The following is a 72,089-nucleotide window of genomic DNA, read 5'->3' on the forward strand; positions in this document are numbered from 1 at the left end:
GCCATACAATTGGAATATTAAACGTAATTATGTTATGAATAAAATTGTTTTGCATTATTTGATGGCTGAAAATGAAAACTTAACCACATAGTTAAACTTTTTTACGTAGAATGATGTTCTGGATTTTTGGCATTCAGCAGTATTATGCGGTACGTATGTTAACGTGTCCATGCATGCCTTTTGGTCTAACCCCCAACAAACACACTTCGACCCCACAACATTCTGACTTCATCGAATGGGGTCAGCACCAACTCGGGTATAGTCACAGCACGTAAGTAATGCTGTTCAATGTAGTGTAATGAACAGCTACAATTGCAACACTGCTGCACACGAGGTGACCGAGCAGATGCTAAAGGTCTCCCAATTAATCACAAATCACCAGTAGTGTCCTGTATCAGGACTACTGTTACAAGAGGGTGCGTTACCTTGTGCTTATTAAAACTAAATTGTGCTGGAGTCAATGGTGCTGTCACTAAAGAATACCAACAACGCAAGTTTTGTTGTACCCATTTTTTCAAATGCATTAATAGTCCAGGCTTTTCTGGTCAAGGCTCTTAAATACTACAAAGGTGACACAAACATTGAACATTCTTAAGCAGAATTTTTCAATATGCAATCGCAACCATGTCTGTTTCCTATGCTGTAAACAATGATAGGCAAATGCCATGGCAATTTACACCAGCATTTATGGGAAGCTGACTAGAGCGACCTTAGCCATAAGAAATAATATTGTTTATCAAGTCAATGTTTATGAGGTTCATGCTCGTTGAACTATTCAACTATTTCTGCAATAGTAACATTGATGTGCCTTCATGGTTTCCTGTCCAGCTTTGGTCATATACAAGTCAAGCCATGTACTCTCTAACAAAAAAGCTACATTTTCAAATGCGAAATGATGCTTTTACTACAGTGAACTGTACTTTGACAAGTGACGCGCAGTTCAGCATGTTGCCATGCAGAAGCACATCGTCTCTCGAAAAGTTAAGCGACCTGGAGCAAAGAATTTTACCCTGACTGCGCTTAAGCACTTACATTTATAAGAATCTGCAAAACAGCATAATGCACATCTCTACGCAAGGAGGGATGCCAGTTTTACTATTGCATTCGCTGCCACATAGGCGGCACAGCTTCTAAGCACGAATTTCTTTTATATCACTGTATGCATGGAATAAAACACAAACTCCTAAAAAATATATGGAATACCACTTAAAATAATATGCTGACTATAGAAGTTGCGTGGTAAGAATCCAGCCCTAGCACTGTTTCAATGTAAAGTGTCACAAAATCCCATTTCTCACTACTATTCCTGGCGATATAAACTTGGCAATTCCTATATGAACCACAAACAATGTGTTCGATTCGATCACTATAAATTATGGTCTTTTAATTTCCACCAAAATCTCACTTCAGGTTCTGTGCAGTTTGAAACTATTTATTACATCTTTTGTCAGAAAGTGCAATACGACAGGGACCAAGATTAGGAAGACGCATACACAGTGCTATTGCACTGTGTATGTCACTTCTTAATGTTCGTCCCTGTCATATCGCACTGCTCCGTGTCCATTATGAATACAAACCAACTAACCCGCCAACATGCCCTAGCAAATAAAACAGTGGACCTATTTTAGAACAGAAAGGTGCGTTTCAATATCGGTGACTTGAGGCCATGATCTTCCTGTCTATGCTACGTCATTGTTTTGGTAAATACATGTCTTTCAGTAAACACCAACTAGGCGAAGAATAAGTTCTTCAGAAAGTTTGATCTTGTCAGCATTGTTTATTCAACATTACATACACTCAAAATACATATAACAGGTAAAACATTATCTTTTCAGTTTAGGCAAACAAGGAATGTTCCAGGACTTGAACTGTTTTAGACCTTAATGCTACAATGCAATCATAAAAAATACTGTAGAGAAACGAGCTCACTAATCATGTGCTTCGCAGTGGACCAACAGAATAACATGTAAGAGTACCTTAGGTGCATTTAAAGGTGCTGATGTTCATTCACAGAAAGTGCCAATATATTGTTACTGTTGAGAATTGACAAAATATCTTAATCGGAAAAGTAGACGTGTATGCTGAAGTTAACAGCAGAATATAAATTGCTGCAACACTGCATCTGTAGATTTTGGATGCATTGTCAAGAGACACAAAAGAACCAGAGCAGATTTGTTTTCTCACAATGCACAATAAAGCAGCAAGTAGCACTTGCAAACCATTGGTCACATTGACAGGCCTGTTATGTTTCCCATGCGCTGAAATGCTTGCAAGCTGAACCTTTACCAGAACTGTAAATTCAGCTTACCATTTAGAACTTAATACATTGACAAGCCGCTAGACACAACCTGTGGCACTTGCGACACGGATGAGCTAGCCCCAGCCCAGCATTTGCTATCAAACTGCCCTGCCCTCTCCTTACTGCAAAAGACCTTCCTTGCTGGGATACAGAGCTCAATTCTTACGCTAAGTGATTAGCCTTCCAAGAGGTACCCTTACCCACCAAAACGCCATATACAACAGCTTGATCCTATACCTGTTGATTGAAACAATTCACGTAACATGGGCACTTCATCACAAGTTCCATAGGGGTTGCCTTTCATTATTTATTAACATCTTTCTTTTTATCTCTTTCTCTCTCCCTCCCACAAAAAGTACACTGTGCAGATCACATAATGTGAGACTAAGAGAACTGGATTAGGCTGCCACACTGCAAAAAGTTCTTATGGAATTCCATTTGGTAAGCTCGTCAGTGCCCACTGAAATAAAATACCATAAAATGAATGCCGAAAATTTTGAGCATGTTCATCATAATTAGCATGTAAACTGCATTGCAGCGGCATATAACAGGCTTGTCACATTAAAACTGCTACCCTATAGGGCAGCAGTTTAAGCCGACACAGGGGCACCAAGTAACAAATTCATCACAAATGAACTACTGTAGCCCACTAAGTCTAGGAGAACTAAGTAAAGGCCATATATTTAGATCATGTTCTCATGCTTCCCGACTTCAGCATGGATGTTTCACACTTGGAACTGGCACTATCCTCTATCGACAGAACCTATAGTAGCTAAATGTGATTGTTTGTTATTCATACACTTCTCAAACTTGCACCAACAGTACATGACATGCGACCGAGGAAGAGGCATTGATGGTGCTCATGGCACTGAAACATATTGAGAAGGCCAGCACTTCAGACTGTACTGAAAATCGTGCGAAAATGTCATATGCTAATAGCACAAACTTGTTTGAGCTCCAACTACATAAGCACAAATGAACTTCATATGCCAGCATTACAAGAGGCTGTAATGTAATGACTGCACTGAAAGACAAAATTTAGGAGCGCACATAGCACTAAACTGTGAGAGAAAAAAAAACTGTTGTTTCAGTTTCCTTGCAGGCTTCCTGAGAACACCAAGCATATGAAGCAAATTAAATTACATTATGGCATTTTACATGCCAAAACCACGATCTGATTATGAGGCACACTATAGTGGAGGACGCCTGAAATTTGGACCACCTTGGGTTCTTTAATGCGCACCTAAATCTAATAAGTACACGGGTGTTTTCGTACTTTACACCCATCGAAATGCAGCCACCATGGCCGGTATTCGATCCCGTGACCTCGTGCTTAGCTGCCCAACACCACAGCCACTAAGCAATCATGGCGGGTAGCAAATAAAGCAGAATAAAAGCATATATGACTATACTGCCAGGCACTTCATAATACCCCTTAGTGAATCACATGGAAATTGCAGTACCAAGGAAACAACCATGCTTAAAAAGTTATCTGACAAAAATTTTTTAGCACTTCAAAAGAAAGTTTTATACAAGTTCAAAACAAAAATCATGGAATGAAGACAATGGGCAATGTTTGCTATTACAGTACTCCTACATACATGCCAGTTTTACATACATGGTAATTTACATACATGGAAATGTTACATACATGGAAATAAAAACAGGCAGACAGCAACACAAGCTATTTACAATGCAAGCAAATGAAATGCAGATATGACAGCCTGAACAAAATTTAGGAAAACTACTTTTGTTAACATAGGTGAAATAAAGGTGCCTCCTATTTACAAAAGAATTTTTTTTTGTTGCGCATAATCAAATTGTCATAACTATCAGCACATTGTTTATGCCCACCGCAGAACGAAGGCGTCTCCAAGTGATCTCCAATTACCCGTATTGCACTAGCTTACTTCAACTGGCAGCTGCCAATTTCCTCATTTCACCACCCCACCTTATTTTCTGCCATTTTCGACTGCCCTTCACTTCCCTTGGCACCCACATTCTTTAACTCCTATGGTCGATTACATGGCCTGCCAAGCTACATTTCTTTCTCTTAATGTCTTTTGGAATATCGGCTATGCCCGTTTATTCTCCGACCCAGACCGCTCTCTTCCCGTTTACAGTTACACCCAATATAATATGTTTGATCACATAAACAATATCCAAGTGTCACTTATCACCAGCAATACAATATCTTGATGAAAATTTTCTTTTTTATGCTTTCACATTATGTAGAATACAACAAACATTTACAGAGAATCCCTAATTAGCATTCCCACCTTCATTATCCTTCTCTCTGTTGCTATATTTGTAAATTAGGTCATTGGTCAGTTGCCTCTATGTTGCCCTCTCAGCAACCCAGTCTTCCTTTAGGGCCCTGATGCTTAAAAGTTTGTGCATACTGTATTGCCACCTCTTAGGCAGACCACAGTCCTTCTTGCCACTAAAGCTAGTTGTCGATATCTCTTTGCCAATATAAGAGCTGTCATGTTGATATTTAGGTGCAAAAAGGGCAAAGAGAACAAAGTAAGCACGGATACCAATGTCCATGTGTTTGCTGTTCTATGACCATTTTACACTGAAGTTTCAATGTGAATCAAGATCAGCTAGCCCAGCTTTCAGTTCTTAAGCAGCAGCTACCATTTTTCAATACCTGGCCAAACCGTCAAAGCCGATGGTTGACATCATCGACATCTTTGCTAGAATGTCAGTGAATTTCTCAATTGTAATTAATCTAAATCCATGAACCATCACGTCCATTTCTTCACATTTCTTCGAAATTCTGGTCTTGTTATTCAGGATTGTTCAGTCCTGTACAGCAGTGCAGATTTTACGTGTTATTCTTTATACTTGTCTCACTTTGTTGCAGAGAAATCTTTGAATTTCCTAGATGTTTTCATTCTGCCTGCACCATGCTGGCTACTTTAACCACGCTGCTTTTTCCAACACAACATTTTAAAGCTACTTGAGATGAGGCCTAGACTGGGCTTTCAATATCTCAAATGCGTCATAGCCACATTTTCTGGTACAAGAAATGCTGAAGCTGCAACGGCATGAAGTAAAATCATATGTTATCACTATGTGTGCACTGTTCAGTACAATGTTCTACCAGCTCAGAGGCACTATCCAACCACTTGCATTAGCATTCTTGTCACCTACCTTCTAAAGTATGCTGCATTTACGAGACCCAAAATGAATTAGAATTGCTTTTTTTATTCGCACATTTAGTGAAGCATTGCCAAATATTAATTACCCACAAAGAACTTTGCCCGAAACACAGTACACTTTTCCGAGTGCCCTCAGTGCTTCATTTGTTTTCCTCTTTAGCGCCTCTATATTCTAAAGAGGCTTTCTCTTAACCCTTTTTGTGCCAAGGACAAGTTTCACTTTCATTTGTCACAAACAAACGAAAAGTGCAATTAATTTGGTATGAACGCAGCACCTCTAGATTGTGCCAGGTTCACAAGAACTATAACATTATTTTTTGGGGGACATTTGTTGGCGGGAACAAGCAGAAATCTGGTTCCCCTGGATTTCTAATATGGCAGCACAGAGTTGCAAGATACAATGAAGACCTGCACATTTTCAATTGCTGGAATTGTGTTTTTGATGTTTGTTCCATTCAACTAAACAATTAGACCAGGTAAGCTCTAGCATGTCATGTTCGGAGCTTTATCCAAGTAGTGCTGATCATAGCGAGTAATAATGTGAACCTTTGCCAACCTCCCTTGCAAGGATACGGCTCAAAAGAAACACACTGTAGCAAGTGCCTCAGCAATTGCCATTCTTCAATGCCAGTTACCACATGGAGAACAAGAAAAGCACCCTTTGGCTTCCATGCCAAAAAATAAGATGTTTCATATAGCTTTTCTGTGGCCATGCATTGATATACTCAAAAACAGGGGAAAAAATTGACAGTAATTGGCAACAGAAAATAGGAAACGCACTGCTATTTCAAAAATGAAAGCTGTTAACAAATGAATGAGTCATTAAAAATATCAAACATTTGCTGCTTTGCAGAAAAGGAAAAATGACATACAAAAAGCTACGCACTTGCTTTAGCCTAGGAAATTAGTTGCAGGGGGCAAGATCTGAGGAGCAGGGACGTTGTACGGTTGTCATCCCACATTTTGTCAAAAAGTGCCACATGCTGAGTGCTGTGTTGGCAAAGGTACTGCTGTGGTGCACAAGCCCACTGCACATTCACAGAGTAAGGCATTTACTCCTAACCACATCACATAACTACTTGTAAATACTGTAAATATGCTGGTCGACTACCTGAACTTGTGGTGCAAATTTAAAATTAACAAGCCCTTTTATGTCAAACAATTTCTCAATACAGAAATGAACTAAACGCACAGATGTTATGTCCACCACAGCAAAACTGATGCAGTCAATGGAGGCTTATAAGAAAGCAATGCAGTGAGCAGACATAACTTTGCACAAGGTCACTGCTTGCCTATGGAGATGACAGCGCAGCATGTGTACCTAGTGACGTGCATCGGTGTTAACGTCCCTCTCCCACCTGAGTGAAAAATTCTCGTTCCTCTCTCATAATGCATTCATAACCAAATTCAATCTCTTTCAATTTTGTTTGGCAAGTCACAAATGAATGTTTTTCCTTCATTTGTGAAATTGATGTACATACAGGTGTCAGCCACCTCCTCTGGAAGCAATAAATCTAAATTTCTGTCCGATGACAAGAAGCATTCCTTAATGTGAGGAGGCACTGCAGTTGCATCTGCGATAATTAGTGGCCTGCAGAAGAGAGCACAAATGTCTGCCTCTTTTACAAAGAATATCTTTTCGATGCATTTGTAGCAGCCACTGTTTGTTCTGATGAATCTTGTGTCAGATTTTGTTGCTCTTTGGTAGGCAGTGCTGTGAAATACTTGTTTCTTCATAATGAAACGCTCATACTCCACTGCCCTTGTTATGGATATCCCACAAGAATGGTGAAGTTTGTCCTGTTCATTAGCACTGAGAGCTGTAACTTTTCCCTTTCCCAGCAAAGTCAAATTGCAAACATGTAATGCCTTTTTTATGGGTGGGTACCCAATGAACTCATTGCAAAGCTCTCTTTCTTGAATAGATAACAGGGGACTTTCTATCAGCTGATTCAGCTTTTGTGCCATGATGACTCGTTCAGTTATCTGCCGTGGTAGCCCGTTTGCAGCTGACACAAGGCGCACAATGCTTCCATTCCCCCCCTCAAATACAAACGCTGAATGTGCCCAAAGTGGTCCAAGTGAGCGAGCACAGTTTGCCAAGTGTTGTAGGGCATGGACATTGAACGTCATGAATGCTGTGCCGTATAATGTCTTGCAGCGGCAAACGAAATTGCTCAGGAGGGCCTCTGAAAAAGAAAGCATTGCCTTAAGTTGTTGCAAGTGTTTGACAGCATTTCAAAAGAGCATTAACACACTCCAATAATTATTTGTCTAATCTAAGTTCTGTTAACATTAAACAGAATTTGCAATTAACTTATGGGTTTTCACATCCACCAGCTGTGCTGTAGGCTATGAGGAATGCCAAATGTAGGGCTCTCCAGATTAATCGTGACCATCTAGGGTTCTTTATTAAAGTGAAGTTTCCTTTGCCTCTTCCTTCGACTTTCCCACTGCTCTCTGGCACACCGTGTCGGGGGGTGGTTCAGAGCGTGTGTATGCATGGAAGTAGCGTGGCAAGAAGAAAAGAGATGTGAGAAACTTCTAGACTACATCGTGTCAAATGAGCACAATGTCCTCTGAAGCTCCCTGGGCGTTGCCAATTTGCCTCTTGACAGCTGTAATTATCCATGACCTCCCGTGCGCTTACTTTTCTACTAAAGTGCAAGTCTGCAGAGGGAAGCTAGATAGAATGGATGAGAGGAGGAGAGGAGGCAGAGAATGGGTAGAACTGACGCAGTCGTGAAATGAGTGAATAACAGCATTGCCACCCTTCGCTCACAGTTCTCATACAAATACAAGGGGGGTGATATAGGGAAAAGGTGACATGAGAAGGCAAGGAAACGCTACTACTATAGACCATCTTTTTATGGGCGCTGCCATACTGCGTATGCAGTGGCACCATCTATGGACAGTCGGCATGTTGGCTTGGGCGAGCACTCTGTGTTGTATGCCAAGCGTACAATCGCCGGCAGTTTCTGGTTGTTCTCGTGCTCGCGCTATCTGCTTTGCATGACCTGGCATCTGCTACATGGGAAACAGTTCTGTGAGACGTACTGAAGCAATTGAAGTCAGCGTGGCCGGAGTTTCTGCAGCGCTGAGGCGGACGTAGCACCAAGCATGATGTGTGCGCGTGTTTGAGCCTAATGTCAGCATCGGAGATGAGTTTTGAATTTCTAGAAATTTGTTTCATTAAAGTGACCTTACGGCAGCATTCTCACTGTAATTTTAAGCTATGGTTTAGCAGCAATGCATAGTTTCGAAGCATACGACTACCCCAAAAGCGTGGGTTCTCTACTGTTACAGAATAAGTTGTGCTGTTTAATTTGACAGGTGTTCAAACTGTTATTTGCAGATAGATTTCACGGCTATATACCTCTTTTGTTGGACGAGGCTTCTGCCCACGAATAAACTAGTTCTGGTTAATAATAACAGCATACTGTACAATGTGAATTACACTTTTCAAGTGGTTAAGTGATCATCTGCAGACTGCGTGATTTTCTGAAGCAGTGGTAGATGCTGGGTTATAGATCGCTTTGTTCTATATAACACATGGTCCAAGCATGCGGCATGACCATGCGAGGTTTTATTGTAGCGTTAGAACATTTTCCCTTTTTTTTTCCAGCAAAAGAAGAGAATAAGAGCTGATTTTTTTTTTTCGTCTCATCCTAGCAACCACCTGTCATATAGAAATTCTGTTTTAAGAAATAGTTGCCAGATTCATTTTATTCGATCCGCTTTGGATATTACTGTTTTACAGAGCAAAAACACAATGCCAAACCACAAAGCTTATATGGTCTACGAAGTTTTACGAACTGCAGTGATTGCTGTATTGAGAAAAACCATCAGCCTCAGACAGCAGGCTAGCATAGACACTTCACAGTGATTTCAAGTCTACTAGACTTGAAATCATCCTTCTCATCCGACATCCTTCTTGTGGATTTCAAGTCTACTAAACTTGAAATCCAAGAGAAGGATGCCGGTGACTGACGCAAATATTTCATAACCATTGGCGCTTAGACGGGTCGGAGATGCATTGGGTCAGCCGTACACAAGCATGCACTGTTACGTTTTAATTCCCACACCAAGCTATGAGACAGTGAGATGATTTCTCTTTGTCGAATGCATATGGATATAATCAAAATAGTTCACAGCACGTACACACACCGCGACTGATGATGCACGTCGCTTGTTTGTGCACTCAAGAGAAGTTTCCGCATATTGTAGTTACTGCTGTGCCGAATGGCTACAAAGTGGTTCCTCGACGACCTTGTATGCACTGACATCACATACATTTCACAGAGAACAAGCTAAAACATCTCCAAATGGTTTTGCAGAACGCAATAGCAACACGTACAAGCTGCGCCGCGCCGACTCGCACAAGCCTGAGGAGGAAAGGCTCATTGCGCAAACTTTCCTCCTCACCTGATTAAATGGTCCTTAGACACGACAGCGGTTGCAAGAAAACTAGATAAACTTAAGTTCAAGGCATGGTAGGGTGTGCTTCTGCTATATCTGAAAAATAAAATAATCCAAATATGTCTAGCGGACAACTTACGCACGGCGTGCAGAAGCAGAGCTGCATTAACTAAAGCACACCGGAGGGTCTTGGTGACACGACAGAAGCGGCCACACGTCAGATCAACACTTCTGTGCTCGCCGTGGTAGCTTTGCGGCTATGGCATTGCTCGAGGTCATGGATCTGATCCCGACCGCAGCAGCTGCGCTTTGACGGGGGCGAAAGAAAAAAACGCTTGCCCACTTAGATTTAGGGCCACGTTAAAGAACACCACGGTGTCAAAATTAATCCAGAGTCCGCCACTACAGCCTGCCTCAAAATCTGATTGTGGTTTTGGCACGTACAGCCCTGTAATCCTGAAGTTTAATGCTTCTGCCACGATACGATGTGCCATGTGTGTTATGTGTACTACGTAGACAAACAGCAGTGGAGTACGCAAGGTATTGTTTAACATCAACTCCAGACTCTCGTGTTGGACTAAAGGTTGAAGTAATTAAGCATTCACCGTAAAGCACCACTAATTATCGTCGATCAAAGGAACCAGCACAGAAAGCTTCGCTTACATTGATTCTCACAATACATGGGATCTGCACATCATGCACATGTGCCTAAGCACATAAACACACTATGAAACAGCAGTGCTTCAGAATTCAATGCAATATTACTAATAACATGGTCAAATGAGAATTACCTGCTCTGTCAATGTCACGGGCGCCCAATTCTTCCTGAAGAAGGATGTGGATGCCTTCCGAGAGCCGAGACAGGTGCTTCCAATACTCAGGATGCAGAATACCATCAAGGCAAGGGAGTGCATAAAACAATATCCATTGCCTCCACTCAGATGCCTTCCAGTGGCCACGATCTTTGAGCGGGCGCGGCAGCCTGGTCACGCAGTGTGGGGGCTTTATGGCAAGCAGCCGCGACTCTATCCTCGCAGCAACTGAAGGCGCACCTGCAAACAGCAATAATGTAGAGTTAGTCACCTATAACAAAAAAATAATTACCAAAAACACGTCTCAACAAAACCAAGGAAGTACATTGTGATCTTCATGCTTGCAGCTACATTTCCAGATGTGACTAAGCATCAAGCTTACCTCGAAGATGAATTATGACCCCCTTTTTTAATATTGCATGTGCATTTGTTACTATAATGCACGGCTGAACTTGAATTCACCTCATGTAAATGCATGTCATACGCTATGCAGCCACGAAGTGTGCTCAAGTAAAAAGCAATCGTGTCACAGTTACAGTTGACAGCACCTCAAGTCATGGCATTTACATGACTATGACAATGGTTCATTGCATTGCATTTCAAACACATCTCACACATGTAAATGGTGGTAGAAATGCGGTTCTGGCACAGAAAAACTAAGTGGGAAAGCTAGCAGAAATCCAACTAGCCCAACGTCGAATTCTGTTGTAAATGGTGGTGATAATGCACAAGGAATTGAATGCAGCAGCGACAATGCTCTGCATTGTGAATGGTAGCTGTGACGTTGAAGACAATTTACTCAACTAAGTTCCATTCAAAAGAAGGGTGGCGGACTTGGCTAGTTGGCATTCAAATAATTTTGTTGCAAGAACATATGGTGCAATACCAAAAAATATATATATAACACGACAAAGAGACGGACTAAAGACCTTGTTGAAAGTCGCAACGAGCACCATACATTGTTGTACCCGTGGTTGGGGGACCGACGACACAAGGGAAAGAGGGAGCCGGCGAACGGACGAGAGGCGCCCCACTGCAGCACGTGCCGGCCGGCGCATCTACAAACAACCTGATCCGTTCCACCGCCTTTTCGGCGAACCGCCTACTCAGTGCGAGGCGCGAGCGCCCCGACAAGGATGAAGGCCTCGGTGCGGCCAAAAGAGAACGTGGACTTTGTGTAACTTCTCCCTTTCCCTTCTCCTTTCTTCGATCTATCTTTTGTAAATAAACCAGTCTCGAAACGGATCCCAACGAGTGAAGTTCCTTCCTTCGAGGCTCCTGCGTGCACGGCTGACGCCGTCCACCTTAGTTAACACGCAGCAAAATTTAGCGGAGTCGTCCAAGAGCGACAGCAATTAGAGTTAGCCCAAAGGCGCGAGCATTCATTTACATTTTTTGGTGCCGAAACCCGGGAATACTTCGCCTGCTGACATCGAAAGCGCCATGGAACGACTACAGAAGAAGCAAGCTGCCCTGCGACAAGCAATCGAAAAAATCATCGCAGCTGCCAGCGACCTACTGCAATCGCCAACCATCCAAGTCGGTGAGCTTGAGGAACACCTCGACCTTATCCTCGAACAAGCGGATGAGTTGAAATCTGTTAGCGAGAGCATCGAAAAGAAGATAGATCTTCAAGAATTACATGCAGAATTAGAAGCCTGCGCTGCATACACGGAGAAGATCTGCTCCATCAAAACAAAGATCAAGAGAGCTCTCAGGAGTCAGACAGCCAACGAGAGCCGGTCGACAACTCCGTCAGTCACAGGCAAGGCATCAGAGCAGGAAGCATACCACATCGGTTCCGTTCCACCTGCGACATTCCAGCCAGTATCAGCAACAACCAAGTTACCGAAGTTAGAAATCGGAAAATTCAGCGGGGACCTGCGCTCGTGGCAGAAATTTTGGAACCAATTTGAATCGACTATTCACAAGAACAGCACCCTGCCTGCAATAGCGAAGTTCCAATACTTAACCAGTTATCTAACCGGAAAAGCCGCCGCTGCCATAGAGGGGTTGCCGATCAGCGATAGAAATTACGACATCGCAGTGAAGACCCTCATTGAGAGATTTGGGAAGGAGGACGTCATAATTGAGGACCACATGTCGCGCTTGCTTGACGTCCGCCCAGTGCACGATCTGCGGGACATCGAAAGGCTGAGGAGCCTCTACGACGAAATCCGCTCGGGAGTCCGAAGTCTAGAGGCACTGGGAGTGTCGTCGAGCACCTACGGCACGTTGCTTCTCACCGTCCTTCGTAAAAGTATCCCAAGTGAGCTTTGCTTGGCGTACTTCCGACGGAAGGCTGCCTCACCTGAAACGCCACAACACGAGCTTCTCAGTTTCCTCGATTTTATGAGAGAGGAGGTTGAGAGTAGAGAGAGAGCACAGAGTGCACTACGCCGTGGGTACCAGGACGCCGCTATCAGACAGAAAGCGCCAATCAAAGGGGATGTTCGTCTGCAAAACCCATCGGCATCTGTTCTCACCGTAACCGACGCCGAAACGCAATGCGCATTTTGTGGTGCAGAGGGACATCAACCAGCAAACTGTGTCGCCCCCGTCCCCATGGCCAAGAAAAAGGAGGTGATGTCAAGAGAGAGGCGCTGTTACAAGTGTGCGAAAAAGAAGCACCGTGCCACTGAATGTAGAACTGCAAGGTGGCTGAAGTGTGCCAAATGCTCTGGACGACACGCAACTGGCGTCTGCGAGCTCAATCAAAGACCGACACACCCTCCTTCAATCGGAGATGCTGCACCAGCAGAGACAGCAGTACAATCATCGCTTCAGGTGGGACCAGCACTGGGAAAGACCCGTGTGCTTCTGCAGACTGCACGAGCGTATGCGGAGGGCCAGCACAACAGTGCCCTGGTGAGAATGCTGCTTGACGGTGGCAGCCAGAGAACGTTTGTACGACAGGATGTTTCCCGGCGCCTCAATCTTCGCGTCATAGGAGGGGAGAAGCTAGCTATCTACGCCTTCGGAAGCGAGAGACCGTCTGAAGAAAGAAGGTGTCATCGCGTGGAATGCTGGCTGCGAAACTGGCGCAACAACACCAGAGTTCGGATCGAAGCATTAGAGGTGCCCGAGATCTGCGGAGACCTCCTCCCACCACCTGACGACTCCACGGCTAGCATCGCTCGTGAACAAGACCTCCAGCTTGCTGACACCTTGCCTGACGGCTACCATCCTGGTGTTGGAGTTGAGCTGCTTATCGGGGCCGATCACTACTGGGATATAGCAACAGGAAATGTCAAGCGTCTTGGTGAGAAGCTCGTGGCCATGGAGACTGCGTTTGGATGGACATTGCAGGGCACAGAGTCTACATCGTCCGTCGCAACCTTTCTATCGAGCACCGGAGTGATGCGGGTAGGTGTGACCACAGCACCCGACGAAATCTCTCGTCAACTGAGGTCATTCTGGGAGCTGGAGCACCTTGGGATCGTCAACGATACACAGCTGACCGCCAAAGAAGACAGCGTTCTTCGGGCCTTTGAAGAAACCATCACCCAGAAGAACGGTAGATACCAAGTAGCTCTCCCATGGAAAGAAAACGCGTCAGACTTAACAGACAACAAGAGCATAGCATCGCACAGACTTCACTCATTAACGGCGAAGCTGCTCCGACATGAAGAAACCGTTCTAGACTACGATCAGGCAATCAGGAACTACCTGCAAGCTGGACACGCCGAGGAAGCGAACGAACTGGGTGAGTCCCCGCTGGGGCCCATTTACTACATGCCGCACCGAGGTGTTGTCCGGCCTGGTAGCGAAACAACTAAGTTGAGAGTCGTATTCGATGCCTCCTCCAAAGCGGCGGGAAAGCTGTCACTGAACGACGTCCTCTTCGCAGGACCTAATCTAAATCCAAACCTAGCGGACATCCTGATTCGATTCCGAGTGCATAATGTGGCCATAATGTCCGATATAGAAAAGGCTTTCCTTCAAATCGAGCTTGCAGAGAGTGCGCGCGACGCTGTCCGCTTTCTGTGGTATCAAAGTACACCAGGGCAGGGCGACGCGCTCCCTCCAATCAAAGAGTACCGCATGACGAGGGTGCCATTCGGCGTTACATGTAGCCCGTTTCTCCTCGCAGCTACCTTAAGTCATCATCTCAAAACGGTACAGGAGAAATTTCCTCGCACCGCCAAGATCCTGAGTGACAACCTGTATGTAGACGACTTGGTTACTGGTGCCGACAGTGTAGAAGAGGCAGAGCGCATAATCAGGGAATCGCAGTCCATACTCAAGGCTGCAGGTATGAACCTCAGGAAATGGCGATCAAACTACCCAGAACTGATTGCATCGTTTGCCGAGACTGAAAGCGCCCAAAAAACTCTACCGGAGCTAGGCCCCACAAAGATTCTCGGTGTAGAGTGGAGGCCTGACACAGACGAATTCGTTTTTGAGATGACCGCCCTGATTGGATTTTTGGCAAGTCGGCAAGACACGAAGCGATTCGTATTGCAGGCCTCGGCGCGCATTTTTGACCCATTTGGCTTTCTCTCGGCCATTACCATCACGGCAAAGATCATGTTCCAGAGCCTCTGGGAGCGAGGTACGGCGTGGGACGAGAGGGTTCCCTCCGATTTACAGGAGACATGGGATAAATGGTGCCAACAGCTTCCTCAACTTCGGCAGATATCAGTCCCAAGAATATTGGCTCGTAACCTAAGACATGCCCGAACGAAATCTGAGCGGCACTTATTTTGTGACGCTAGCCCGAAAGCATACGGTGCAGTGGCCTACATCAAGGCGCAAAATGAAGAGGGTGAAATCACCATAGCGCTATTAATGGCAAGGGCCAGAGTCGCTCCACTGAAGCGACTGTCACTGCCGCGGCTAGAGCTGATGGGAGCGCTGATTGGTGCACGGCTCGCAAGCTACCTGACAGAGCAACTGAACGTAGACGGCATTTCCGTGCACTGTTGGACAGACTCAACTGTCGCACTCAGTTGGATAAGGAGTTCTGCGCAAAGGTGGAAACCCTTCGTTTGCAATCGAGTGCAGGAAATTCAAACGCTAACAGACCCAACTGTGTGGCAACATTGTCCCGGCAAGGAGAACCCGGCGGACTTGCTTACCCGTGGGATCTTGCCTGCGGAGCTGGTCGGACGCAAGGACTGGTGGACAGGCCCAGGGTGGCTTAAAAGGGAAGAACGAGTCACTGCGGTGTCAGATATCCGGGAGGGCGAGCTTTGCATGGCAGAAGAGCGAGCGGTCCATATTCTTCACACTATCACAGAGAGCGCACCGGAACTACTAATGAACCTGGAAGACCATAGCTCACTAACGAGAGTGCTCCGTATAACAGCGTGGGCCAGGCGTTTCATTCTAAACTGCCGAGGCCGGTCGAAACTTACGGGCGAGGTGACGGCTGAAGAGGTAGCCGACGCGGAAAAGCTTTGGCAAAGAACCTGTCAATTAGACATGTTCGGGAACGATGTTTGCGCGCTGCGTGCCGCCAGACCGCTCGACCGGGCATCGTCAGTGATAGCGTTGAACCCATTCTTGGACGCTGACGGTATAATGAGAGTTGGCGGGCGGCTTCAGTACAGCACAGAAGAAGAAAGCGCTAGGCATCCCGTAATATTATCACCGTCTCATCCGTTCACACGCTTGCTCATTTCTTCGGAGCATAGACGCCTACTGCACGCCGGAGTACGGGACACGTTATCCCAACTTCGAGAACGCTACTGGATTATTCGAGGAAGACAAGCCATCAAATCGGTCATTCGATGCTGTCTTCCGTGCCAGAGGCAGAGTTGCCGAGCTGCACAAGAGCCCACTGCCCCGCTTCCCCCCTACAGAGTGACCCAGGCTGAGCCATTTGAGACGACGGGTGTCGACTTTGCGGGGCCCATATTCTGCAATCATAGCGGGTCCGAACACAAAGCTTATATTGCTTTGTTTACTTGTGCGACAACACGAGCCGTTCACCTCGAGCTTGTTAGAGACCTCTCGGCGAAGTCATTTCTGATGGCGTTTAAGAGATTTGTGTCAAGGAGGGGAAGCTGCAAGACGGTTCTGTCCGACAACGCATTGACATTTAAACGGACATCTAAAGATCTGAACCAGATGTTCCACGCCATAAAGGGAAGCGAGGTCCAATCTTTTTTTAGCGCACAAAATATCAGCTGGAAATTTATTGTTGAGAGAGCGGCGTGGTGGGGTGGCTTTTGGGAGAGAATGGTGAGAACCGTGAAGGCCACCCTTCGCAGAGTGCTCGGAAGGAGCTGCCTTGACCATGACAGCCTCTCCACGGTTCTAACCCAAGTCGAGGCGGCCGTAAATTCTCGTCCGTTGACTTTCGTCTCTTCGGACGCGGGGGAGCTTATGCCCTTGACTCCAGCACATTTCTTAGTCGGTCGCAGGCTAACGAGCTTGCCTCCCTTCCGAGAGACCACCGAAGTCAAATCGTCAGCACAGACACTAACACGCCTATGGAGGAGACGCGCCGGGCTTGTTGACTCATTCTGGAAACGGTGGAGACGCGAATACCTACTGCAGCTTCGCTCAGCGCATGTTACAAAGCCAGGCAGAGGAAGAGGCATCGGTGAGGGAGACATAGTTCTCCTCAGGGATGATCGGGCTCCACGCCAGATGTGGAAAATGTGTCGTGTTTTGGAGACTTTTCCAGGAAGAGATGGCCGAGTACGTGCTTGCAAGATCCTTCTCCCGAACCAAAGCGAACTGCGACGACCCGTACAAGCCTTATACCCACTCGAGCTCAGTGAGGTGCCTGCATGTGCTAACAATGGTGGCCGGGAATGAGCCGGCGCTCATTGCGGGGGAGGATGTTGAAAGTCGCAACGAGCACCATACATTGTTGTACCCGTGGTTGGGGGACCGACGACACAAGGGAAAGAGGGAGCCGGCGAACGGACGAGAGGCGCCCCACTGCAGCACGTGCCGGCCGGCGCATCTACAAACAACCTGATCCGTTCCACCGCCTTTTCGGCGAACCGCCTACTCAGTGCGAGGCGCGGGCGCCCCGACAAGGATGAAGGCCTCGGTGCGGCCAAAAGAGAACGTGGACTTTGTGTAACTTCTCCCTTTCCCTTCTCCTTTCTTCGATCTATCTTTTGTAAATAAACCAGTCTCGAAACGGATCCCAACGAGTGAAGTTCCTTCCTTCGAGGCTCCTGCGTGCACGGCTGACGCCGTCCACCTTAGTTAACACGCAGCAAAATTTAGCGGAGTCGTCCAAGAGCGACAGCAATTAGAGTTAGCCCAAAGGCGCGAGCATTCATTTACAGACCTAACAGGTTTTGGAATGAACACTGAAATGCTCTTGTGATAATCAACATCAACAAGGGCATGCAAAACAAGGAAAAGCATCACACCATGTGCACAAATAGTTTTTTCCTTTGTTAAGTGCAGAGAACAAAATAAATATGGCACTGCCAAACATGTCTCTCTTGTTTTTATTTAATTTTTTTAAGCCTGACAAGGAGCATTTGTACAAATAAAACGACACGTGACTTGCAAATAGCTCTTTGCTATTACATGTACCAGTGAATTTTGCCAATTTAAATATGCTGATATCCAAAGAGGTGATCACATGTGTTAAATCGTTTGTGACAGTTACCAGGTACATCCTGTACTTTGGGCTGCCAGATAGTCAAAACCCCAATTTCGGTGTGGTTTTATTCTTAAACTAAGACACTGCGGATTTCTACTCCCTGCCTCCTTCCAAATTTCACAGAAATATGAAACCTGAAATTAAAAGGCCCTGCCTGTAATCAATAAGCAACTAGCTTTATTTAGCCTTTGCTTCAAAAGAGTGCCTATTAGGTTTCAATTGAGCGATGACTAGTCATTCGATGCAATGATTCACGGTGATGAAAAAAGCACATGGAACTACATCTAAGACAACAAATCCTCCATTGAAATTGGTGCAGCAAGCTGCAAAAAGTACACATGGTGACATGGTGACACAATGTATATCATGAAAACCATTACATACCACACGACCTCACAAGTACTACCATCGTCATCATAATCAGCCCACTCTTATGTACACTGGTGGAAGGACAAAGGCCTCTCCCATCAATCTCCAATTACTCTGTCTTGTGCAAGCTGATTCCAACTTGTGCCTGCAAATTTTCTCATTTCATCACCCCACCCAATTTTTTGCATTTCTCAATTGCACTTACCCTGGCAGCCATTCTTAATTCTAATGAACCACCACTTAATCTGTTTCTATTCTTTGGCAAATTTCCTTCTTGTGTTCAGTGTCCCCTGTCAGTAATTGACCTAGATAAACATACTCCTATAAACACGCTTCTAAACATACAATCTAATGCAAAAGTTTACAGAACGCTGGACCTGTAAAAATGCTGAACGTCTTCGAAGCCTCGGAACACAGCCAGTTTTAAGTTCAGGTGTACAGTTAGATGGTGCATGACCTTCACAGGGCCAGGCCTAACCCAACTTACACTAAGCAGGATCAACTTTGGTTCAAACTTCATGTGCACAGCTTGAGAGGACTGAAGCTTGTGCATTTCAAGTTTGAAGGCATGTTTCAACTAATTTTTAACATGATATATTATTTATACAAACAAAGGTGCTGTACATATCGCGCTGTCGGTTCGGTGGCTGATTGCTTGGGGTTCAGTTGAGCGATCATGGTAAACAATTTTGTCAGTCCCATCGACAAGGACAGTCATGCTATGAGAACTCGTGCCTGTCGGTTACGTCATTGTTGGCCTATTCTGATAAAATCGTGTCAACGACACACTGTGCTGAATAGTTGGTGTCGCAGTGCCTTGTCAATCTCTTATCGTCCCAGTGTTACAATGCCTTAAACGAGCTCATGAAAGCAGGCACCTGCTGCCATCACCAGCAAAAGGGGGCCAATGCTGCAAGAAGACTTTGTCAGCAATGTGACGTTTTTGAAGTGTCTCCCAAGTGTAACGCAAGGGTTTATCAATGAATTTGCTAGCCATCAATGCAGTGTAGCAACTACATGTTTCACGTTACAATCCGGACGAAGCCCTGGCTGCTATTTCTAAGTGGAGTTACAGTCTTACACTACAGATATTATCAGCACGGCACTGACGTAAAGCTACATACCAGTGGAGTTCCAATGCATTACACAGCACGAGTGTCTGCTACAGTGCATATCTGTGCAGGTCCTTTTTTTTTTTTCGGGGAACTGTTCCCCGATATCAGGCTGCACAGCCGCTGAAACATGCATTCCAAATGTTTTGCGATTAATCCGCTAGGGCAGGGCGCATGCACCATCGCACCATGAGAAAGGTGGATTGTTTAAAAGACTTTTACATCATTTTAGAAAACAGCCACCGTGTCCTTAGGTACCTTCGAGGATATATTCTGCACTTTGCCACACAAAAGAAGCTCCTAAAAATCACTTTTTTATCCCTATAAGTGCATGAACAGTACTTCCTTATGATTACATACAGGAGGATGTGCTAGTGTCCGTGACTAACTGGGACCTGAAGTTGTGTTCATAAGAAGCAGTTACTGTTGTTGTAGCCAGCTTTTTGTTTTGTATACTGGACACACAATGCATTTTTGATTACTGCTATTCTGCTGTCCTCAATGTAGGCAGTCATGCTACACTCCAAGCTATGCACCAGAATATCCAAATGACACGTGAATGATCAAACAACACTGAAATAAACAGCATACAACTTCAAGTTGCTACATTACCAACATAGAAGCGCTGGTTGCTGTTCGTAGAAGTCAGGATCGCCTCAGTCAGTTGTTTACTGACACCTTGAAGTACACAGTGCATGTACTCAACACTTTGACCGTTCACGAGATCCAAACCTATAAAGAAAGTATGCATTGTGCAAGTCAAGCCAGTTCCTAGCATTGTTAGATCAAAGTAGCATACTATGCAAAAAACATGCAAATAAAATCTCAGAATATGAGCTGCAGGTATTGCATTCATCCAACTAACCAAGTGCTAGCAGAAATACAAGCACCTACTTGTTAAAATGGTGAAAGTTGGCCAGGTTGGGTTCGATTCAATGTGAAGCAGCAGCAACTTATGAAAACATTGAAATTTGAGTAAGGTTTTTCCAATTCACTGTGAATTGATACCACAAGTGATAATAGTCAAAAAGGGAAGTGCTGTTTTCTCCTTCTGTCTGTTGTCATTTTTAGCAGCAAAACTTTTCATTTCGCTTTAAAATTTAACAGTCAACAATATTCTGAAGTTAAGAGCACTGCATAGCGCTCATGCCACTGAGGTGCTGTCTAGCTCAACTGAAATTTTATTTTTCCAGTATACACTAGAAACAAACACTTGACTAAAAGCAGCCACAAACAGCTTGACTGGTCCACAAGGCACTGTTCATAACAGCGCAAGGACACTTCGTACTCCTTGAAGGGCACATAATCAAGAATACTAACAAAATAATGCAACTGAAGACATACCAAATAATGACAAAAAGAAATGTAAAAAGAAAAATGTCAACACTGTCATAGGTCACACCAGTGACAGGATAACTAACACGCATTTAAAAGGGTCTGAACTAGAGCTTGTGTGTATGGCTTCATTACAGGGAAACAGCACCAAAAAATGGACAGCACTTGTCCTGTACGTCTTTCTTGTCTTGTTTCTTTGCACTTTTTCCCCGTAATGCAATATTCACATGACATAACAACACAACAATTGCTTACTAAGAATAAGAGAAACGCATTAGACCTTTTTCACCTTGCATACAACCCACAAGAACATGTGACTGCACCAGAGGACACACTTTTTATAAAAGTAAACAAACCGACACAAACACCTAATGCAAACATTTGTTACACAATTTCATTTTGCCAAAATTAGGAGCCAATGAGAATTATGCATGTGCCAATGATAGCTCATGTTTAGCTAAATATAGTGCCAACAACATATCCTACTTCTGCTAACTTGTACTTTCTCAGCCTAAGCATAAATACCATAAAATTACAAGCAAGCACCGCTATCCATGCAAGTGGCCACCTCCACTTTTCCTGCGACTTAACTTGGTACCAACTACCAAGAAATGCCTGCTTCCTCTCTCCACCCTGTTCACTACTTCACGAGGTTCAGGTCCTCCTTTATTAAATGTGATCTTTTCGTGAAATTAAAGAAAACTGTAATTTAATGAGGATGACAAAATGTATTGTTCATAGGCATGTCTGCTGCTGCCTGAAGTGGCACCAGTTTAGCCACTTTTTGCATAACTTTGCATGGCCTTTTACAGTCATTAGTTATGTCAGAGGCATCAGTTGCAAGGTGTCCCGGATCCCGATGTAGATTTGGTGTGCAGTGCTTTGGTAGGTGGTCTGTACTTGACAGCCGGGCAGCATGCACTTCTATACAGTGAGGAAAATTTTTTAATGTTGAGGCTGTGGAGCGGCATCGGCGAACCAGGTGAATTGTGAACTGCTGCTGGTGCTGTACAGTCAGAGGATTGCACGCCCCTACAGCCCGAGTACAAAGAACCCAGTTTTTTTATCCAACTCAAACATTCCAGTCATTTGATGGGTTTGGGAACAATGGCGCAGAATAAGAAAAGTAAATTCATGTTAACCAAAGCTCTTTAGTAAAGGAAGTACTGACAAAGAAAGACATACACCAATCAAGTAAAGCTTCTTGTCTTAAGCCGTAAAGCCCTGCTTTAAAGAAAAAGCTTCCGTATGGAAGGCGCAATGTATTGTTTTTTCTTTTTCAAGTTTTACTTGGTCGGTGTATGTCTTTGTCATGTTTCATCCCGACAAGACGGGCTTTTGCCAAACTCTCGATTGCAAAGGAAAGGCTGTGCTGTCTTTTTTTTTTCTTTTCATCAGAGGTGTTCCACCGCTTCTTTAAGTTTGGTCGGTGACCAAGCGAATTGAGGGCTATGGTGCAATTTATTATGAATGAGCACAGTAAGTACAATTACGCACTTGTGGTAAAACAGATAAGACAAAATTTTACGGTGAGATTCACTAGGACACTGCAGCCACAAAGCATGCCCATAATGGTAGCTCTTGGCAAGCTGAATGGCAACTATGGTAAGAAGCATTTTGCATATGTTGCGTGACAAATTTACCCCTCGACATCAATAATCAGGGAAGCGAGAACAAAAATATTCTTCAATTGAAGTGGGGCAGAGCAGAAGCACTGCACTCTCCCAAATACCCACTGAACTGCACAGCAAAATCCATAATGGCTTTGCTCTCAGCATTCACCTTAATGTTGCCTTGAACTTAAGTGTGTGAGAGCGCCAAGGATTGCTGTCATCATGGTGCTGACAGGGCCCTGGTAAATGTGCTCTGAATGTGGTGAAATCAGTCTATCGGCTAAAACATAAAAGTAGCCACTGCGATCTACTCGCACATCTAGTTTGATGGACAGCTCTTTTGACAGCATGTCAAGAATGTCATATGCAATACCATGTTCCTTAGACAACACAAACGAATAGCAAAATTAAGGCTGGGCATTTTTGTTTGCGACAAATCCAGATCTCAGTGCTTGACTGCAATTGATTCTTGCAGCCTATGCACAGGAGGCAATCACAATCAAGAAATTAGATGCCGAGTAGACTCAATTGCAATAAGAAATGCTCCGTGCAGCACCGTACCAGTTAAGCAATCAGTTAACAATGATAAGCAAATTGACAGGACAACAATTAGCTTTTGCTACCTTTCAAGTTCATCAATGCTGATGGTCCTTTCACACCATTGATGACATCTTTGTAATCAAGTGCCATCTTCATATCTCTCCTGACGAGGTCCGAAGTCCGTGCCTCAACTGGCTCATCTGTGACGTATCTCATGCTCCCTAAAGAAAATAAGAAATTAAAAAATGTGAAAATTGTATAAAACACCGCAAAGAGTGCATCTCTTCCAACACGTAGAACTCCTTTTTGCACATAGTTGGTTCTAGAGAAGAGTGCAAGAAAGTGGCATATACTACTCACCTTCCACATGCTCGCCCCTTATAAGGCACCAGGGGCATCCGAAGTAGCCGTTGAAAGGCACCATGTTTAGCACAGCTGCCCTTGCAGGCGCATCCACAGAACAACACAGCACGAAAGGCCTAGACGTATGGACCCTGTTCTGGTAAGTCCATGTCACTGGTTTCGTGCTGTTCACTTCTTGCACAAACTTGTCAAGGAAGAGTTGCATGTTTGGATGCGACTTACCAAACCAAAGTCCTGCAAGTACCGGGTGCTTGAACCGCAAGTGTGGTGGCAGTTCATTAACAATGAACTGAATAGGCCACACAGATGTTTTTGACGACTTAAAGACTGGGCTGCCATCGGTGTTTATGGTCAGCGTCAAGTCATCATCCGCAAGGCTTCTTGCCTTCTTCAGTTTAGCATAGCACCGAGCATTTGTTATATCACTTATTTTCGATGCCGGCAGTCGTGCTTTTACCAAACTCGACTCTAACTCAGATTTAGTTTTTTCTATCAAAAAGCTGAGCTGTTTGTGGAAGTCAAGGATGATAAAAAATGAGCCTTGCTCTTTCAGGGCCTGAAGTCTTTCAGTATGCTCGCAAATTTGGCACTGTGCCATTTTACCTTGTGGCGTCATTACTGCGCTGCATGTTTCACATACATAATAGTACCGAAGCAGTTCTTCTGCTTCATTGCTCCAAAGCTTGCGAAACATGTATTCGCTGCGCGGCAATACACTGGCACCAAAGAGAAAGTTAATAAGCTTTGAAAGATCACCTAGTGCCGTCCAAGTGAGACCGTGGGCAATAGCGTACGCCATAACTGCTGCGATTGCGCCAGCTTTCGTGACTTGTGAGCCTGGCAGGGTTTCCTCGCTAAAACCAGAAAACTGGTGATTGTCTCCGCTCTCAGATTGTGCCTCCTCAAAGCCGTCGCTCTCCTCACTACTATCTTCAGAGCTCCCTTGCTCGTCGTCACTTCGTGTGTGCGTGCTACTGGACGCAGAACTGCACGGAACTGTACCCGCACTGCCATTGGCACCGTCGTTATCGTCGTCGTCGCTGTGTGCGAAACACGATGCGCTGGTTTCTGCCGAAGCCGGAGAGTCGTCTCCGTTGCAGCGACTTGTGCTCGCGACATTTGACGCTGCTGCGGCGTGGTCCTTGAGTCGCTTGTAAAGACTTGACACGGGCACCTGGAAGAACTTGTCACGATCCAGGTACTCCTTGCGCCGCTTCAAGGGGCGGGATGCCGACATATTTCCGCGCTGCTGCACCGACTGGGCCGACTGAGCGAGCGTAAATAGGCGTACGATTATTGACGACGATTAGCCTTGTGCGGTTAGCCGGGTCAATTGGCCGGGTTAGCCACATTAAACGTAGTGGATTGATGAATGGATGAATGTGCGTATGGATGTATATTATGAACATCTTCATCAATAAGAGGTGGGGGGGTTGGCGCTCGTTATATAGAATCACATCAGTGCTTATTACCGTCACTGAAGGCCTGCGGTTCCGGCCAACAAACCACCGAACACGATAAGCATCTATTAATACAAAATTAATTACGTTCCTTGTTTTTGCGCCACCGCTATTCCAGAGGTACACTGTATTCTCAAACGATCGTCAACTCAAAATTCTTCCTCTACTTTTTTTTCTAGTTGAATACAGCGCCATCCCTTGAGTAAAGAATACGCTACAATTCCAAATATTTTGCGCATAGTGGCAATCAAACACAGTGATTATTTCTGTCGAGGGGCGGCGCTGCCATCCCCTTTTTTTTGGGGGGGGGGGGGATTGAAGCGGAATGTTTAGTGGAGGAATGGCAATACGCGACATTAATAGCGGTGGTCACGGTTGATTGTATTAACTTTATTCTATGGTATTAATAGGTAGCTGCCACGTCCTGTGTCTGCTTATAGTGCTCCTTTTGATAAGCTTGAAAATGTGTCAGCCTGCTCAATTTTCAACCCTTCATTAATTCTTTTGTAGACTGTAGTTTGCCACGAAACGCAAGAACTGAGCACCAAGGTCAACAAACACAAAAACGATACATTTAATTTATTCAGCTAAGCTAGCAGCAAAAATCAAAGCACGTCGTTAAGGTTCTGTCCTCTTTTTTTTTTTTTTTTTTGGTGACTGGGATGTTTTGTTCTACAGGCGCGTACATAGATTTTCATGTAGGTAGGCTGGCGTGTGGATTTAAAGGATTGTTCATGTGATGAAATTATCTATATATATGTAGCTTATACTGCTACGTGTCGACATCGTGTGTGTGCGCGCGTACACCTTAGTTTAAACTGGGGAATGTACATCTGACACTTTTAAGAAGCTTGCACCATTTGGTGATTTTATCTTGTCCCCTAACGATAATCGTCATCTGCCCCGCTTGCGCTTCTTTTCTTGTACACTCTGCGCTTGCTACTTTCCTGTCGAGAATCTCACACTGCATGAAAACGCGCATGTCCTTCGTGACCCGGAAGAAAGGCAATGCGGGCAGTATAGATCGATGTCGATTGGCGTTGTGGGACACGATAATTAAGCCTTTCAAGGGTGCAAACTTTTGGATAGCTTGCTTTGTGTTTAAATTGGTTAATGTGTCGAACGGCCACAGCTTGGTGAAGGCTCACTGCGTGACATTGCGCGATAGATTTACCAATTGTATATGTTGTTTTCAACCGCTCTTGAACGTGTGTTCACTGGGACTCTCTCAGCCCGCGGCGCTATAACAAGGCATTTTCACCTGTGCTCAAAAGGAATTGCCGAAACTAACTCGAGCGATGGCAGCAAAAAATTACAAAGGAATCGAAATATGTATGTGAAGCGGAAAGCAAAAAGTATAGCACGCACCGCTCTCATCTCCCGCTTACATCGAACGAATTCTTGGACGATACACCGAAATCGACACATATAAGAACCCGATACAGAGTCTCAAATCAAAATGGTTTTACCAGCGAAACAAAACGCAAAAGAAGAAAATGACAGTGCAGCAATTGAACCGTACTTATTTGCAACGCACAAGCAACTCAGGAATGAGCAAATACTGTGCAGCAGCTGGCAGTGTTGGAGCAATTGAATGGTCCTTTGGGCGTGTATGTGCGCGGTTTCACGTTGTGCTAATTAACAACAATGGCCCCAACTACGACGACTTTCTCAACGGAAGAGACACAGCGCATATCGGGGGCAAGAATTATTCGCCACTATATATATATATATATATATATATATATATATATATATATATATATATATATATATATATATATATATATGCACACACAAACTGATAAAACTGTACCAAGACACTTATTAACATTTAACAGCTCACTAAAACACCAGAAAACAAACTGAGTGCAAAGATTCCAGCTGTTAACAGGCGTTTATTTATTTCATTCGGCAAAACGTAAACGCGGTCGCTTTCCGAATAAAAACCCAGGAAGGAACACACTGCAGGATTCTTGGTCACGTTTGTTTATGCATAACACTCGTCTAAACGCGTACTTTAGTCAATGCTTGCTACACTTTGATAATATTTTGCGGCTATGTTAACACACTTGCAATTCGTTAAGCGATTGCGTTTAACATAGAATACACAACATTTGTACGGCACCACCATATATACATTTCGCTTGAAAATTATGTCTGTAGACAATATGTAGCCTGTGTCACCTAATTTTGGGCGCAGACAAAAAAAAATGAATTGATGACTTTGCTACTCGTTGAAGATCGGCAAGCGAACTTCTTCTTGAAGGCACTTTCTCGCCACGGAGTTGTTTTCTTTCACGGAGTTTTCTTTCGTCCATACGCCATGACGAAGCCGGTTGTAACGTGGTGCTGTAGCCGAACGTAGCCGAATCAATCCGAGGTCACTGCGGTTGGTACAGCACGCTTGGGCAACAATAAGCTACGATGCTGGCGTACGTGAAGTACCACGATAAATATCGGGCTATTTTGCCCACCCGACTCATCAAAGTTTTTTCCCCGAAATCTGAAGAAGATTTCGACAAAGCCAAAACCGTCCAGGCGTTCTGGCGGAGCGAGGACGGTGACATTCAAGGATACTACCCAGCCTTTGTTGTCGCTCTGGCAGGTGAGTGTGCCCTGCAAAATTTTCACCTCTCTTGATGGTTTTATGTTGCGCATATGGTCAACTACATTTCTTGCCGGCTGGATGTATGTGAAACGTAGATTTTCGCTTAGTTGCCGTCGCGAACTGACGTGTGCTATGTCGTGTTCCTTGCACGTGCCAGTATTGCTGATCTAGCCGGCGACGCATGTCATTTGTAATGCGGGTGTGACACGGGCACTTTCGATCGCTATCGAGCCCGATCGGGGCCGAAAGTGGCCCGTGTGCATTAAGTATAACATTCACAATTTATTGTTTGCACACGCAACTATTCTTATGCCAGCACGTGTGCATGCATGAAATACATGGCCGTGGGTCTCGACAACGTTGCACCTGCGTGCTTGTCTAAAGAAACGCTACCTGCCCTCATATTACTTTATGTACCGTACAATTCTAGCAGTCTGTGAAGGCCAGATTGCCAACTATACTTTAATTCTTTATCATAGTTTTGCATGTTACTAAATTGGCCTTAACTGAATTCAGTTATTAACTATTAAGTGTCAGCATCACTGTACTGTTCGCCGACGCTTGTGAATAACTTGTACTGTATTAAGTTGCTTTTCCGCGTGTGTTGGTGTCATTGTAATACTGCTTCCAGCTGGTAGTAAGTATTCCAATTGTATACTTTAAGTTCGCTGCTAGTACTTGTTTCATAAGTTCCTTGAAAATTGATTTTTGTTTGGTAAAGAGCAATATGATCGAAATGAATGTCGCAAACGCGCTTGCTGGTTCAAATATTTAATTTCTTTTGCCTCTGTGAAATGCCTTCGAGTGCCTTTGTGATGCAACAGCATTTTCTCAATACTGCTACAGAATTTTAGTGCTCACTTTAGTTTTGCAAAAGCTGTTGCTCAGAAATGAACTTGAACAAAGATGTTTTTAGGAGCAAACAGAAAAAAAGAAAACATTTTGGCCCAATTTCCTTACACTGGTACACCTGGTGGTCTTTGTTAAGCATAGCCTACGTGATATGTTTGTCATAGCTGCCCTTTCTCTTAGTGTCGTCACAGCCACTACAGTGCTCCGTATGTTTTCATCACTGTGCACCACTACTTTGGAAGATCCATCGAGGTGGTGTAGTTGCTTCATCATTGGGATGCTGATCCCAAGGTCACATGACATAATACTGGCTGTGACAGTTTGATGGGGGATGAAACGCAAAAATGCCCTTAAACTGTGCATTGTGTGGATGTTAAGAAAGCCAGAGTGGTCAAAATTAACCCAGAGTCTCCTACTATGGTGCGCCTCACAGTCATATCCTGGTTTTGGCACATGAAACACCAGAATTTCATTAAAGCGCCCCTGAAACGGTTTGGACAAATTTTGTAGATGCTTAGGGTACAGCTATAGTAAACCATTCGCACCACAGTTTGTGTGAAGCGTCTCATATTAAGGGAGCTACGGATGATTACAAGTTACCCTCCTCCATGGCCATGCATTTTCTCCAACTTGTTTGCTGAGGCATCGGGGCTAAGCTCCACCTTCACTGGTGCTGCGTCATGATAGCACATCGTGTCGTCTACTTCCGGTTCTCTAAAACCAAGTGCATGAAGCCTCTCCGCCAGCAGCTTGGCAGTCGACCCTAAGGGAGAGCTATCGAAGCAGCAAAGCATTGCGAGCATTCTGTCACAGCACCAAGTGTGTCCAGTATTCCGGTAACCACAGGCGTGATGGGCATTTCGACGGATCGGTGGAGGCGTACATTGAAGCTGATGACGAAACTTTAGTGTAGACGTACGTGAGCTGCCTGATCGGTCTGCATGGCCCAGCCACCTGGTGGCACAGAGCTTACAGCAAACAAATACCTAATATTTCTTTAAACAAGTGTAAAATATTTACAAAAACAATGTGTTCACGATTACGCACCTGAGGAAATATTACATCAGCAGCAAAGTAGAATAGAGTTCATTACAGCTACTGTGTTTGTTTGAGCTCATGCTACCAGGTGGCTGCACCGTGTAGACCATTCGTGTTTGTGCCTCTGCTCATCCCGTAAAATGGCACGGTCAAACGGCCTGACCCAGTCTGCTTGCGCTTGCATTTACCCAAACACCGGACACGCGAAACACTATTAGCCCAGGGAACGATCTACAGGGGTTCTGCGAGCACCGCTCGTGTGACGTCAGGGCACGGACTCTCGCCTGTCTGCTGTAGTTCGGGCAGTGTTCGGGTGCGTTCTGCGGTGGTTTTGTTTGTTGGCTGTTGTTCCTTCTGCTTGCACACTCATGGTGGTAGTCTCAAATATATTTTTATGGCATCTTAGTTTGCGAAAATTTATTCAAAGAGCTTATTTCTTAGATGACGGTACAGTGCTCAAAGGCAACGCTATAATGCCAGCCGAAGGAGCACAGGCTAGCCCATTGCGGGTTTTTCATGCGCGGATTGACAACCGCAAGAACATAGCATATAAGAATCCAGTTATGATACCATACCTCTAGCGGTTCAGCAGGTATGTCACAAACGCTGGCCTCGTACGACTTCAACAACAGTTACCTTGATTTTAATTCGCTAAAACAGGTTTGCTCATGACGAGTAGTTCATGGTATAATATTGAATTTTTGCATTTCTTCACAGGAACACTCGGCAGTAACACGAGGACTTAACAGTGCAGTTTAGATTCTACCAGCACCACTTGCTTCTTTAACTGCTTCTGAAAATTAGGCGGTTCTTCACACGTTTATTTTAAGGGGCAGTTTTTTTAAGTAAAGCTAATTAATTGAAGCTTACAGCTGTTTGCAGAATACGAAAGGGAATGCACCAATGTATATTTCCTTTTCCATGGTGCATGTTCAACTCACTTGAGCAATTTACTGGTGTTTGCTGCTTGAGAAATATACACGATGAATCTGTTTGGCAAACTGACACAGGTTGCGCAGTCCAAATTTTTTTAGTGAGGTGTACTTTTCGGACCAAGTGGCTGCAGCGAGAAAGAAGCTGAAGCATCATTCATTAGTAATATGGGACATATTGAATTTAATTCCCCGGTGCAGGGTCAAAACTCAAGTGAGACATGTAAGACTTGTGATGCCTTGCTTAAGAAGGTTTGCGAGATTTTCTTTTACATACTGATGAAGCGAATAGTTCTCCAATTAAACAACACTCGATCGAGACAGTGAGGTGGAAGGTGCTTGACTTTTGCTTTTCTAGGCAGCCTAAGCTGCACTTATGTACCTCGAGTATGCTTTAGGCATTACAGTTGACGCTGCAAAAAACTGCCTCGTGGTTTCAGTTCGAACTTGTAGTGAACTGATAGGTTTCGTGAACAATGCGTGCTTCGCCATAACGACAGTGGGTTGCTTCTGTTGTGCGAGGGGTGTGCCATATTGTAGATAAAGGCCACTGAGGGCCACCATGAAGCATTTCATCGCTTGCAATTATCTCTCGATCTTAAAATGCGAAGGTTGTGGGATCGTTCCCCACCTGCAGCAAGTTGTTTTTTCATCCACTTTCATTTCCATTAATTTATTGTTTCTTTATTTCATTTGCTAAGCACAACTAATTTCCCCTATGTTGTCCTTGGTGTCAGTGTTTGTTGGCTTCTTGTGATATGACAAATAAAAATCAGGCCCCTCGGTTAACCCCTTTTGTCTTGTTTAACCAAATGTTCGGGCATACATAGCTGCAGTTGTATCCACAGTGATGATCACACAGGCACACATTTAAACAAATAAAGCTGCAGACACTGATTATGCGGCTATCTAATAGATGCACACCTGCCTCCTGGTCCTTAACCACTGGGTGTAGCCAATTGTTTGTGAGTAAGGTTCCTGTGCCTGTGCTTATTTGGAACTGTTGTATGACGAGAACCGGGCGTTGTACAACAGCTGTAAACGAGCACAGGCAATGGAACCTTAAAGTCATCATACAATGATATACAATGGTTATTATATAGGTTGTGCTTTTAGTCTAGACTTTGCTGTGCTCTTTATCATTTCATTTTTATATGTTCAAAATATTCCGATACATGTCACTGGTAAAAGTGTACTGCTTTTTACCTAGGTGGTCTGGACTCCCTGCGACTCAAAATAAAAAGCATGCGGGAGCCATTTCCAAGGCTAATTGAAGCGGATGAAGAGGAGACATCATCGAGGAAGAAAGAAGTGGGTTTTACTATGTGCTAAAGCTATAGATTAATTTATTGTAGTACACAATATGGTAGAAAATTTGGTGTAGCACTGAGCATCTATTGAATCCTTGTTTGTGATGAAATAAGCAAATAACTTGAATGTCACTGTAAGTCTTTATTTGTTGAGTGATTTCAGGTAATGTCATTAGGTGACCTTGGTAATGACCTTGGTAGGAAAAGAGCTCAGGGTGACTGACAAATTTGGTTGGTTTGTGCATGAAAAATTATAGGTCATGTGAAGGTGGTGTGCAGCATTTGTGCATTCTGTTGCTATTTTTCTAAGTTTGCTTGAAGTTTAGGGATGTGTATCACAGTAAAATTGAGAAAGATGTTTGATGATATTGCTGCAAACTTTATGCTCACAGCACAACATGTCAGATAATTTCTCTGGCCATCAGCCTTCTGCGTGTGCATTGGATTTTATAATAATGTATGTTGGGCCTGCAGGGGCACATTCTTCTGCAAACTTTGTCTACCTTTAACTGGAAGGAGTTGCAAAGTGGAATGTTATAAGTTAATTATGTGGTTTATCAATCACTTAATATAGTGGCACTGGCTTATTACAGCAAGAGTGACAGGACAATGGGATAATAACCATTTCATTGCTACATGCATACCTGCCCACTCTCCAGAACTTTTCTTAAAGTTGACCTTGGGCTCCTGCTACATTTTTATGAATGTCTGATCAATTCTACAGCATCAATGAGAGGGTAGCAGTAGTCGTAATCAAACTCAATAAAAGGTATAAATTAAAGGTAGTACAAACATAAGCTCCAACATCCAGTCACGACGATGCGGAAGTAGATCAGTTTTGTGAAGATGTTGAATTAGCGATGAGGAAAGTGCAAACGCAGTATACAGTAGGAATGAGGGACTTCAATGCAAAAGTGGGGAAAAAGCAGGTGGGTGAACAAGCAATTGGCAACTACTGTGTCGATTCTAGAAACGCTAGAGGTGAGATGCTGGTAGAATTTGCAGAAAGGAATAAGCTGAGAATATATAATGAACACTTTATTCAGGAAACATAGCAGCAGAAAATAGGGGGGGACCTGGAAAAGCCCTAATGGTGAAACAAGAAATTAAATTGATTTCATACTTTCTGCCGATCCCAGCATAGTGCAGGATGTAGAAGTAATAGGTAGGGTAAAATGTAGTGATCATAGGTTAGTGAGGGCCAGGATCCACTTCAATTTAAAGAGAGAAATAGCAAAATTGGTCAAGAAAAAACAGGTCAACTTAGAGGCAGTAAGGGTAAAAGCAGACAAATTTAGGCTGGTACTTGCAAACAAATATGCAGCCTTAGAACAGAGAGATGATGACATAGAGGTAATGAATGAAACCGTAACGAGGCTGGCTTCAGAGGCAGCAATTGAAGTGGGAAGCACGGCACCAAGGCAACCAGTAGGCAAGCTCCCCCAAGTAACAAAGGACCTAATAAAGAAACAACAAAGAATGAAAGTGTCAGGGCCTTGCAGGACATGAAACGGGGAAGAGCTGCAGGAGCAAATGGAATAACAGTCGATTTAATCATAGATGGAGGAGACATAATTAATGCTTGGAAAACTGGCGACTCTGTACGAAGTGTCTATCGACTTCGAGTCCCAGAAAACTGGAAGAATGCAGACATTATGCTAATCCACAAAAAGGGAGACGTTAAAGAATTGAAAAATTATACACCCATTAGCTTACTCCCAGTATTATATAAAATATTTACCAAAATAATCTCCAGTAGAATAACGACAACACTGGACTTTAGTCAACCAAGGGAGCAGGCTGGCTTCAGGAAAGGTTACTCTACAATGGATCACATCAATGTTATTAACCAGGTTATCAAGAAATCCGCACAGTACAATAAACCTCGCTATATGGCTTTCATAGATTACGAAAAAGCATTTGATTCAGTAGATACCAGCAGTCAGAGGCATTGCATAATCAAGGAGTACAGACCGCTTACGTAAATACCCTGGAAAATATCTACAGAGATTCAACAGCCACCTTAATTCTACTCAAGAAAAGTAGGAAGATACCTATAAAGAAAGAGGTCAGACAAGGAGACACTATCTCTCCAATGCTAGAAGAAGTATTCAAGCTATTAAACTGGGTAGGCTTGGGAGTAAAGATAGACGGCGAATACCTCAACAACCTTCGGTTTGCCGATGACATCGTTCTATTCAGCAACAATGCACACGAGTTACAACAAATGATTCAGGACCTTAACAGGGAGAGTGTAAGAGTGAAGTTCAAGATTAATATGCAGAAGACAAAGATAATGATAAATAACCGGGCAAGGGAACAAGAGTTCAAGATTGCAAGTCAACCTCTAGAGTCTGTGGAGGAGTAAGTTACTAATCACAGGGAACCACAACCATGAGAAAGAAATTCACAGAAGAATAAAAATGGGTTGAATCACATACGGCAGACATCGTGAGCTCCTGAATGGGAGCTTACCATTATCATTGAAAAGGAAAGTATACAATCAGTGCATTTTACTGGTGCTGACATACGGTGCAGAGACTTGGAGGCTGACAAAGAAGCTTGAGAACAAGTTAAGGACTGTGCAAAGGGCGATGGAACGAAGAATGCTAGGCGTAACCTTAAGAGACAGAAAGAGCGCAGTATGGATCAGAAAGCAAACGGGTATAGACAATATTCTAATAGACATTAAGAGAAAAAAATGTCACTGGGCAGGTCATGTAATGCGCAGACTAGATTACCGTTGGACCGTTAGGGTAACAGAACAGGCACCAAGATAAGGGAGCGCAGTAGAGGACGGCAGAAGACTAGGTGGTGCGACAAAATTAGGAAATTTGTAGGTGCTGGTTGGAATTGGTTGGCGCAGGACAGGGTTAATTGGAGATCGCAGGGAGAGGCCTTCGTCCTGCAGTGGACATTAATAGGCTGATGATGATGATGACATTATGCATCACCAAACCTTGACATAGCTTAGTGCACAAACACTGCACTTCACCTTTACATATGTTTTGTGATTCTTCAGTATTTTAATGAGATTTGGTAGGATGCATTTCAAAATCAGGGGTTCAGTGGCATTAAAAGCGTAAAAAAATTGCAACTGTTTATTACTGTTTGGTTAGCCTTACCCGAGATTACCCAAATATTCCACCATCAAGTTGCAGGAGCAGCCCACAAGCAGGACAACAAAAAGGAAGAGGCTGGAAGCCGCCAGCATTTTGCACGAGCGCATAATTGCTCAATCGGAGAATGGAGCAGAATCACAGGTTTGTACCTGTTGGGATCATTTTGTTGGCACTTCAATCTGGTTAGCACAGTATGTCTAAGGGGACATGCAGCATGGTTTAAAAAATTATTTTGTACAGAGATGTAAGTAATGGTTGGTTTTGCTTCAAGAAGTGTCATTTGTTGTGCCTTGGGAATATTGTTCATGATTATTCAGCCATGTTTCTAACTATTGGTTTTCTTATTTATATATAATTTCAGAAACCTTAGGTAACATTTGGAAAGACAAGTTTCTATAAATGAAAACACCTATTTCATGTCCAGCATACTTGGAAAACACGTCTGACGCAAAACAAGCCAAAAACAACGTAATTAGTAAACATGCATCCTGACATGCTTGCACTGAGAGCTAGCTTTAAAGGAGCACTGACACAAAAATTTGAAGTCGAGATAACTTGCGAGATCGATTTAGTTGGTCACACGCACATCGTCTATAAAATATCAGCGGCGAATATCGCTTAGAACATATTTAAAATCAATTTTAAAGTACGTGCGTGCAGCCAACCGCAAAACAGAGCACCTCGCGACATTGACATCAACCGGGATTGTAAATAGCCAAGAAAACGCTACGTCATGCGGCTACGTCACGAATTTTCGTTGGCTGCCATGCGGCTTACATGTGCTCTTCTTCTCTGTTGTTGCTTGTTCTAGCTGTTGTACTTGTAGTGGGACGCTCTCCGTGTCGCTGCAACTGCAGTTTTTGTTGTGTCCATGGGGATATTTCCCACACTATCAGCTTGACTGCGCTGCCACAACGTTCAACGCCGATTTGTTGTGTCTTACCATTGATTATGGCTGATGCGAGGGTTTTGTTGAGGTTCGTCCTCGCCATCGCCGGCCGCAATATCTGAGTCGCTAAGTGATTGGCCACGTCTAAAGCACGAGACACATGGCGCGATTTTCCGTGCGATCTGTAGTACGGCGCGTCGTGTGCGACTTGCCGCGTGCGGCGATTCGGGACACATGGTACGAATGAGCGAGCGACGGCCCAGAACCGGCGCCCCTGCGTGGAAGTTCAGAATGCTGCGTAACTTCGAACAAAAAGTGAAAGCAACCGTATTTGCACAGCTATCTTGTTTGAAACAAACGATGACAATATAAACACGTCTATGCGAGCACTGTAGACGTGTTTCCGCAAGGCCGCGTTAGCAGTATCGGATCCGTTGACAGCCGCCGATAGCCAGCAGCCGTCAGGCATAGCTCGCTGGGCCATCGAATCCTCGTATCGAATCCGACACCGGTTGCGCTTGTGACACGATCGCTTGCAGCTCGTATAACGAAGCGCCTATGTTAGTCGGCACAACGTGTACACAGTAATGTCACGCTTAAATTGCAGCACATTTGATTTCATTGGCGCCGACAGAAGCGAACGAGCATGCCAAGCGAGCTTGCGATCGCTGGGAGAGGATGTAGGCCTAGCTCGCCGGCCGTCTATCCGGGGCCGAGAGTCCTTGCGATGTGTCCGCAGCTCGTAATAAAGCGCCTAAATTCGCCAGCACAATCAATGCCTGAACATTTATGTTCCTCTTAAGTGAAAATACGGTTACTTTTCCCGGTGCCGTTAGTAGCGATGAGTAAACAGGCCAGTCAGGCGAGCCGCTTCGTGTACAGACGATTGCTGGCGCGTCTGCGCTTGCCGTGTCCGAGTAGAAATCACGCCAACGATTTACTATTTCGCACAACGTTTTATAACTCGCACTCTTTCGAGGTCACTTTATTCTAGAAGTTATTTCGTGTCAGAAACAAATTGTAGCCCATTTATATGTCGCCGTCAGCGGCGAAAGAGGCCAGCGTTTCGACCAGGGAGAGAAAAAAAACCAGTCGGAGCGGCGAGGTGCCCGCTCGCCGGCCCCACCCCGCCGGCTCTACCACGTGGCCATGACGTTCACGCTACCGGCGCTGTCATTGGCTGCGGTCGCCCGACCGATGCGGCAGTCGCACGACAATATTCAGCAAGTTGGTCGCGCACGCTGGCTGCGCGTCAGAGCATACGTCATGGCTTTTTGCGAACAGGTGACCACTTTGTTTACATTCCCGTTGGTCCCGTCTCGTTGCTCTCTGGAACCGAAACTTCGACTGGTCGCTACAAAAAAAGACTGCAAACAATTACCTGTCGCGCTCTGAAGTAAATGGTTTCGTGCCGTGATTATTGGGTCATTAACTACTTATTAAAGCAGAAAAAACCACGTGGATTTTTTTTGTGTCAGTACTCCTTTAAGACATCTGCTTCACAACTCCTTTTACGGATGCAATGTGCACATTATTCAAAGAGTTGGCACATGTGCAATCAGAATATTTTTAAAATGTATGTGACATATGTTATATTTTTTGTCTACCATTGTTTTTTAGCACGCGTCTTCATGGGCACCTGCAAGGGATATACACCCAAAATTCAGCAAGCTGTTGTAAAGCAATCTCGGCAGGAACCTTCGATGTCAGTCCCATTGTGCAGAAATCAATGGCAGAAATGCACTTTCAATGTGGTTCACTTCAAATTTCTCCCATGCCCTCTGTGTTATTATACCAAAAGCCTTATGTATGTCATGATCAGTGGAGAGCTTTCGTTTAGAACACTATGTGGAATCAATTTCTAAATATTGAACTAGTTGTGAATGTAAGCGAATTCTGCTGAACACATTACTTCACATAATTTATAAAAGTAACCACCGATTTCTGCTTCGACGGTTTGTTTGCTAAGCCTAACTGGGCGTTTTCTTGAATATCATGTAAATCTCTCTGGGATAATTAATTTTCTTGGTGTTTCAGGAGAACGAGGAACCACAGGTTGAAGATGGGTTAATTGCGCAACTTAGAAAAGCACTAGAAAAGAAGGATCAAGAGAACAAAAGACTTAAAAAAGAACTTCGGGAGGCAGCATCATTAAATCAACGGCTGACAAGTGCTCTGCTGGACAAAATTGGTGAGGATGGGCCCTTTCCTTTTTTGTCTTTAAAGATAACAGATTTGCTGGGTTCACCTCAATAACATTCCAACACAGATGAGTATCCTGGGTTACAGTAACGCTGATTACCTTATAAAAAAAATGAAAACTATATTGGCAGGTTTTTATGCAGTTTCGTGATGAAAATGTGTAGGATTGAAATACTATTCTAAAGTTTCCTTGAAACTGACGCATATAGGTGTCTTTTTTTTTTTCTTTTCATGAGTATAGTTAAACCAGTTTATAATGGTGAATGAGCCGTACTTTGGAACATGAGGGATGCATTCGGGGCGGTGCGGCATGGCGGTGAGATGGCTGCAGCAGCAGAAATATCACTTGATCATATTTCTTTCACCAACAGGAAAATTTTGCAGTTGTGCAGAGTAGAGCTAATATGCTGCAGCGTGGACTCTAGTTCACGGTAACTGCCATTTGTGGGCAGCCGGTGTGTAGAAAACGTCGCAGCAAGGTGCTGTGCCGCCAGTTGTACGATTATGTGAAATTTTATTTATGTATTAATTTATATACTTCAGCATTTTTCATGTTCTTTGGGATAACAAAGAACAAACTCCCCACTTCAAGCTCTTTTCTCTTAAATTACACCACATCTTTTCCAAAGAGAAAGCAGCTCGATGTGGTCCATGGGGAGGTAATGAAGGAAGTGGCAAGTTCATTGCAGGTGTCAGCTTTTGTTTCTTATTGAACTCATGTTATCTGTTTACTTGCCTTAATATTTAGAAATGTATATGTTGGCCAAAGCGGAAGCATATAAATGAAAGCCTGAAGAAGCATGCGCAGAATGTCAAATCAAGAGAAGTCCAGTATATCAGGATTGTGTTAATTGAGGAAATAAATGTGTTCCAGAACAGTGATTGTGTTGAAAATAAAGGCACTTGTGTTGGATAGGGGCTTTCTGCATTGAGAGAATTGCAGGCAAATGTGTGTTCCAGAACACAATGATTGTTTCGAAAAATAAAGGCACTCGTTATGGATAGGGGCTTCCTAGATTGAAAGAATGGGAGACAAATGTGCCAGTAGGCCCTAGTTAAACATGCATGAGAAGGAATGTTTATACATTTATTGAAGCTCTCACTGACTTGAGCAGTTAGGTTCCAGTTGCGGTGGTTGTATGTCTTGCTTTTATTGTCTGATTAACCTTGGCCTGCAATTTGGAAACTCCTCAGCATGGATCATGTAGTATAAAGGTTGTAAACAAGGATAAAGTGCCTCAGAAAGGCTGGCCAATGCTTCAATAGGATGTATGTTCGTCAAAGGTGGCCTCGTCATCCTAGACAGGTAAGTTTTAATGGGGTAATGGAGTGACGTCATGTGCAGTCAGTAGCGGCTGGCTGGAAGGAAGAGACTGAAAAGAAAATGGGCACTGTCATTTGACATCTCTAGGCGTGGTTTCTAAGATGAGGGGACAAGAGTAAGAAAGTGGGAAGGTGGCAAAAAAAAAATTGAAGGATTTAAGACGGTTCAGTGTTGGGGGAGTGAGACTTAGTGAGCCTTCAGAGGTGTCTTAGGTGGCATGCGTTTGTGGTTATAGAAGAGCAGGTCAGTGTGTGAGTAACAAAAAGACACGAGTTGAAAGAATGACTTGACTTGCATAGCAGCAATGTGTCAGGTAATTTTTAAACTGTTAAGATGGCGACACGAAGTTTGGGGCTATGAATTTCACTCTCCCACTCTTGTCCCCTCGTCTTAGAAACTGTGCCTAAAGACATCAAACGACAGCGGTCATTTTCTTCTCGGTCTCTTCCTTTACAGCCAGCTGCCAACAAAAACGACCACACCTAATGTCACTCCACTAACCCGTTAAAGCTAACCTGCCGAAGATAACGAGGGCACCTTTGATGAACATAGCTCCTCCTATTGAAAGGTTGACCAGCCTTTCTGAGGCACTTCATCCCTGTTTACAACCTTTATATCGCATGTGCGCTGCTCCATCTGTCAGCCCTCTTTTTGATTCAGCATGTAATTTTGCATGTATGTATTTAACCCTGAAAAGCCCAATGTATTATTTTTAATACTGAATTGGCTGCCTAAAAACTTATGCACTGGAAACTTAGTGTGGAGCCAAAACTAGTGTTTTTGATAAGCTGCAGGGAGTTTTCAGTTTGGACAGTCTTGCAAATCAATTACTCATCAAGTAATTGTAATAGTGAATAATTTTTGCTGTAAATTGTTTCATGGTTTCTTTTGTACCAATTTATCATCCGTATCCAGAAATGAATGTGATCAAGTTGTTTTGATTTTCTGTAATGTGGAATGGTGCTCAGGTCTTCTTGGAGTTCATCTTTTCTACCTCACCTTTAGTTGCAGGTTCAGTGAAATGTCATGTGTTTTTCACTTGGTTTCTGTCTCTTTGCACTGGTTTCCTACAATGCATACATACCAACTTGCCCAGCTTACTGTTTTAGAATGAACTGGTATATAGAGTTCTTTCATGCTTGCATGGGCAGTAACATTTACGTGAATGGTCCCAAGAGGCTGTTTATAGAATAACAGCTAAACTATTTGATCGCTATCTCTCCATGAAGGCTTTTTCAAGGGACAGAAAAGCTTAGAATTATATTATTATAGAGGGCTGTGTTATTGTGAAATAGTAATGGGGTTCTTCCTTTTGGAATTTTTTCTTTAGAGGTAGCCCGAGCCACAGCAGAAAGGCTAGGTGGTGAAGTCATCGCAGAGTATTTGATGCCCTGCTCTTTGGATGCAGGTAATGCTTTCTTTCTGCCCTTGAATGTCCCAATTTCATAATATACTAGTCACTCAACTGTGTTTTGTGCCATTACAGGCACTGGGCTACCCAAGGAAATGGTGCCAGAGAGGGCAAATGATGCAGGTATGTTCAAGTGTTCTGTTATTGGCTGCTACTTGGATAGCTATATCTAGTTGAGCTGTAGTCCACTATACTCGGAGATGGTGAACAGTATTTCTTTTTGCTTTGTATTTTCTAGAAAAAAAGTTACATTGCTCACTCGCATATCTATTTTCTATGCAGGCATTGATGCCTTTGACGTGCCCGACATTGATGCCTTTGACATGCCCTGTAGTGAGCAGGATCTTGCTGCATCTTCTGGTGAGTATTGGCTGCATTCTTCAGTGTTGCAAGGAAGGATGACATAATTAGTACTATCTTTGTTTTTCACATATTTGGATGACTCTCATTATTTGTGCAGGCATTGATGCCCCTGTGGAAGGTGGCCCCATCGCGGGACATTGTTCTGCATCCAGTGGTGAGTGTTGAGCGTGCTTTTTTGTGTTTAGGAAGTGGATGCTATTACTTGACACCACATCCTTGTTTAGTGCATGTACTTAGACAAAGCAGAATTGCAGTTATACTATTGCCTTTGTTCTATCCTATTGTTCTGGATCAACAATAACATTATGTGGGTGTAATTTAGCAACAAAACAGCAAATCCAAAGGCAAAAAATAGCATACGTGCAGTTTACAATGTCTAGGATGCGCAATAACTGCAACACATTGCACATCCTAGATGTTGGGCGAGTCTGATATGGGCCAATCTAAATGTACTGGGCCTGTCTAATCTAAATTTACAGCTTGACAAACTTAACAAAAGAAACCTATTTTAAAAGGTTTTTGAAATGAAGGTTAAAGTAAATCAAGATTGACGAAATCTCGTCTAGTCTGAAAGTAACCGCATAATAGGAATAAAAACATAATGCTGACCAAAATGGGGTTGTCTAAAAATTCTTATGCATTTCAGCTTCCACACGGAAGCCTTGTTCATTGAGCTGAGAGGCACAAAACCTTCAGCTTAAATCCACATAAAAAAAATCGTTTCAGGCATCTTGCGCATGTTGGCGGGAGATTGCCATCATTTCGATTAAGCGTGTGTGCGGTTGTTTGCATTCTCAGGGATTCCAGATACTATCGCTTCGTCCAGTTCTTTTCTTGGGCGATGACTGAAGCTTGGCTCCAGTTGGAATAGTGTTACGTGGATTCTACGTCTTCAGCAAGTGCACTGGAAGGGACTTTTTTTTTCACATCATTCATGTGCTCCTTTAGGCACTGCTAAAAATTTCCGCTTTCACTAGTGTAGACATAATTGCAGACTGCGCACAGTATCTTATATATTGACAATCCCATTTTGGTTGTTGTTTTATTCCTATTATAAAGGTTAAAGTACTTCTTAGTGCTTTTTGTGGCAAAGAATGGAATTATACTACTTGACCAGGTGATGCAACAGGTGGCACTTATGTAAAGCCTATCAATGAATAAAAATAAGGCCATCAATTAAAGTTTGGCACTTCTGCACTTACTTTTTGCCATTCTCCCCCCACACCTCCAGCTTTTTGCCTCTTTTGTCATCTTGTGACATTGTGCGGCTTTCATTTCATTGCTTCTTTGATCAGAAGTGTGTCATTTATAGACGACTCTCTGCCGCTACTTCTGTTACAGTTGCATGTATACTTAAAAGGGTAACTGACACAAAATTTGTGTGTCATAGCCACCGACTTTGTAATCAGTGGGTGTGACGCAGTTCCTTAAACGTGCAATTCCTAAATGACATATTTTAATTCGATGAATTAAAAGAACGCATGAAATGTTTTGCTGAAGGGTTCGCTTACAAGGGACCTTTGTATGTCATGAACATTGGATGTGATTACAAGGTATCACTGATGCAGTAGTAACAGCTGAATTGTGATCATCCTTGTAAAAACCTTCAAACAGGATAATAGGAGAGAAAGGTGCCAAAGATAAAAGGCGCTGTGCATTTTGGCAGAATCAACAATAGGGGACCAAGCTCATCATTCCTTGTTTAAAGCCGGAAAGTGCAGAGTGAAAGAGCGCAGTGGTTTATTCGGTACTTAAGCTTTCTGAAATACATGGTCATTGTGTAGCTTGCAACCAGTGGACTTGACTGATGAACATGTGAACCACCGTCTCTTAATTTCATGACATGCAAAGATGCTTTGTAAGCAGACCTTCTTTGACAAGAAACTGCCCTCCATTCGGTGCACATTCTGAAATGGTCATCTTAAAAAAAGGTATAAAGGGTGATGTTTAGCTTATTCAAGAAATTATGCCATGCATAACTTTTTTGCATGAGTCGACAGCTGTCTAATAAACCAGCCATGGTTGCTTAGTGGCCATACTGTCGTGCTGCTAAGCACAAGGTCAGGGGATCAAATCCTAGCTACGGCGGCCGCATTTTGATTGGGGTGAAATGCAAGAACACCCATGTACTTTGATTTAGGTGCTCATTAAGGTACCCCGGATGGTCCAGATTAATGCAGACTCTGTCAGTATGGCTTGCCTCATAATCAGATGGTGGTCTTGGCACGTAAAACCTGACAATTAAAAAAATTTTATCTATCTGATAAAGCAAGAAAAATTGGATCCACAGTTGTTTTAGTACTCTTTTACGTGAATCCGCAGCAGAAGTGTCGCATGCTAATAGAGCTTGCGAGGGCCACATTATTTCATCAGAAATACTCTTAGCCACACAAACTAAATGTGGCAGCTGCTCTGAAAAATCAGCTACAATGTAGTATAAGACATGTATCATCTTCTCAGGGCCTTGTGCAAACTACAACATTGTCAACTAAGCTTGGGAACATCCCATTATGTTCTGTACGATTTTAATGCTTGCATCAAAGCAGTCACACCTTAGCAGAGTTCTCTCAGCGACTTTGAGGATGCTGGGATGTTGAAAAGCTAGTTAATGCATATAGTTGCATTCAAATGAAGCACAATATGCGTACAAGCACATAAACAAGAGGGGAAATACATGAAATTTGCCGACTAATGGAGTTCAGCATAATGCCACAATTGGGCTATGCTTTTACACTGAAACCTCATTAAACCATAGTTGGTCGGAGCGTGGAAAAAGTATGTACTAAACGGTAGTATTGCTTAATGAAAATAGTATGAGATTGCCCACTTAGCTGTCAAAAACGGAACTCAGAAAGAGTGTGATAAAAGGACAAAAACATGCAGTATTTATTCACTTCGCACGACAAAAGTCTGCTATTTTCATTTTCGTTTGATGACCTGGCCTAGCAGCGACGACAGCAGCCTCAAGCTTGCTGAAGCTGCGAGTCACCTTTTCAGCCAGCCCCCTTTTCTCGGCAAACACTCACATGGCAGATTCCTTGTTGGCGCTGCATATCCTCCATGCACGGGTGCTGTTCTTGTCAGTACAATTGCATTCATGACGCTGACATAACGTGCAGCTTCTGCTACTGTCAGGTCTGAATCGCTCACGCTGTCGTCCTCATCACTGTCGGTAGGTGACACTTTGGGAACGATGGCGAAAAACTGAACCTTGTAGCCGTCATTTTTTCACAACTTCTTTGCATTCCAAATGCCACAAACCGTAGTCAACAGTAGATGCCTGTCGCGTGCCAGCACCAACTTCGTGCCACGTTTCATGGCACGATGTCCAATTTTTCTTCTATGCTGAGCACCCGGTATTTTTTATCTGAGCTTTGGCATGATGCGAGTCCTCGCTTGCACGACGCCGAAATTATGTTGATGTGGCTTCACGCGCAAATACTTAAGGCACTTGGAGACTGTTCTGACCTCTGAGACTTGTTGTTCTAACTGGCCGTCCAATGAGGACGACGCACCGCCATGATTGCACGACGAAAAGTGGAAACACTACGCACTAACCGATACGTACGCAATAAGCTGGTACGGTTCGTGCAGATACAAAACGCAATGTGTTTAATGGCCGCTGAGTCAGGGATTTGATTTTACTACTTTTAAAATGAAACTACTGTTTAGGCAGGTACAGTTCAACGAGGTTTTACTGTAATTGCATTTTTTCACAATGTAAGTGTATGCAATTTGATATGAGTGGGTTCAACTGTATTTGGTTCTAAGGGCATAATGCTCCCACACAGTGTCCTTTAGCATTGCACTTGAGCTCAAGAAGCACAATGGCGACTATTTATTTTGATGTAATGCTACCAATTTCGCAGAGAAACAACAGCCTGCACTTGCAGCACCCCCAGACTTCACAAGCTCAAGCCAGGCACCAGCAACACCCCCACACTTCACAAGCGCAAGCCAGGCACCAACAGGCTTGTTTGAAGAAGTCAATGGCCAGGTGACACTGCTTATGATTTATTGTGATTGTAATTATAGTGCAGACAGTCAAACTTTTTTTGCCAAGGATTAACTGCATGTTGTAAATATTGTCCAGTATTTGCTGTTTCGCTTATTTGGTGTGGTTTAATGATATTTCATAAGTTGTGGGAGTTCTGTGTTGTATACACACCAGTGAAAATTTAGTAAACCTTAAAGCGGGAAAATCCAAAGCGTGCTCTTTATGCATTTGCTTACACATGGGCATAGTGCACAGTAGTACTGTGAACTTGTGTTATGTGATCAGAGTTTGGTCAAATAATATTGTAGGGGCACATTCTTTTTTGTGTACACTAGACATTTAAAATAGCTGCTGCATTGAATGACACCGCCGTTTCAATCTGCCCATTATGATGTCATATTTCTGCTGATAATGATTTCTAGGATCAATTTAGCAGCAGAAAAGCAGCAGACTGCTACAATTTCGCTTCGCTTTAGTATTAATTATCAAGGAACTGCAGAAGTTAAATCTTAAGGTGCTACATATGGCATACAGGGAGTGATGTCGCCCTTTTAAAGCAAAAAATCCTGTTTTTGATGGGTGTATGATGAGGATTGGTGTCCGTATACCTCCTCCTGAGGCTAAGAAGAAACGGGGTTAACTGAGAAGCCCTTCTCATCATATCATGAGAAACCAACAAGGACACCAAGGAAAACAAGGGAAATTACTTGTACTTACTAATTGAATTAAAGAAACGATAAATTAATGGCAATGAAAGTGGATGAAAAAACAACTTCCCACAGCTGGGGAGCGTCCCCACATCGTTGCATTATGCATGCAATGCTCTAACCAATTGAGCTACTACGGCGCGCGACATAGTAGGCCAGCGCCACCACTCACATACCTTGGCAGCGGATGTGGAGCATCCTTTCTGCCGCAGGCGTCACGAGTACATGATCTTTCTGGGTGAAAGCAACTGTTCAATAAACCCGCACATGCTATATGAAGGCATCAATGTTGCCGGATTTGAGACCGTCATTATGTAAGAACGAGAAGAAAGGGGGTTAACTGAGGGGCCCAATATTTATTAATCATATCATGAGAAGCCAACAAACAGAAAACATAGGGGAAATTACTTGCACTTACTAATTGAATTAAAGAAATGATAAATGAAAAAACAAATTGTGACAGGCGGGGAATGATCCCACGTCTTTGCATTCTTCCTGAGGCTGTTGCTTACAATGGTGTGTGCAAGTTTATTTTGCTGATGACTGTTTTACATTACTAGGTAGCGAAATTTTTTTCTTGTCTTGTGGGATATCTACTTGACTCCTCCTTTATAGATAGTTATATTTTAGCAAAAAAATAATTGTTACTTTTCATCACTATCTTTATGCAGGTAAAAGTTGGTGAAAAGACCTTCATGCCATTAGACAAATGGCTGTTTGTCATGAAAAACGTATCAGATGCCAAGTGCGGTTTGGAGCTGGCCAAACACTTTTGGCTACCTCCCGAGGCTGCCACACGCAGCCTTACAGGCCAGGCGTGCCGCAGCATGGCCACGAATTCAACAAAGCTGCCGGCCACACCAGAGAAGGTGGAGATGGTAAAGAGTAAGTATATACTACAGCAGACATTTCTTCACACTATTACACATATTGCCCTGCAGTGGCTATGGTGTTATGCTGCTGACCATGAAGGCTACAAGCTTGACTCCCACTCGCTTCCAATATGGGAAGAATTCAAGAACATTGGGTTCTTCAGGAATTCCTGAAGAAACCAATGTGGTCATAAAAATCGGGAGCCCTCCACTACAGCATTTCTTGTAGCTCAGCTATTTTTGCTATGTTAATTCTCATCAGTTAACCAATTGGTCTACCCAAATAAGTCTGTAGAACCAAAATGTATACACTTGACTCCAGTGATAGAAAACTCACCTCAGTGGAACTACTGTATAAACTTAAATAGGGTTGCAACATTGGCTGGCTGCCCATTGGAATGATAATGATATGATGTATTTCCGTTAACTAGTCCAGTTAATTCGATCCTGTTCTGAAAGCTTCAGCTGGCACTCATACATTTACATTGGCTCAAATGCATTATTTCTATCTGAAGTTGGCCTTCGCTAGCTAATGCAAACTTAGGTAATCATAATCATGCATGCTGTGACCCCCCGAAGAGTTGTTCAATAGCTGCTGTGTTTGTCTTGGGTGTTACTTAAGGCACAGTGAATGCATTGAACATATATCTTCCTCCAAATACCCCATTTATGGCTTGCCTGTGGACATTTTAAGAAGTGAAAACAGTTTACAATTAGTTATACACTGTTTGCTTGGATTTAATGTGCACATTTTTTTATAGTAACATTAGTCTAAAAATTTCCTCCGCAGTACAGTCTAATGAAAAAGACGAGAAAACAGTGCCGTGCACGCCTAGCGAAGCTATGTGGGCTGGATGCAGTGCGTGGCCAAAGATGAGTTGGAGACTAGTGGTATAGACTATAAAAGCAAGCTACTATAGTTCAAATTGCCTAGCATTACACAGAATATGATAGCTGCACTTTTCTTCGGCAACCTTTTGTGCGCAGGTAGACATTGTGCAAAAGAAGCAGCATACCGTATTTACTCGCGCAATGATCGCACCCATGAATTTTGTCGTCAAAATTCATTTTTTTTTATTTCCCGTGTAATGATCGCACCCCGAACTTGCCGCAGCGATATGTCGTGCACCAAGTGTAGCTAATGTTGATCGCATTTACCATCTGCCGAATGCTCTGCGAACGACTCAAGACAAACCAAGCGGTCTGCACGCACCAAACATTCTTAAGTAGATGCCTCATTTCATTACTTTCATCACTTTCTGCACTTCCACAACTAAATAAAAGCTGCAACCAAACTTTCCTTTATTATGTGTAGGCTTTATAATGGTTGTGGTCAACAACAACAAAAAAGGCGCCTTTCAATGCTTCTCATTTGCACTCGTGGGCATGCAACAAATCGCGAGTGGCAACGATAGTAGCCACGTTTACAGTGATATGTTAAAAGTGTACCCTGTTCATACGCCGACGCTTGTAACACAGCTAAGATATTCACCCACCCTTAGCGGAAACGTGCCGTATTAGGATAGTAGTGAAGACAGATGCCGCAGTTTCTGCAGGATGCCGGCCCTGTGTTTTGATGTCACTGGCAGCTAAGCGCGCCCATCTGCTTCTGTCCCCCCAAAGTGGACATGGCTATGTTATTGCCGCAAACTTGCCAATATTATTCATTAATACAGGAAAAACTGTTTCAATGCACGTAATGCACTCACGAGAAGAAAAAAATATCGCGTTCAGCGCGTTCGGCTTGCTCCGCCGGACGGCATTTTTGTTTTGGTGTCCCGCAGCAAACGCGGCAGGAAAAAAAATTTTTTCTTTTCGCAAGAAATTTCACCCGTGTAATGATCACAGCCCTGACTTTGCGTCAATTTTTCTGACAAGAAAAGTGCGATCATTAGGCAAGTAAATACGGTATATATGCAGCCTATATATCCTTCACTGAAATGTCCTCAATCCATGTCCTTCACTTAAATGAAACTTCATTGAACCCTACACTTTTTCTTTCCCCTCATGTTGTTTAAGTGGATACCACTGAGCATCACTTCTGCAATATTTTTCAGACTGCCTGGCAAAATACATTGACCTCCACCCCGCACCACAGCCACCTAGGGAGCATCGCGTCAATGCTGTAAGGAAGTACTTGCGTACTTTCTTTACCGAAGCAGCACGGCAGGGCAAGAGAGTGCGCAAAGCTCCAAAGCATGCTGACATGCAATAAAAATGGATTATATATAAGCAACGGTGTTACACCACTTATTGCAAGCATGGTGTTATAGTGCCTGTTAGGCCTATTATACATGTTTGACCTAACTTGCAAGTTTTTTTTTCTCCATGGGCAAGCTGCTTTTCATGTTTCTTGGCTCTGAAATCATACATGGCAAACATCAACATTATAGGTCAGTTCGATTCACCTCAACCACTGAACCAGTTTACAGCAGGGTGCAAGTATACAGTTTAGAAATTATGCAGCTCATATTTAGTGGTGCAAGCCCAACACTCAAATGCGATACTGTCCAGACGCGAGCAGGCACAATGTTTTCTCTGCCTAAAGTGTGCCGTTCGCGTCGGTTTAAGAGATGATTTGCCAGATCCTTGCCACCGCCCACCATCTACCCTCCACACCCACCATTCACCCATCATGCCCGCTGCCCACCATCCACCCAGCATGCCCGCTGCCCACCATCCACCCAGCATGCCCGCTGCCCACCATCCACCCAGCATGCCCGCTGCCCACCATCCACCCAGCATGCCCGCTGCCCACCATCCACCCAGCATGCCCGCTGCCCACCATCCACCCAGCATGCCCGCTGCCCACCATCCACCCAGCATGCTGCCCACTACATTAATCCACTATTATGATGGATGCTGGATTCCGCTATGCCCATCATGTGTGTTTTTCCAATAGGGTAGCCATAGTTGGTATGTACTATGCTTAATATGCCAATAATAAATTTCTCACATGGAGCTTGAGCAATCATGATGATGCATGTAAGTATCCATTGTATGGGGAACAATAATGTATTAAGTTGTTTTCGCAAATTATGATGGATAACTGCCAATTAGTGGTATTTGGAACACAGTCGCAGTGTCACTGTCAGATACAATGGACACAGTATATTCGTGCTTTTTGAGTTATTGAAACAATTAGTTTCTAATCTAGTACAGGTATGTACACTGATATGTATCCTAAACGCAATGATAAGACTTCCCAATTGCAATTGAAAAGTTAATTCAGTTTTAATTAAAAAGGGTCCTTCTTGCAACATGGCATGTGAAAAACAGAAAACAAAAATTATACTAATCATGTCTCTTTGAAAATTGATTGCATAACTGCTCTGTAGGTCAAGCAGAAAATTTAACAAGAAATAACGTGCCTAAAACTAGTTGCAACAAACAAATTTGTTCCTACGAAGGTTGCAGACAATTCAGTAAACAGATTGTGACCCAGTCTTTTTATGTGGCATTCCTCAGCGAATTTGTTGGTCAATTGGTTGCCGCAGCTGAACAAAACAGATGAACAGTCTAAATCTGGCGTGCAGCCCCAGTCCCATCGGTGCATGGTCAAGTGGGACGAACATACTGATCCGGGGAGTGAATTATGGTGCTGTCTTAGGCACGTGTTGAGGCACCGGCCAATCTGCTGCATGTACATTTGACCAAATATACACATGATCACAAGAATAGACTACACTACCTCTGACAGACACAAGACAAATTTAGTGGTATCTAAGCAAGCCTTTCTTGTCGGGGTGCCTATATGCACAGCAGTGTGCCAGAGAATTGAGAAAGGCAAGCAGGCAAGGGAGGCTTGCTCGGTGAAAGATACCACCAAAATTGGCGTGTGTGTCACAGGCAGCGTAATGTATCCCTTTCACATGTGGTCAAGTGTACATAGGGCAAACTGGCCGGTATCGTATGTGTATAAGAGACCGCCATATTTCATTCAAAAGACCAGTATGGTCATCCAACTTGGCCGTACATTTCCACAACGGGGCTTCATGTTGGATTACAATCGTTCATCTGTTTTCATCCACTGTAAAAATTGACAAGTGAAATCGATGAGGCATACCACATATATAGTAAGACATGTGGGTGAGCCGCCATTTTTAATGCAACAAACAAAAAAGGCATCCTGTGTAGGTCACAAGGTATCCATATCAGTCTGTGCCTATGTACTACTGAAGTAAATGCAGCATAGTAAATACTGACCATCATATTAATTTTCAAGAAATTAAAGCTCACCAAATGTGTATTTCGCAACGGCTGTTACTAAGGGAACAGAGAAGTAACTGTAAAGATATCAATGATAAACAAAGGTGTGCACACTACATGCTTAGACCTGTCACATATTTAGTCCACTACACTTCGAATTCCTACATGCACAGAAAACTGCACGAGATTGTAGCACAAACTGAAAAAAAATTATGCAAATAAGGGGTACAGCATAGGAAATAGTTTTCAAAGAATAAAACCACAATAAAAAGTCATAAATACACTACGTACAAAGCAAAAATTATATTTAACTTGCAGGTAAGCAACTTACGCAAAAGAAATACTAAACATCAGGAAAGGTTAGGGATAGTTTTATACAGAACACAATAATGTGGGCATAATGGCTATGCATACAAATAGGTAGCAAGTTCAATAAGGTTGCATAAATATTCGGTCTCTTTAGTAAGCTGCAGCATGGAATGTGTTGACAAAATTCACCATGAATGACACCAAGCCCCCTTTTTGGAACACATACATTTCATACACACCTGACATGACCATCCAGATCACACGCCATGCTGCTGCAGCCATATATCCACAGGGTCTGCATTTCTGGGGGCTCCTCGATCTTGTAGTTTATGTTGTGGGTCACGGCCTCGCGACTACAAAATGAGGTCTATGTTAGCTTATAGCAGTGGCACAATAAAGCTGTGATATCGTGAAAACATGCAATCAGCACCTAAAAGGGTCATGGAAACAATGTCTGCACTAATGTGGAAAGAGAGCAAATGCTTGAAATTATCGAATGTCATGACAATAGGGACCTCTACATCAAATAAAGTTTTGGACGCGCCGCAGCAGCAGATTACAATCTAATCTTAATGTTTTTTCCATTACTTAGTACAGGCAACGTTCCCCTGTCATGTTTAGTTAAGTCAGTTATGTCAACACATCTTGTCTTGGAAATAAAGCTGTACTAGTAGCAAGCTGTGATTGGCTTACATTTTTTCCCTAGAACTGTTCGTTAGCCAAAAACCTCGTAAGCAGAGATTGTGCACAACGTCGAAGCATTTATAAGTGAGGAAACGTCATTGAAGAAAGAATCGATGAAGAGGTAGACGGGTCGTTACTATGCAACTTTAGCAGACAGGCGGGAGCTCACGCACAGCTGCACAAGGTGAACACGATTTCCGAAACTTTTCTCAGCGGAAGCAAACGCTTATCAGGATTATCAATTCCGCACTGTGGCAATAGAGTTGCGTACACAATTTTTACAACCAGCGCGTAGCAAGTATCAGCACAGGGTTCACTGTTGACGTGGGCGTTCCACTTGCTACGTTCGCAAGGCACTCTATACACACACGGGAAGCACACACAACACGGATGAACGCACGTCTAGTTGGCGAGCACGATTGCTTACCGTTTCAACAGTACGGCGAGGTCGAAAGGCGCTCTCCAAGTTTCCAGTGATGCGTCTGCGATGTTACTTGCAGCAAACAAGCCGCTGGGTAGTGGACGAGCTGAGGCACGCAAATAATACGCATTACTTCTTTGCGCCGTCCACCAAGCTTTCCACGACAACCAGCGGAGACAAAGGGAACGCACTCCACGGCATGAAAATCGTTGGTCCACATTTAGCTGGCGCGCCACGCATACGGCGTGCTTACAGCGAGACTCAAGCCATCTCCTGGCACTTTCGTGCTCGCGAACTACGTCTCATTTCATTACAGCAAACCTAATAACACACGATCAAACAAACACATCGATGCAGCTCGCACAACAACCGTTGAAGACGGAGCAATTACAACACGCCGTATCTTCGTATTCTACCTGTCGCGTTGAATACGAAAATACCGGCGCTGCCAGCGCCGTCTGTATAATACTGCGGCTGTTGTGGTCTCCGCGATTCCTACAATAATACCCACTACAGCAGGTTTTGAAGGCCGTGTCTGCTGTGCCCGGGGCACAGCAGACGAAAGGTGCCCGAAATGTCTACGTTCACCCATGACGTCACGTCCGCTATAACCCATGATGTCACATCCGCTTATTTCCATGGCGTCTGTCTTACAGAGCCGGCTGCGCTGCGAAGCGGTTCGTATTCCGTGCCCACTTAGAGCGTGAGTAATTCATCTTTCCACGCTATATGCGTGTAATAAAGTATTGGGGCTGTGAGCTGTTTGATGCGTTACCATTAGGTACCTTGTGCGCATATTTTGCCTCATGGCCGCGTCAAATTGCAGCCGGCATGTGGAATGGTCCGTGGCATGTTATATGGAGCGGCTCATGTGAGTGGTATTGTCTCCGTCAGGATCGTCAGTGCGTGCACAGAACCATTCAGTAGTCTGATTCAGGGGAGGGTGCGCGTAAGAACGAGGACGTAAGAAAACACTGGCATGACGAGCTGTTCCGTCAGATCGCGTGACATCGCGCTTTTTTTCTAAGACCATCTCGCTCGAGCGAGAGGATCTTAGAACAGCGTTATTACTGCTTTTTTACAGCTTTGCTGCGGCTCATTTAATCATCACCTGCATTCTTTTAATAATACAAATGGCATCGCTCCGCGGAAGAGCGTCTCTTGAAGTTTCCAAACAAGAGCCAATGCCGCCGTGCCTGCTGCATACACGCTTACCTTTCCTAACGCAGCTAAGACGCGGCACTAGCTCTGCTACTGCGTGATACAGGGTCACTGTGATAATAAAATTAAAAAGAACAAACGAAATTAATGCAGAAAATGTCAAACGTTGCCAAGCGTGATAAACGGACCTGCCTCGCTAGATGAGTTGAAGAAATCGGCGTCCTCAAGTCAGCTTCGCCGCAGTATACTAGTGTTACGCAGTGTAGCATGTCAGAACTGAAGAGTGACCGCTTTTACCGACATATGTGTTCCTTAATAATGTACTTGTGGACCTGCCGTCTCCTATTACATTACGCGCGCCGAGGCGCCTAAGTGTACTGGCCGGCCTTCAGCGCTATTTCGGACGTGGCTGTGATGCTTTGAACCGTTGGTTTGTCGACCTCGTAAGCCAGTTAATGTTTACACGCCCATTTTTTTCTTAACTGTTGATTTCTTCCATAATAGCTACGTAATTTCGTAGTTTCCTGTTCAACTGCTTTGGTCATATGCGAGTCAAGGTGTTCTCTTTAGCCGAGCGCAGTTTTCGAAAGCGAAACGACGCTTTTGCATCAGCATATAGTGCCGTCGCCCATTTACAACACAGTCAATCAATGTCATTTTGTATGTCACTGGGAAACCGCCGAACGCAGGGAACTCACTCGCATGCGGGGAACTGCATAACTAGCCACTGGATTAGCGTTCCTCTTGGGAAGCTGCTTTGCATCAAAGGCCAGGTACCCTTGCTATGATTCACCGCAAAACATGTATGTCTAACTGCTTAACATATTTGTATTGCGGTGAAGCTAACCTTACGGAACCGAATTTCGCAACGCTTTTTAGACTCCTACATCTCTACCAGCCACTACCAAACGCTTGTCGGTACGTTTCTTGGCAAAGGTCCAGCTAAATCTCCCCTGTTGGGAGTGGGGGGGGGGGGGCTCACGTATATGAAAACTGCCAAGGAAAGCAGTTGCCCTGATCAAGGCACGCTCCCCTGTCGAAACATTTGCACCAGCCTGTTCGACCACCGTTATCACCGCAACATATTTGTGTGTTGCGGTGAAGCATGCCGATATTGGGAAAGATTTAGGTGAATCTGGAATGTATGGTTTCTGTCAGCGTCGAACCTAATGTTGTGCTCTCAACAAAGCAGATTTTTGCGGCAGGATGCATGATGTCTTGAGAACTTTTGTTGGCTAGAGCCATACATACCAGGTTAGCTCTTGTTACAATAATACGCTTTACCGCAATACACAAGAGGCCTCGCTGCAGGACACGCCCGCCGTAGTTAGCCAAAACCTTACGTGACCGTTCACTGCAAAACACCTCCTGTATTGCGGTGGATCGTAATAAAGCACATTTGTCAGTTTAGAATGTAAAGACCCTTGCCCTTTGCTTTTGTAATATTATGACTCAGTTTAATGAGAACATGTATTTACTGCTAAAAACATCCACATTAAAGTAGAGATATGAACACTGATGGCAGCCTGTGTGATGTTTTATCCCTTTACTTTTTTGTATACCTGTCACACTGCCATTATTAAATTTTCCTGTACTTTGTAAGGTGCTGACGTACATAACATTACATCACAAGGAGCCACTGTGTAATTAGTGTTCAAGGACCAGTGTGATGGCTTTTCTCAAGAAAGGTTTGGGTTATGTTGTTGGGAAGGTTTTTTTTGGAGAGGTAGCTTTCTGAGAAGAAATCAGATGTCAGGAAATAGACCTCAATGGCACAGTAATCTTGGCTGCCTTTTGCTCAAACGTGCCCTAGACATAATTGAGTAATTTGCACTTGCAACTGGACAGCAGCCTTAGCTTGGGAGACCAGTGATATGGCATATTTTATCAAACTAGGTGACACATAGCATTACCAGTCCGAATAGAGACCTGTTTAAATGTTCGTCACCTTTAACACCCAGATTTTCGACCATGAATTCACTAAAATCTGCAGCACATTTAGAACCTAGATTTTAAATGCTGTATAAGTTGGCTTCTTGTTCACTGCAGCTGTACTCGGCTTCTGTCCAAACGGGAGAGCACTACTGCACAGCTTATTAGGGAACATTCTTATTTACATACCTTCTTTTTATTTATCTCGCCTACAATAACAATCAAATGTTTATAGCACATGAATGTGCTGTGCATGAATCTTAACTTACAATGTCATGTTCAACAGCACAGTGCATGTAGCTTGTGTTGGTTCATTCAAGCTAAGCATTGCTACAGCCTTTAACTGTAGGTATCATGGTATGAGAGCAGAGAAATAGATATGCAAAGACAGTTGGGCACATTGAGACATCTTTGTTGTGTGTGAAAAGGTGACAGATACACAATATGGGGAGAACGCATGCACTTTCATATTTTCTCACGCACAAAAAAAGCCGGAGGAATAAGGTTTCTTCACTGTGGCATAGAAAGTATATGTTTGCTCTCAAAGGTAATTCTGATTCATTCGATATGTTCCTGTGCTGTGTTTATTTTCTTGAGTGTGCTTTAGTTTTTGCACGTTAATGTTTCAAACTCGTTTTTATTTTCACAGACTGAACATCCCACGTCTTGGTTTGACTTCCTGGTACAGGATACTTGCACTTAGCATGGAGTGATGAAGCAGAGCAGTGTACTTTATTAAATGTGCAGATTTTAGCAGTATAACAGCCGTTCATTAAAAAAACATGTGTGCTGAAAATAAAGTGTACTTACCCACATTCCTCGTTGTCTATTTATTTATTTATTAATACTGTCAACCCTCATAGAGGGTCATAACAGAGAGGACAATACAATTACATAAATCAAATATGGACAATGTCAATGTACGTAAAGTTGCTTAACACTTGTCAGTTCACAGTGAATAAGATGTTCACTTGAATGCTGTTCAGCACACTTCTGACATTTATCAAAATATGTACAATGAATATCAAATCGCACATATCACTTGGCACTTCAAAACTAAATCGAAAACTCCCATAAATATGCCTCAGCAGCATTTTCAAAGTCGGTGACATCTTTTAGGCTAACAATAGCGTTTGGCAATTGGTTCCACATTTCTATCGCATCCAGGAAAAATGAGTATCGATATGTATCACTGTTGGTATGGTCCGGCTTTATGACATAGTCGTGGTTAGCGGGTATCTTTTGCCTGGAGCATGTAGATATTTGAGCTTATCAATCTAAAGTTGATCCTGCATTATTTGATAAAGCACCTTCAGCCTATATTTTTCCTACGTACCTCAAGAAGATAGAAGTTGCAACGCTGTAACATAAGCGTGACCGATTCCTTCCTTCGGTATGTCGAACAAGTAAAACGTGCCGCCAGACTCTGTATCCTTTCCAACTTCCTCTTAAGCGTCACTTGATGGGGACTCCAAACAACGGCTGAATATTCTAGTATCATCCTAATGAAGGCGGTGTATGCAATAAGTTTTACATTACGTGATGCATGTTCCAGATATTTTTCTCACAAAATATAACTTTTGATAGGCAGTCGTGCAGACGTTATCTATATGTTGGTTCCATGTCAATTTTGCTCGTATTCCTGTATTCTCATCAGCAAAGCCACTTATATGGGGAACTGATCATGATAAGTGCTCATGAGCATTCTAAAGAACAGCCTTGAACCCTACTCATGCACTGGTAAAATGTATAGATGCAGTGAAATTGACACAGAAGGCAAAATAGCAAACATGATGCAGTATTTGTCAGACAATTATGTCAGCAATTTTTTGCATAAGACAATGTACTTAGAGCATACTAGCACTACAAAGTACCCATCTTTCTTGTTAGGCATACATTACCACAAGCTCTTTAAATGTGGTCACAAGAGAGATGCTGGCTTTAATGAGGGACTATAGAGGTTAAAGGCAGCCATGAAAATGTATTAAGAAATAATGCAATGCATAGCATTTACTCAGTTCAGAGAGCTTCCAAAGTTGCCATAAGGCCCTGATAGCTGTGGATGAGGGAACAGTTGTAGTCCAATTGGAGTATGAGAAATGAACATTAAGATCGAAACAAGTAACAACTCGTAATGCAATTAAAAAACCTTGCTATACCTTTAAAAAGACAGTGAAATGAAATTAGTGTGACAATTTCCTTTTCATTTAGGTTCAACATACTTATTTTAGTAACACAAGAAAGCAGAGGCGTGAAGCACATAAGAAAGATGCTAGTCTGTGTTTATATTCTGCCTTCTCTAAATTCAAAGTTCAGTAAAGTTAACTTAAAAAGCTACGGTGAAGCCATTGCTTCAGCCTGTATGGTGCATAACAGCAGCAATCGCCAGCCTAACTGCTTGGGTTTACAGTGCCTTATTTGTATTGTATACCTTTTAAGTGCTGAGCTATTGGAAGATTGATTAAGGTGACCAACATGCTGAACCAGTAGTTTACTGAGTAAGATACATGGAGAAGGGTGGAAAGATAGGACAGAGCACAGGGGATGTATTCTGTGTCCACCTAGTGGAAATGTCCATTTCATCCGCTGCTGAAGTTCTGATTGGCTGGGCTGGGGTATGCATGAGAAGGAGACATGCTCCCCCAGCTAATTCAGAAGAAGAGGATATGGAAATGTCCACAAGATGAATACTTACGAAGCTATTTAATAAAGTACTCCTGTAACCAACATGCCTGCTATGCCATCCTTGCTTTCAATGTCTGTCTTAGTAAAAGTGTGAAAGAACCAGGTTTGTGCATGAAAAGTCTTCCTGAGGGTGTGGGCCTTGAAGCCCATAGTGGTAATCACAGGAAACGGGGGTGGATCCAGAGTAGCACCAAAGGGCAAGCCTTCATCGAAACAAATATGCATCGAGGGAAGTGACTGCATGCTCAAACTTATCAGCTCACAAGTTTGCCAAGACCAAGTGATGTCAGAAGTTGATGAAGCCTACATGGTCAATGTATAACCGCTTAGGCCAAAATTATTTAGATACTTTTTATGAGGACTATGTATTTACTGGAAATCTCCAAATAATTATGTTAGTGCAGAATACCTTCCACTAGTTGTGACGTCCTTGAAAGAATGAAAATGTTTGAGTTGTACTTGTGTGGTGCATGAAGTTACTTAAAAAAACTCAGCAATGGAAACAGAATACAAAGAGCAGTATTCGAAATAAATTGCCACCTCTTTAGGGCTAGATGAATTCAAATAATAATAATAATAAGCAAATGAAGATCGGGCATACAAGATAGATGCTTCGGCTCCCACTTGAAAGCCTTGTTCGCAAAGATTGTGAACAAAGCTCCAGTTGAACCAGTTCTTATTTTTCATTTATATGGTTAGCATCTAATTTTAAACTACTTACCGTGCCTCTTTTGACCAAACCAGACAGGCTGCCGTCAAACTCTTCACTACTTCAATGCAAATAATTGGAGGTTGGCAAATACATTTTTCTAATAGGAATAGTAGGTAACGAATAGTCAAACACTGATGCATACAGTTACAGCAGGCATATTTATCTTGGAATTAAGCACCATGCTTATATTGTCTAGTAAAAAAAGGACAGCTATCAAGGAAGATTAGGATTATTTTTAAGCAAAAGCAATTATACCTCATATACTTGAAGCAGATGTAGTGCTTCTCAAGAATCACGTCCAAACTGCACACACTAAAACATTAAGCTGGGATATTCCAAAAGACAAGTACATGTTTTGCTTGCCAAGTGACTTTTAATGTGCTCAATTATGTAAAGTGTGCTATTATATGATTAATGTAATTTGATAATGTAAAGAAAGAACAAGCCAAGATCTCTTGCTTCATATATATGCGCTGAATCAAGAAAGTAATTAAGGAAGAAGAACACCAGAAATAAACACAAATATTTGTGTGTTTTCTGGCATAAAATAATTCTCATGTAAGCCACATAACATGCTTTCCAAAGCATCCCCTACCTTAACTTACAGCTGCATCACATGTAGGCACTTTCTAAGAACACACATGCTTCATGATCATTCACTGTGTTAGTGACTCCCACTGAAGTAGTCTGAGAACATATCTGGGCATTACATTCAATAGCTGATGTAAAGTGAAAAGACTGCTGCTTGTAGGTATGAATGAACCAAATGAATAAGAAATATAAGTTCTCAAACTTCTAGTAGTAAGTGTGGCAGCCCTTAAGAAGAACATATTGCAACTAAAAATTGCAACACATGATGAAATAACTGAAATAGCTAGGGAGAGTTTAATAGACCAATAAACAGGAAACTGCAAATTCTCAACATTTCTGAATGCTTTTCTTCACATGTGCTCACCTCATAAGTATGACTTCCCTTAATGCTCGAACCTCTGCCTTAATTTCATAATTCCCCATTCTCGCTGCTTCGCTCATGCTGATTGACATCTAGCACAAAGGTTGGCAAAAGTAGCTGAGCATGTGCATGTGTTGTGAGGCAAGCTGCCCACATCTGGTAGCCGCATGCCAATTTCTCAGAGTAGATGAAAGGGAAGCCTTGAGGGTAAACCATAGAGAAGACAGATACCTTGGTTCAATGATAACTGAAAACACCAACATGGAAAATTTGGACAGCCCACAGAATCAGCAGAATTGACATGGTTTGGAAAAATTGAAGAGATGCATTATAATATTTATGTTGCACAGGTTCCAGTCAAGTTAAAGATTTTCACTGTCTAATAAACTTATAAGACAATACATGACCAGCAATACTGTATGGAACTTAAACAATTTTAATAAAGTCACCTAGAAGTCAGGATGAAGAAGTGACTGAATTGAGGATGCTAAAATGGATGAGGTGGAGGCAGATTGTGAAGACAGGTCTTAAAAATTAACATTCAACACACACTTAAGTTGGCAAAGATTGGACTCAATGTTCAAGAAGAAATTGACTAAGATAATTTATTGGTATACATACATGAGAGAGCAGCAACAATACAGCAGAGATAACTGTCATGCAAGAGGAAAGGATGTCAGTCTAAAAATTAACATTTGATCAGAAGAATGGTTATGCATGGGCTCAGGCTCACGTACAATTCTGTATGGTACGCATGATGTCAGAGCTGCATCGCATAAGGAACTGTGGCCTTACATGCCTTGATTATGAAATGATGTGGGCCAAGAGTGGAACAAGGATAGCATCAAGAGGGGGCCTCCTCCAAAAGGAGAACGGTAGGGAAATGGGGCGAGAGAGATTTTCTACGCAACAGATACAGAGTCATATGAGTCATAGTCATAGAAACCATGACCCAAGGAGCTGCACAACAAGGTATATAAATTCAAATCTCCATACAGTTAAGCCTCAGTATAACGAAATTCTCGATATAGCGAAGTATTTAACTTTTTATAACCTCTTCTCCATAGAATACCATGCATTTAGAGCCTCAATATAAAGAAGTGTGTTTGTGTGCAATTTCAATATAACGAAATTTCGCTCCTGCCGCAGAGGAGTGCCAAGACAATCAATGGTAACTTCCGCGGACGCAGATAGTCAAATGATTGAATTACAAGCGGCTGCTTGCAAACGCACCTCTCAAACTGCGTGCAGCGCGATAAGAACAACAGCTTGGAGCCGCATCATGTTCTGTATAAATTAAGTCCAAGTGCGATCAGAACCTATCGCGCCCCGCGCACTTGTGCTTTAGGTGCGAGTGAAAGAGTGCGAGGGTGAGACAAGAAAGATGGTGGCTTCGTAAGTGCGGCCTTCCCACGCGAGCAATGGCAAAGTGGGGAAGGAAAGCGAGCTCGCGGTAACGCGATCAAGCGCGCGCGAGGGGGCGGAGTGGGGGGGGAGGTAAGTTGGCGCGCGTCTCGGCCATGACTGCGTGTGGCTGTAAACCCGGCTGAGCGCATATGCAGCCGCGCACCCTGCTCTAGAGGTAATCTGCTGCGTGTGGAAAGAGCGGGCATGCCAAGACGGCGTGGCATCATGTGAGCTGTTTTCCCGCACGTTTAGTATTGAAGGTTGCGCAATCTCGAGTTTTCATGACCCGTTGGAACGAGAAGCAGACGAAGCATTCGCTCCCAGCTGCCGGCGCTTTTCATGATAGCGTCGTCGCAGTGCGACCGGGCGACTCTTTGGGGGCGGAGTGCACGCGAAAGCATATGGCGTCACTTAATTCGTACGTACCGCTGATGTGAAGATATCAACTTGGCATATATTTGAAACCGTATCATTCATCGCTGACTCCTATATTCGTCAAAATAAAATGTTTTCTCATTCAAACTTGCTTTCTTTTATTGTCAAATAATTCGGAAAATTGCATGGCCCCTTCCCGTGCAACAAAAATCGATCGGCGACTGTACTCATTTACATAACAGATCGAATTTCAATACAAGGAAATTTCTATATAACGAAGCGAATTGCCGATTTTACCTACTTTGTTATATCAAAGTTTAAGTGTATAACGAAATTCCCTGTTCTCTACACGGGGCCGGCAATGTGGGCTTGTTCGTTGATCATCATGGAACAGCATGTAGTGTAGCGAAGCAAAAACAAGAACACAAGAAGAAATGAAATACAGACACAAGCGCCTAATTATGTCTGTGTTTTGCTTTTTCTTGTGTCCTTGTTTTCGTTGTATTACACTACATGACATTCAATACTTTCACTGTCACATTCATGAGCACTGAAAACCTAGAATCAACTAATATCTTGCCTGATTTGCCATAATTAAAAAGAAAAATGTGGGTATAGTAGGTCTAATTGAGTTCTGGTGATTTTAGTATCACTGACATATAGCTTTTACGAATGTTTAATCGTTTCTTCTGTTAAGGCAGAGTACATGCTCAACTGCTACAATAAGTGTGAACGTAGGCAAAAACGACATCTTTGGCTCTTGTATCAATTTTATGGCATGTTGCCTGATCTAATCAAGTGGTCTCAATTTGACGAAGTTCTCGATTTAACAAAATAAAACCTCACATCCCAATAAAATTTATTAACTAGACTTACTGTACTTTATAACCAAAGTATTGTATAACTATAAGCAGCTACAGCCACCATGAGTGGCGAGCAGAATTGAAATGAAATTGCTTTAGTCGAAACACGCCGAGCGCTGCTGCTAAAGTACGCGCCACATGTATTGAGCGGCTGCGGGAACCACGGTACCATACACAGTTATTCAAAGCAGCACATAAAAGTGCCGCGGACTCGAATTGGTTAATAAATACATTCGGAACCAGTCTTTCGATTACTCAATTGATATATCAGCCACACACTCGCATAGCACGGCCACGTGGCAAACGCAGCCATGCGGACGCTTCACCATGCACGGATCGGCGGGTTGCAATATTGGGGCACTCTATGGGTGCATGTTTAAAGCACAGCGTTTTTCCTATCGTGTGATCGTTGCGGGTGCTCCATGGCTGAGTGTATTGCATGGTACAGAATTGGCCCCAGTACCAAAAGTACACAGGTAGGGTGGTCCGTGTAGATGAAGCGTGAACACGAGCTCAACATAACCAAGTCGTCATTATTCTGTAGCGATTATTTATGCGAAAGCGTCAAATGGCCCATTGAGCAAAAAAGCCGGCGTCTGTCGTCTCAGCGAAACAGCACCTCATATCCCATTGGCTGCGACCATGTCACGAGCGCACCTCGACGAAACAGAGCGGGTGAAAGGGTACACCTGCTGTCGCTATAGTGCACCAGGTGTTGCGTGAGGGGAGAGGGCGTCGCCGCGACGCCACGTCGTCCTTGCTCTCGCAAGTCGCTGCCTGGTCCGTATCTCCCCCCTCCACTGGGCTTAACTGCTGCGCGTACCTGCCGGCCTTGGTGGCCACTGCTGTTTCCTGGTCTCTGGTCATGCAGCACGTCGGTGGCATGCGGTGTTGGCACCGCAGGCTGCTGCTGCTTGCTAGCTCAGGCCCAATGTAGCTCTAGGGTGCATCACTTGCAGCGTAAAACTCGAAGGACTGCTCAGCGGCGTTCAATTGGGCATTAATGCTTTCGCAATCACAACTCAGATAAGACATGCTTAGCTGTCCTCATATGTTTTTCTTTAGTTGCCAAGTGGACGCATCATTGTTCACCATTCACAGTCTTCAATCTGTCGTGATCATTGCATTGTCATTTCAAATTAGTCGTAATATCACGCCGTCGGATGCTGCCGCCTTCACGCTGTGTAGTAAATACGCAGTCGTTGCCATGCATGCACTCATCATCCCAAAGTCGTTATGCCTCAGTCGTGATGACTCTATAATTGTCATCCCATCGTCGATCATGCCATCGTTGTCACCGCATCAGCATCATACTGTTGTCGGCATTCGACAGATTCATTACACAGATTAGCATTACCTTTTCAGCTTCTAGAACAGTATGCACGTGGTGATCTACCGCAGTAATATTATGAGAGACACTTGGGCGGAACAATTGCTGGCCTCAATTGCCAAGCCTCCCTGTAACATGATTTATTTCAATCTCCATAATAATCCTAAATTGTGTCACAAAACTTCTACAACAAATGTCAACATGGTTTCCATAAGACCTTGTCTCTCATGAAAAACACAACTATATTGTCATGTTCACTAACTTGATCTCCTCCATTGAACTTAGTTCTTGTGTTGAATGGATGCTTTTAGCGCTTTAAATTCTGCTACTTTGTGCCACTGCCTCCTTCTCCTGAATAAGCTAACTTAATATTGATCCACATGCAATTACTAAAATTCACTGAATGCTTTCTTCAGGACTAAACACAATTTTTATGTTAACAACTCCAATTCACAAATCTGTCTTTTGTCACTTCTGGCATGCCACAATGCTGAGTGTTTAGGCCCTTGATTTTTGTCATTTTAGATCTCGCAAAGAACTTAACGTAGAAAACTAAACTTTCTGTTGATGACTGTGTGTTTTGTTGTGAAACAACCAAACTCTGGCAGGTCCGTTTCTGTTCAAACAGACTAAACAAATAGCCCACTGAGTAAAAAAGGCAGCGTCTGTCGTCTCAGCGAAATGGAACCTCAAATCCCATTGGTTGCGACCACATTGCGAGCGTGCCTCTACGGAGCAGAGCGGGTGAAAGGGTACATCTGCCGTCGCTCTAGCGCGCCAGGTGTTGCGCGAGGGGAGAGGGCGCCGCCGCAATGCCACGTCATCCTTGCTCTCGCAAGCGAACGCAAAGTCAATATGCCCCCCCCCCCCACTGGGCTTAGCTGCTGCACGTGCCCAGTGGGGCAATGTCTCCACTAATGTCTCTCCGGAGTGCCATCACTAGTTAAAAACCTAACATCAGTACCCTAGCAAAAAAAACTTATAGAAATTTCTATAGTCTCTTAGGAATATGTATAGGTTGTACGGGTCCTTCTAAGAGTGATATATATTCCTACCTGACCCATAGAACTCTTTACCAGACTGGCAGGCAGCAGATAGATCTCACTGTGCTGCCTACAAGCCCAAATAGCATGATGTACGTATCAGTCTTTTAAACCCAGATAGAGATCATCATATGACATACAGAAATCTGATTGAGGCACTGATAAAGCATGTTAGAAATAGCACACATGCCAGTGCCCACATGCCTGAAGAGACGTTTTTAAAATGAACTGAATATACAACCCTGAATGCATTGCCTGCCACGTGAACAGATTAACAAACACAGTTGGGATATTGGAGTATCAAATAAAAATGAAGTGTGTAAACTGTGCAATTATCAAAACTTTTTACAGCTTGTATGCAGATATATTATCCTAAACATGTTTAAACACAAATTAAAGCATACGTTTTCAAAGCACAGCAGCGTTACTTAGCCTTTGAAACTACATGGGGGAAGTTGCATGAGAAAAGTATGAGACCATCTTTGTAGCAGGTGTGCTCCAGTTCTTTTAATACAAAATTACATTTACAAATTTTGCGAGACGGATGTGCAACATTTAATGCATATCCAAAACAGGATTACTGTCATTATCATCATCATCATCATTATATTTATGTCCACTGCAGGACGAAAGCCTCTCCCTGCAATCTCTAATTACCCCTGTCCTGCGCCAATCGATTCCAACTAGCACCCGCAAATTTCCTAATTTTGGCGCACCACCTAGTCTTCTGCCATCCTCTACTGCACTTCCCTTCTCTTAATACCCATTCTGTCACCTTAATGGTCCAACGGTTATCTAATCTGCGCATTACATGACCTGCCCAGCGCCATTTTTTTCTCTTAATGTCTATTAGAATATCATCTACACCCATTTGCTCTCTTGTCCAAACTGCTCTCTTTCTGTGTCTTAAAGTTATACTTAGCATTCTTCGTTCCATCCCTCTTTGCACGGCTCTTAACTTGTTCTCAAGATTCTTTGTCAGTCTCCAAATCTCTGCGCCATATGTCAGCACCCATAAAATGCACTGATTGTATACTTTCCTTTTCAATGATAATGGTAAGCTCCCAGTCAGGAGCTCACAGCGTCTGCCGTATGCGATCCAGCCCATTTTTATTCTTCTGTGAATTTCCTTCTCATGGTCAGGGTTTCCTGTGATTAGTTGACCTGGGTAGACGTACACTTTCACAGACTCTAGAGGCTGACTAGCGATCTTGAACTCTTGCTCCTTTGCCCGGTTATTTATCATTATCTTTGTCTTTTGCATATTAATCTTGAGCCCCACTCTTACACTCTCCCTGTTAAGGTCCTCAATAATTTGTTGTAACTTGTCCGCAGTGTTCCTGAATAGAACAATGTCATCGGCAAACCGAATGTTGCTGAGGTGTTCGCCGTCGATCCCTACTCCTAAACCTTCCCAGTTTAATAGCTTGAATACTTCTTCCAAGCACGCAGTGAATAGCACTGCGGAGATTGTGTCTACTTGTCTAGCTGACTCCTTTCTTCATAGGTATGTTCCTACTGTTCTAATAAAGTTTATTTACAAAAGCAAAACAAAGCGCTTTCAAGACTGTGGATACTAACTGTAGCTCTAACATGTCCGGCTGAGTTTGTGAATGCCATAAATTAGACACTACCAACGTGATTTCATTAAAGCTACTTTCTAGGCTAGTTTGTGCATACTTGATTTGAAAATTATAACAACGCTAATGCATCCATCCACAAAGGAACAAGGACAAGACACAAGCAACATGACTACAAACATGACTAGGGTTTATTTTACACTCCACTATCTAAAGAGTAAGCAAGCAACTTTAGCCACATTTAAACAAACACATAAGAGGAAGAACACAGACTGAAGTACCAACTTCACCATGCCCATTTGTGCTCACCGATGCTGTATAGAACACCAGGTCTAATTGGCATATGCTTTTATAATATTACAACTTCATATGAAGCTATTTTCTCTAGACTATGCATTTTTGCATTTATCCTAAAAGTGTTGTGATATGTGACAGAACACAAGTGAGCTTGTGCAAAAAGAACAAACTGGCATGGCACACTGACAGGAAGCAAGGAAACAGGACAAGCATCGCTATTCGTACAAGATCTACAGCAATATATCAGAACATGACAATACAGCAATATTATTTAAGCAAAAGTGAGTACAGATCTGAGAACTTATTCAAGTAAGAACATGGATTTACCATTTTTAAAACCACATAATCATGAACAAAAACAGCTAAGCATCAGTGCACATATTGCAAAATCAGAAGACACAATTCTCCACTGGGTGCTAGTTCAACCACCGCACGTCGAAATGTGTAAAAGTAGTTTAACCTGTGTAGCCTTCAGCATGCGAAAGCAAAGAAGACTATCAGATCAGGCTTCATATATAGTGTTTGGAGCCTTTGATTCAAACCGTAATACACTGTTAAAATAAAATTTCAGAGTTTGCTTGTTTCATTCAGAAAAAAGATAGTGTCTTAGTCATGCTGCCACAGTTAACGGATAAACTTGCACCAGCTACATTGAGTCAAAGGAGTAAATAAAGTGAGGTGGACAGATGCATGGTGTGAAAAGGATGCTGTTGTATCAAGTAGCATAACTGCTCACTTAACGTTCAGCTGCTTTCCATGCCTCTGCATACAGACGGAGAAGCTTTACCTCTTCACCATCTGCTAGTGAAGCACTGTTTGTTCACTGTGATCACCCACTCAAGGCAGTCACGTGGTTAAGTAGGGCCCTTCGCTACATGTAAGGACACCAACCCGAAACTGTGCATAAGTCCTGTTAAATATTGTCATTTTTTGGCTACTGCAGCTGTTCATCAGCAGCTGCATTACTACTGCCAACATGCAGACCATGCAATTCCCCAAGCACATAATCAACAAGAGTACTATAATGAAGAATGGCAAATTGGGCTAGCTGGTTCATTAGGAAAACAAGAAGCTAACGCAAGAAAAAATAAACACTCTAGAATTTTGATGGCTCTGGCTTGGTTAATATATTCAAACATCAAAAAGCTGATTATTACAGAATGCCATAAAGTGTGGTGCACTGTTACCAACTGTTTTTTTTAAAGCTATAACCTGTTATTACCAGACATTCATGTGCCATGGCTGAAGACATACTGTTCATCGTTGCCATGTCTTGAGCATGGGAATTAGTCTCTTTCATAATGGTTTCGTATTGTCCATTCAAAAATATTGTTGTCTATTTCTACAAACACATAAAGACGCATAACTTCGCTGGGTGTTACGTAAACTAGTGGCTCCTCTCTTCTGATGCAGACTGAAAGGTGCTTTGCATGGGGAATTTCAACAAGAAATAGTTTCTTGCATTTCAGAATTATACAAGAATTCGCTTCAGTAAGAATTCTACAAATGAGAGAAAACGCACCTGAGAAGCTGACAAATGCACTGTTTTTAGTCTTTATAGTTCAAGTGTACTGGAGAGAGTGGAATGTTTGTTGGTTGATGACCATTCGCTAATATTCAGTGACACTTGTTGAGTCACAGCCATGGTTGTGGACTACAGCCTGTTTTTCACTTTCATCCAAGTTCAGGCACAGCTTTCCAGTGCCTAACAAAACTGTCTGCTGACCAGCTCTCCTCTCCTGCTCACCAAAAAAACTCACTGCTTCTGGTGAAAGATTTAAACTAGCTTTAGCTGCCTGTAACTTTCGAGCAAGTACATAACATTCCAATATTTGTAAAGGAACATCATTAGCTCCGCTGACCAATTTCACAAGAAGTTCATTTCTGCCTTCAAATACAAATGAAGAATGTGACCAATGAGGTCCTAGTTTAGCCGCACTTTTAGGAAGATGCAGGATTTGGTGTACATTGTATGTCATTGCACCCAATCCAAACAAAGACTGTGCTCTCACAACAAACTCCGAGAGAAGATCAGATGATCTCATTATGGTCATCTGAAGTGACGGTATCTAGTAGAAGTATATAGACACCCTCGGTAAGCAAACTGGAATGTCTGACATACTTATCTGGCAATAAGCCATGAAGGCATGGTAATGAATAATGAAGAACCCACCACTTCCATTCACTAGCTTTCCAGATTGTGAAGCCTAATAATCTTTGTGGTGTACGTGTGAACCGATTCGGTGGCTTGATTGCCAATAACCTCCTGTTTAAAGAGGCTAAACTTTGTTGTGAACCAATCCAAACATCTTTTCTCTTTTAAATGTGATCACATTTTTATTCTTTTTAAGCTGTTGTATGGTGTATATTTGTTCCAACAATCTTTCCTTTCTGAATCCTGGGCTTCATATTTGATTTATATGTATTGTCTTTTGTGATAATATAAATGCATTATTTCTGACTCATTTTTTGGGCAAAAGAGGAAGCTTGCTTCTCCTTGAAGCACATTACAGCTATACAACACACATAGATACTGATAGACTATAGATCTGGCAAACTAATATGAATACACTATTACACTAATAAAAAGAATACACTAGTAGACTTGTACAAGCAGAATAGCACAGATACGTGCAGAATAGAACTAAAAGTAATTTTATCAGTGTATCAGTTGTATCGTTTCATAATGCAATAGAAAAAAACTGATATAATTTTTATTAGGTTGCCCTATCAGATTTTTTGCTGGTGATCTTTCAGTGTAAATGCATATCAACTTTTTGACTAATGCTAATAACTGAACACATGGCTTTTTTTGCTGCAAGTTTTCTTGGACTCCTGCTTCCCTTAAACTTATACTATATAATGTGCTTGCAAGATCAAAACTGGAGTATGCTTCATCAATCCGGGATACACCGACAAAAAACACAACTCTCATATTTAGTTGAAGCCATACAAAACCAACCTGTACATTTTATTGTAGCTGCTTATTCCCATGCCGCAAGCATATCAACAACTAAAAGTTGCCTTGATTGGCCAGGCTTGTCAACAAAAAAACTTACCCATTTATTTCACAAATTCTCAATTGAAACATATGTTATTACCTCCTTGTATCTCATTGAGAATGGACTACAACCTCAAGGTACAGGTGCCAACTTGCCAAACCAATCTTTACTATTTTTGTAAAAGGCAGCCTCAGAACACACACACGCATACACATATATATCAATGAGCTACAAGGAGGTAATAAAAACATGTTTCAATTGAGAATTCGTGCAATAAACAGGTAAGTTTTCTTGTTGCCTAGCCAATCAAGGCAACTTTTAATTGTTGATATGCTTGCGGTGTGGGAATAAGCAGCTACAATAAAATGTACAAGTTGGTTTTGTATTTCTTCAACTAAATATGAGAGTTGTGTTTTTTGTAGGTATATCCCGGATTGATGAAGCATACTCCAGTTTTGATCTTACAAGCATATTATACAGTATAAGTTTAAGGGAAGCAGGAGTCCCAAGAAAACTTGCAGCACAAAAAGCCATGTGTTCAGTTATTAGCATTACTCAAAAAGTTGATATGCATTTGCATTGAAAGATTATTAGTAATATGAATACCTATGTACAAGGTGCTTAATTAACACAGAGTGTTTGATTTTGTAGGTAAATGTGTTAAAAGGACTAGTCATGATGTGAAAATCTCTTCATTTTACTTTTACCACCCCACCTTACCACCATTTTACCTTTACACACACACACACACACACACACGCGCACACACACACACACACGCACACACACACACACACACATATATATATATATATATATATATATATATATATATATATATATATATATATATATATATATATATATACCATGGCACCCATTCCGTAACTTTAATGCTCCATACGATAGAAAATACGATAGAAAATTGGGCAAGTTGTTGAAGCTTTATGGCAGCTACTGCATGACAGATGCCGACAAAAGTAATAGAATGGGACAGGATAAAGCACTATCAAATGAAGGTTATCGAAAGAAAACAACCAATATATAACACACATCACGTGACCAACACCCGGCCCCCTAGCATATGCAGATACATACCAAAACAACCTTCAAATCACCGAATGCACATGTTTTGACGGCAACACACATGTCACGGCTGATTAATAAATTTAAAAAAACAATTACTGAGGCACAATGCAACTCAGTGGCTTTACTTAAGATCTAACACGGCAACCTCGCTATCTTGTAGCGAGATGGATGGCTGGATAACACATAGTGAGCCTTTCTTTCTAATGTGATAAGCCTCCATTAATTCATGTGAGAGCTTTTCACAATGTGTGAACAGCAGAATAGTGCTTTCAAAAACTGGATGACGCCCAATGCTGCAACAATGCACAGAAAGGTGTAAATGCGCAAAAACCCTTAAAAAAACTATGGTACTTCCTCAGTCGAACGTTTAAGCACCTTCCAGTCTGACTGATATATATTTTGTAGGCTTCAAGAAAAAGGAATAGAATAAACAACATTTCGTGTGCAAGAGACAAACTGTGTGCTATATTTCACTTTGCAGTCCTCCCTGCTCAGACACCCGTTGTGAAGAATGTTCTTGTTTATTGCTTCACATATTCCCTTCAGCTTATCTTTAAATGAAAACCCAATCCTCTCCTGGAACCTAGAAGCCACCTTTTTCTGCCTGAGCGACAATTAATAGAGGGGATAATGGCAACTTTGTTCCGCTCTTGCTCCTTAAGCTTCTTCCACTCTGGTCGCACCTTAAGTTTCTTAATTAACGTGCTTCAAGATAAAAAAACCACTGAAACTGAATAACCTGCCTCATTAAGCCTTCTCACCAGATTCCTTACACTTTCAAGGATAAGGTGAGGATAGCTCTTGGTTGGGGCATCTCTAATTGCGTGAGTGGCAATACTGTACATAATAAGTTTTGAATGGCTAGACCTATAATCAAGAAGGGGCTTAGAAGTTCTTGACTGATATCCCCAGCATACCCAGATATCCCCACCATGATCCCACATAAAAGTAAGCCTGACCTAAGAAGTTGCAGCACATTTTTTTCTGGAACTTCTAAAGTGAAATTGAAACCTTGCTATTGTTCTCTAAATAGCTTCAGTACTTCGATGACAGCTCTGCGAAAGTTATCATTTGCTCATGAAAAACAAATAATCATCCACGTATCTGAAAATTTTAAGAGCACGCCCACTCAGGTTTGGATTATTTTCTGGTCAACATAAATTAAAATATTACTGATTAAATAAACTGATTCAACTTCCTGACAGCTCAATATATTATGTCAGCTATATTGGTATAAATTTCATTAAAGTTTGTCAGTGGCTGACACACCCTCCTCCGGCAAAGTGCTTTCCAACATGACAACACAATGCCCTTTTTTGTCTCCAAGAAACCTCCAA

General features: G+C 43.0%; 3 protein-coding genes across 4 annotated transcripts; 2 read left to right on the forward strand and 1 right to left on the reverse strand.

Annotated features, from left to right (window-relative positions):
• Positions 1 to 1,763: 1,763 nt before the first annotated feature.
• Positions 1,764 to 25,032, reverse strand: LOC142567743 (uncharacterized). Its single transcript, XM_075677924.1, has 5 exons — positions 23,609 to 25,032; positions 23,332 to 23,469; positions 20,373 to 20,492; positions 10,677 to 10,937; positions 1,764 to 7,655 (listed from the first exon to the last, which is right to left on the reverse strand). The coding sequence occupies exons 1-5, from the start codon at positions 24,846 to 24,848 to the stop codon at positions 6,874 to 6,876; spliced, it is 2,541 nt and encodes an 846-aa protein (XP_075534039.1). The 5' UTR covers positions 24,849 to 25,032; the 3' UTR covers positions 1,764 to 6,873.
• On the forward strand, positions 12,141 to 16,509 carry LOC142567746 (uncharacterized). The gene is made up of 4 exons (XM_075677925.1): positions 12,141 to 12,966; positions 13,225 to 14,403; positions 14,791 to 15,307; positions 16,332 to 16,509. Exons 1-4 carry the CDS (start codon positions 12,141 to 12,143, stop codon positions 16,507 to 16,509), a joined length of 2,700 nt encoding a protein of 899 aa, XP_075534040.1.
• A 2,432-nt stretch (positions 25,033 to 27,464) lies between the features above and the next one.
• LOC142567669 (uncharacterized) lies at positions 27,465 to 48,931 on the forward strand. 2 transcript variants are annotated; one of them, XM_075677848.1, is made up of 11 exons: positions 27,465 to 27,679; positions 31,715 to 31,815; positions 34,970 to 35,077; positions 37,863 to 38,016; positions 40,682 to 40,759; positions 40,838 to 40,885; positions 41,045 to 41,122; positions 41,223 to 41,279; positions 44,995 to 45,122; positions 46,501 to 46,714; positions 48,759 to 48,931. In XM_075677848.1, the coding sequence occupies exons 1-11, from the start codon at positions 27,499 to 27,501 to the stop codon at positions 48,914 to 48,916; spliced, it is 1,305 nt and encodes a 434-aa protein (XP_075533963.1). In that variant the 5' UTR covers positions 27,465 to 27,498; the 3' UTR covers positions 48,917 to 48,931. The 2 variants fall into 2 exon arrangements, with proteins under 2 accessions (XP_075533963.1, XP_075533964.1); XM_075677849.1 differs by having other exon boundaries at positions 34,976 to 35,077.
• The last annotated feature ends 23,158 nt before the right edge of the window (positions 48,932 to 72,089 follow it).

The sequence above is a fragment of the Dermacentor variabilis genome, unplaced genomic scaffold (assembly GCF_050947875.1).
Source record: "Dermacentor variabilis isolate Ectoservices unplaced genomic scaffold, ASM5094787v1 scaffold_14, whole genome shotgun sequence".
NCBI lineage: Eukaryota > Metazoa > Arthropoda > Arachnida > Ixodida > Ixodidae > Dermacentor > Dermacentor variabilis.

Bases quoted from the DNA above. Each gene is read 5' to 3' on its own strand.
- LOC142567743 (XM_075677924.1), bottom strand. From the start codon at position 24,848: ATGTCGGCATCCCGCCCCTTGAAGCGGCGCAAGGAGTACCTGGATCGT. The intron at 23,470-23,608 runs GTGAGTAGTATA...TATTTTCTTTAG, and splicing joins AAGGGGCGAGCATGTGGAAG to GGAGCATGAGATACGTCACA. The intron at 7,656-10,676 runs GTAATTCTCATT...TTTCTTTTTCAG, and splicing joins CCGTGACATTGACAGAGCAG to AGGCCCTCCTGAGCAATTTC.
- LOC142567669 (XM_075677848.1), top strand. From the start codon at position 27,499: ATGCTGGCGTACGTGAAGTACCACGATAAATATCGGGCTATTTTGCCC. The intron at 41,123-41,222 runs GTGAGTATTGGC...TTATTTGTGCAG, and splicing joins GGATCTTGCTGCATCTTCTG to GCATTGATGCCCCTGTGGAA. The intron at 45,123-46,500 runs GTGACACTGCTT...ATCTTTATGCAG, and splicing joins TTGAAGAAGTCAATGGCCAG to GTAAAAGTTGGTGAAAAGAC.
- LOC142567746 (XM_075677925.1), top strand. From the start codon at position 12,141: ATGGAACGACTACAGAAGAAGCAAGCTGCCCTGCGACAAGCAATCGAA. The intron at 12,967-13,224 runs GTGAGCTTTGCT...TTTGTGGTGCAG, and splicing joins CCTTCGTAAAAGTATCCCAA to AGGGACATCAACCAGCAAAC. The intron at 14,404-14,790 runs GTGAGTCCCCGC...TTCTCCTCGCAG, and splicing joins CGAGGAAGCGAACGAACTGG to CTACCTTAAGTCATCATCTC.